Source organism: Drosophila busckii, chromosome 3R (genome assembly GCF_011750605.1).
Source record: "Drosophila busckii strain San Diego stock center, stock number 13000-0081.31 chromosome 3R, ASM1175060v1, whole genome shotgun sequence".
In the NCBI taxonomy this organism is placed as follows: Eukaryota; Metazoa; Arthropoda; class Insecta; order Diptera; family Drosophilidae; genus Drosophila; species Drosophila busckii.
In genome coordinates this window covers 1-72,089 of record NC_046607.1, presented here as the reverse complement: position 1 = coordinate 72,089, position 72,089 = coordinate 1, and the positions used below count along the sequence as shown (strand labels likewise).

The following is a 72,089-nucleotide window of genomic DNA, read 5'->3' as shown; positions in this document are numbered from 1 at the left end:
GAACCGGCGCAATATCTAAGTACCCAACCTGGTATGCCATCTGGTCCTGGAGTAAAGACAGGTTTCAGTAAATTTAGTTCACGCAATATCGATTCTTCGAAAATCACAGGCTCTGGAATAAAATTAGATTTTTGTACGTTATAAGGATAGGGTGTAATTGATGAGTCGCTATTAACAGAATAAGTTGTTTGAAAAAAGTCTGCAAATAGATCGGCTGATGTCTGATCATTATTTGACGTCGTATTTTACGTATTTCGTATGTAACTGAATTGGGTATTAAAGAAGATTTTCGTTTGGAATTTACAAAATTATAGAACTGTTTAGGATCATAAGCAAACTGAAGCCGACAACGACATAAGTAATCGTTGTAATAAAGTTGTAACTTTAATAAGTTAAAATTAGACTTGGCTGTAGAATAGCGTGAAAAATCAACACTGTTTCCTGTACGCTTATATTTTTTAAAGTATCGCGATTTTATATTTTTTAAACCAGCTAACTCACGGGTAAACCACAGAGGACCTACTAGGCTGCCTTCGCGGAACGCATTGATCAAAAAAGTTATTAAAGGCGTCATAAAAAATAAATTAAGAAATTTCTAAGTTATTACTGGCAAAAGAGTGAGACCAGTCCTGATTTATAATAAGGTTATTTAATTTATTAAAGTCGGCTTTTCTATAACAAAGGGGCTTAAATGCTACTGTACTGTGTACAGTTTGCTCTAGAGCCCGCAGTTCTATAAGTAGTTCCAAAGTTGAGTGATAGGCATCTTCGGGGAGCACAATCGGATCAATTCTGCTAACAGTGCTAGCTGAAGGATCTGATTCAAATATTAAATCAAGAAAACGGTTGTTACAATTACGAACGTTATTTATTTCATTAAGTGAAAGATCAAGTATGCTATTTACAAACTCATGAGAGCTAGTAGGAACAACTAAATTATCCACTGTGGACCAAGATACATCTGGTAAATTAAAGTCTCCCAGTACACATAAATAATCCCTATCAGAGAGCATAGAGGATATTAATTGTATATTGGATAAATGTTCATTATAAATGTTATATAGAAGGAAATTTGACAAACAGTCACTGCAATAAACTCAATATTAGATAAGCAACAAATTAATTCCGATAAAAGATCGGCTTCAACGGCAATTAATACGCCACCACCACGTGACAGACGGTCACATCTATAAGTGGTATATTTATTTGTGAAAATTGATGAACTAGAAATTTCAGGCTTTAACCAGGTTTCAGTGAAGGCAAGAACATTATAATCAAAAGAAATACTATCTATATATAGGTTAGCTAATTTAGACTTAACACCTCTAACATTTTGATATGCTAAAACAAACGAAGTAATTAGTTTTTTGCATCATTAGTAGGTTTAGTAGGTTTAACTGTAGGAAAATTTAATTTTGGCAGCGATACACTTGGTCTGCTTTTATTTTTTAACGTAAACTCTTTAATCAGCAAGTCTGGTGGCCAGAAAGAAGTACAACAAATAGAGTCGAATAATTCTGGTGGCACGTTTAATTTAAATGAAGATATTTGTCTAGAATATTTAAATTTAAATTTTTCTACAGTTATTAAGGGAGCTAGGAATTCTTTGCTTGAAGTAAAGCATGTTACATCTTCAAACCAAAGTATCCGGTGAAGCCTAAGAAATGAAAAACTGTTTCCTTATAGGAAGACACTAAAAGTTTAGGAGATGGTCCGGGAGTATGGAAATACAGTGGGCGCGACCTAAACATCTTTCTAACAATTTTAGATGACGGACCAGCCCCGTCATCATTTATAACTATGCTAAAGTAAGCTGGAGTAACAGGTGTTACTGGACAGCTTACCAATGTTAGATCATTATTTTTTTTAGCCGTCACCGTCACCAACTGAGAGTCGTCTAAAGCTTTAAGAGCTTTAAACTGCGTCTCCATGCATATAAACTCATCATTATTAAAGCTCTTTCGCAGAGCATAGAAATTAAGTTTATACAAAGAGAATCGAGAACTGCGTTTGAGGAATTAATGTTAAGGATAAAAACTGCTGGTAGCAGTTTTGCAAGCAACTCACAATGAGTGAAAGTGGTTTCATATGATAATTATTATAGCAATTTACTTCGCACTAATTCTCTGAGACAATAACCAATCGTTTTTGCGAACTTTGAGCAACTTGTCAGTTTGCAGAATAATTTTGTTTGTTTCTTAAAATTAATTTTTTACATCGTAAACTAATATATTTTCAACATCCCAGAACTTTATCACACAGTACTAAGTAAAAAAAAATAATTTAATAATTTTTATGCACTTTAGTATTAATATTATAACTGTTAAATGTTACGGTTTTTTTTTTTTTTAAATAATCGTAATCTCCTGACGAAATATTTCATTTATAAATGTTTATTATAACAATAATCGATCATTTTTCTCAAATACCCAAAAATATTTTAATAATAATTTTAATAATTTAAATAAAAAAAATATTATTCCATTATTATATCCATTGTTTTTAATAAACTGGAATATTGTCAAATAAATTGACCAATCCCGAAAATAATTAAAGTGCAGCTTTTAAAACAAATATAATCTGATTAGTAAGGGCTAAAAATATTATTTATTATTCTAAGTTCTTTGCATTTACTATGACTCCCATTTGACGTACCAAGTTTGGAGTCTCTAAATCTTATAGTTGAGATCTAGGTGATTATGGGGTCTGCCTCGCCTCCTTCCCCCTGTTACGCACAAATCTAATTTGACTACCTCTGTACATTTTTATGTAGCAGGACTAAAATGGTGTTTGAATTAATATGTGAACGGGGTTATAAAGGAGTCATTTGAAAATAACGGGAAGGATATATATTTCGAAGCCTTTCAGAAGTCGTTTAACATCGACAATAATTACATTGTAAACATATTAAAGTAAGAACATTATATAGCATACATTTGTTACTTGATCTTTAAGTCACACACGTTCCTTAAAGTTACAACAAAGTGCTTTCACTTATGAGCCAATTTTTCTAACTCGTTAAATCTGATCAAATTTAAGGCCATTGACCGAGCAATTCGTCATAAAAGGAGACGTAGCTTAACAACTTTGAAACTGGCCTACGGCAGCTGCCGAACGACTTGCCAGCACACACACAGACACACACACACACACACACACAGCAAACCCATCAAATATGTACGTCGAGGATTAAGACGCGTGGAGCATTTGCCGCCGGCATTGCCACAGCGGCAGCTTAATGACCGTAATGACCAACGAGAGCAAGGACAACAATGAGGATGAGAATGAGGATAGAACGCACATGATAATGCTCATGATACGAGACAGCACATGATGCTGCTGAAAAATTGTACAAATTACTTGAGACCGGACTGAGTCCGCCATGGACAAATATATGCCAACAAAAATGAAATCATTTCGGACACAAGTCTTGTTTGTTTGCTTTTATTGCATTGTGGTGGGGGTGGTTCAGTCGAGCAATCCTCTCTCCAGTTGGCAGCTTTTATTAATGATTCACAATTTTATGTAGCGCGTATTTATCACACACGCACACACACTCACACAAACACACACTTGACGGCGACAGGTATTTTGTAAGTTGAAAACTTGACAGACTTGTTTGTGATCCTTTTTTATGTAGCTACTGTTGTTGCGGTTGTTGTTGCTGTAAAGGGTTTGTTATGACAAACGTGCTGCAAGGATAGGCACACTACATCTAGAGCAGAGGCAAGAGACCCAGAAGGGAGGCGCATGTCGCTGTTTTGGGCGACATGTTTTGCAGTTTTCCGGTTGACCGCAACAAAAGACATGATGTCACGCTGCCTCTGGCTGTGTGCGTGCCTTGTAACAGCAACAACAATGGCAGCGCGACAGGACAGCTATTGTCAACACAAACACACACATGTATAGTTCGTGTCAATTGTAACGTAGTCAAAAGGTCGGGCTTAAGTGACTTTATTAAGCGGTTTAAAAAGGGAGCAGGCTACACAAACACAAGCACACACACACACACACACACACACACACACACACACTCGGTTGCAGGTAAGTGGTTTGCGGCAATCCTGACAGCTAAACGGCTTTCTTTTGCCAGGATGAAAATAACTTCTGGCTTTGCTGAATGAAGAGAAACTCAAATGCAACTTTAACTAAAGCAAAGTGAAATGTTCTGTTAAATAAACAAAGCACTTTCTGCAAAAAGGAAATATACATATTCGTGATTCCTACATGATGAAAATCAAAATTTAAAATGCTAGTAGAAAATCCCAGACGTTTATTTATTACAGTTTTTTAATTAATTTTATGTTCTGGAAGAACATAATGGGGAACTCATCATATGAACTGTGAGCTGAAATGAATAGTATCTTTAATTGACATCTTGAAATTCATAAAATATTTAGCGTACTCTTTATTGGTAAGCTCCTCTCTTTTTGTACTTATTACCAAGGTAAGCGCCTTTATTTCAGCTTACACGGATTTCACCCATTCATTAAAATTAAGACAAAAATGAAAAGCATGTGCCATAATCTCAACCCCATCACCATTTTCTTTTGCTTTTCATTTACATTCACATTAATGTGAGTTTGTGTGTGTGTGTGTGTGCTGGTTTTTCTACAATTTATGTGCCACATGTTACCTTGCAAAAGTTAACACTGATATGGGCTAGGAGAGAGAGAGAGAAAAAACTTGGTTTGAAATTAAAATAATGCAAAATGGTGTCCAACATACAAAAATTCCTTAGCTACATATTTCGGTAAAAGAATTTCACGCTGATTTATGAGTATGTAATGCCATTGTAGGTAACTCAAATTCCAGCAAAGTGCTGGCGAATGTTGTCTTAAAGCGACTTCCCAAGGCAATGACCTAGCAGAAATGCAGGCGCTTTACACCCATCTCATCAAAATCGATGATTCACCCGCAGTCTAAAAGCACTTGATAAATGAATTAACGCGATTCATTCGGTTCAATATCGAGGAGTTCAGAGTCGCAAACAATACAATGCTCTTCCTTTGAGAGTCGAAAGTGTCAAGCCAAAGTCGAAATAACAGTGGCCAGAACACAGACAGGCTGACAAATCGGCTAACAAACAAACAGAGAACCCACACGCACACATGTAAGCAATCCAGTCAAAGTCACACAAACAATCAAGCGCTTCCTGTTGAAACATTGCAAACTTCCGACTGCCTAAGGAACTGAATGAAACATATGCCCGCAGTATGGGTAGCTCCAACTCCAACTTCGACTTTGCCACCCTCGCTCCAATGCTCATATTCAGCTTCAAGCAGCGAGTGTAGTTGAAATATTTTTGGTGATTTATTTGCAGCGCGTAGTTTGTGGCATGTTTGCCGACAACAGCAACGACAACAACAACAACAAGCAGAAGACAGGCAACGCCAATAAACAAATTGCCGACGCATTTTGTCAGAATTTGCGGGCCAGGATTATGTTAAACAGCTTAGGCTACTTGCCGGCTTCAAGTCGAATTTCAGCGTCTGGTTGTCGTGTTGTCTGGCCCTGAGCCCTGACACTGGTACTCCTTGGGTTCAAATTCATATGGTACCACTGGCATAGCTTTTTTTTGTCGTTTCAACAAAGACGACAACATTTTTGAAAGAGATTTAAACGTGCTTTATAGCGCCACTTAATAAGTCATTGAATATCAGTTTCAGGGCTACAATCGTCTCAAACTTATTTTCGATGAGTTCAAACTCGTGCTTAGGATAAGCATTATCATTCGCAAACCCTTAAATTTATAAATTTATTATTATTATTTATGGAAAGTTATCTAATATTTATACACAATATTTTGAAATACACGAATACTATAACTGACCTTGTCAACACTTAATGTAATGAGTACATTAAATGGAAGAACGGGAATTTAAGCTATAAGCCCTCGGATGAGCGTAACTCCCCACAATGGATTACACATCAGCAGATTCACATTTGCTTAGTACAAAATATATATTGGTTAATATTGAATAGACAAGTTAAAAATAAATGAATTTAAAAATTTTTTTTTGCAATTTGTACGATTAAGAGTTGAGAAGTTACCGCTAATCCGGAGTAGATAATATTTTTTTCCACTTTCACTTTACTCTTTCCTGACTTTTGACAATTTTTCGTAAACCATATCTTTTCCTCTTTATGATGTTTTTCTAACCGAATTGACCGTTAAATGAGAGAATTGTTAACCATGGATTTGGCCAAGACGTACATAAGTCCGAGCAGCACAGAAGATGAGGAAGAGCGGAACAGTAGCGCTCTTGCAGTTAAATAAATCACAGAAAAATGTCTTTAATCTAGGCGCCTGTCACACCTAGTCGTGGACCATTGGCTTTAAGTCCCCATCCAAGTTGCAACCCAGCAGAGGTTAATAGCTAAAGTGTTCGCGGGTGCTTTGGAAGCATCTTGTCCATGTGCCCAAATGCAAGACATGCATCAAGCCTCGGGGACACGCCCATTGTAAAACGTTTGTCGCCTTAATTACTAGTCAGCGTCTATTTGTACAGCAGGGCAAGTGTGCAACCTGCCGCATGGATTGATGAATGAAATGCACCACAATGTTGCGCCTCCTGACGGTCGTCTTCGAGCTTGGGCACTGCTGATGCTGATGGTGATGGCTATATACGAAACGCATTTGTCAAAACGCGCATAGAGGAATGTGTTAACGCCTGCGGACCAAGCGGAAGCTGCAAATGAGCTACAAACACAATTCACAATTGCCATTAACATGACATTTGAATACACTCGCTTCACTCCCACTGTAAGCAGCAACAACTTTCACATGCAGCCTGTGTACCTTGACTTGATAAACCACTAAAAATAATTTACGGCTTTCTTTGGAATTTAAATTTCAGCGCCAGCTCACAGGCCCCCTCCTAACTTACCTTGTGCTGTTCGCTTGCTAAAATTTATGCGCTCGATGTGTGTGCCTGCATGTAAAAGACGCGCATAAGTCGTATTACTATTGTTGTTGTTGTTCTTGCTACAACAACCTGTTTGTATACACACACACACACACACACACACACACACACACACACACACACACACCACACACACACACACACACACACACACACTACACCAACACACACACACACACTCACACACACACACACACACACACACACACACACACACAACACACACACACACACACACACACCACACACACACACCACACACACACACACACAGCACACACACAACACACACACACACACACGAACACACACACACACACACACACACACACACAGATACAGAAAGCCACCCCTTCGCACATGCGGGGGCTTTTTATTTCCGCTTAGATAAGTTTATTTCATAAGCGACACTAAATTATATGCCAAGAATGTGGCTGGTCGCTGTTCCCGGTAGACATCTTGCTTATTGTTCCTACTACACCGCTTACTGTTATTGTAATTTATGCAAAAATTTTACGTTCGAAAAATACGTTTAGCAAGAAACTAAAAGAGCTGGAGCAATGGCAGCTTGCAATGTACACACCAAGATGCGACAGTCCTGACCTTTCCATTTCACTGTCTCGTTCTCTCTTTCCGTCGACTGTGTAATTTGCTCGGCCCAGCACGTACGAATAGTTTTGATAAATAGGAATAAATAGCTCATGTTGGATATCAGGGTGATATTAAAGTAGGCTTCGAGTATTTATGTTATGTATTCTTGGCTTATTATGCTTCAAAGCCGTGCAGCAAGTATGGAATGAATTTGGGTTAAAACATTAATTTAGTCTAAAATTGTTAAAAGTCTTTTACACATATAAGGATTTCCCTCTTCGGTTCTTCATTTCATCAGTCTTATTATTTATTCAATTTAATTATTTAATATACTTTTCCCTTTTAGGTTCTTCATTTCAACGTTCGACAGTCTTATTATTTATTTAATTTGACTAGTTAATATACTTATTAAGTGTCTGGGTCATTCAGGGGATTCTTGACTTTGTCCCTCAAAATGGACTTAACACTTTAATTCACTGGAGTAACTTTTAAATTTAATTTACGCCAAATCAAATGGAATAAGCAAATGCGATAAAAACCAAAACCATAGCCACATAGACAAAAGCAACATTTGCGAGACTTCCAGCAACAGAGAAAAAGCGACCAAGTTGGCTTGCAATGTCAAAAGTGCCATTTTCTAAGTCCCCATCCTAAAATAGTGCAACAAACTAACAGAAAACAATTGCAGCTGAGAAAAAGTTGTTGTGGGCGTTGCCCAAAGCGCCGAGCGCGGCGTTGTCCTTGCAGCGTCTGCAAATCTGCATAGACGCCTACTTTTCCTGGAGGAGAACTTTCGAGTGCGCACAAAGTACTGCGCCAAAGCAAAGTATGGCCACGCCTTTCAAATGCAACACGCAAATACAAAATTTCGGGGTGGATTTAAATAAAATGCATTTGGATATGTGGCAATTAATTTAAAATTGTACTGGTCCCATAAATATGCAAAGCGACAAGCAACAAAGTTTACATAAATACATACATATATAATTGAGGAAAGTTTGACTTTTACCTATGATTTACATATGTTAAGATCCATTTGATTAGTATATTTTTCACATTTGACATGAAAATAAACAAATGTCAGCACTTAGCTGAGGCTTGACGAAATCCATTGCAAATCAGTTCATTCCACCTCGATTATTCAGATTACTGTTACTGCACCAAAGATTTCTTCTTTAATATTTTACTCATAAACCGCCAAGCGAGTCACAAGCATCTTTGGCAAGCAACATTTAGCGGCTGCATTTGCAGCTATTAAGCCATAAGGCAATGTAAGTATGCAGACTTTGAGCCAGACTCAGACTCAGCATTCGACTTAGGCGAAGACTGTGATTGGGGCTGGGTCCCGGGACTGCGCGAAATACGTAGTGCATGCTTTTAATTATTGTTTACATTAAATGGTCATGAGTCTGCGAGCGAGGTGAGCGCATGGGGCGTAATTCGCATTAAAGCCACAGCCAAGCGAGTACTTAAAGAGCGATTAAGACTCAGTCTCGGTCCCAGGTAGTTGCCTCTTGTAATTAGCTGGAGCTGCTGTTGGGTGTACGGTATTGGGTCCACGCTAGAGTCCACTGTGAACATTTGCCACGATTTGTGGGGCAACAGGTCAAAAGTGATTGCATTGAAGACAAAATTTGTGAAGGGACTTGAATTATTAGCACTTCCTGGGCTGTGCTTTAATTCACTTTTAAATGTTGTGGCTCATTTCGAAAGTTTTTAATTAAACAATTTACTGTAATTTTTGTTTGTTTTTTGCGCCTCATCATTGCTGCCTGTGAAATTCTGCACACGTCATTTCCCATTGGCATGAATTTGCATTTTCTGTTCGCATTTTCAACTCATTTCAATATCCTTTCGCTTGCTTTCATTGAGTAAACGTAATGGGAGCTGCAGACCTAGACCTAGACGACGACGACAACGAGAACGAGAACGACAGCAACGACGACAGTCACCACAAAACGGAAGTCATTTATTTAATATGCGCCAACATTATCCTTTATTACGGCGTTTTTGCATTGCTGTGGCTTATGAGCTGGCATGCCATCCATCCATTCCGTGGAAATCGGAGTCTCCACTTCAGGCCTGATTGGATATGCCCAAGCTGTCTCCCCAACGCCAAACTCAAAATGTACTCCAATGCCAATTCAATCAATTAAGTACTTCAAGATATTCTTACCCATTTTAAACCTCTCAACTCTTTAAGTCTTTTCACTTTTCTCTTTTTAGCAACTATAAATCAGTTATTAGAATGTAACACAATTTAAAGGCACTTCTGATAAAGAATAAAATATGGGAGTACGATGGTTAAATAAAAAAAGATGCCAGGCTAAGCAAATTTATGTCCCTTACTTTAAGGGTATGATAATAAACACTCAATTTAGCTGTATCACTTTTCACTTTTGGTATCACTCAATAAATACCGAATTGTTAGGGTCAATATCTAAATCGTTTTATGACCAAAATCATTGACAATTTTTCGCCCCGAGGGTGTAAAACTTTTATTGTCTGCTAGAAAAATTTTTTTTTTGTCCATGGGTTCTATTCACATACGTACATATGTATACATATGTTCGTGTAGATGGAGTATACAAATATATTTCACTGTGACTATGAAACTTTAATTTCTTCCAGAACTCAAATTGGCAATTTATTGAAATTATCATTGAACTAATCACCTACAATCTTTCTATATCCTTAAAAAGATTTATGACCCAATTTAATAAATGTAAGCATATTTCGCTCTTGCTGCATCGACTAGAAATGCGCTTGCTTGTATAAATATATTCCATACACAGATTTGTCGCGCTCTTCCCTATCCACGAGTAAGTACACACAAATATGTATCTGTTGTGGGTGTGCTCAAACAATCCCTTAAAATCTATCTAGGAAAGCCTTCCTTTTTGGGAATATTTCTTTTTTGTCTATAGCACAAGCATAAATCATTTTTGTCGCTCCGCTTATTCTTACTTTGACAGCACCAACCACTTAGGTAGTCTACTAAAGGTCGCTGTATGTTTGTATACGCTGTCTGCTTAACAGATTAATCGTAACATCTCAATTTGGTAAAGTCGTCAAAAGCAAATTATAAACAAGTTTGCATTTAAGTCGGGAGCAGTTATCTTTTGATACACTTTAACTAGGGGAACTCACGCATCGCACGCACTAATTTGTGTCCGCTCTGTTATATACATTTTTACAGCTTTATGATCCCCCTAAATCTATCTAAATAATTGTATAAAAAATTTGATTGTACATTTAATGATTAATAATAATAAAATAGTCAATTTCTTTTTTTTATCAGTTATACTTATTTGCAATTTGCTCAGAGGTGGGGGAGGGTATGGGAGGCTCAGCGAGTGGAGTCTTGTAAGACAGCCAGTAGGCTGATGGCCGAGGGGCTGACGGCGCCTGTCAAGGCATTCCGTGTGGTCGCTGCTTAGCCTAGAAATCTTCTTCATTTGTGTGGAGTAAGTGCGCATTGGATATTATCTTAAGCGATTTATTCAGAAGCTTCTGGATGGGGGAGCACTGACAATACCCCATATTGGAATCCCATAGGTTCATATGAGCCAGTTCAATCAGGAGGCAGTGATGGTCAATCAAGTTCCATTTCTTTGCGTTTGGAGGGCGTCTGAGGCGGTCTCTGACGTTGCATTAGCTGCTAGGGAGGACGTGTCGTCGGCGTAGGGTCAGTCAGCAGTCTGGCATCCGAGATTATTGGTATATCAGCGGTGTAGGGTGTGTATAGAGAAAGACTGCCGAGTCGTATTCCTTCTCTACTGATGAATAATATGCCAGTTAGCTTATTTACACTTATATCCAAAGTGATTAATAAGTAGCTAATCTAGATCAACTAGTACTGTAATTTTTATGGGCGGTTCTTGTACGCTTAGAATACTGTTATAATTTGAATAAATCAAGTTGAATAATTGATTTAAAGGTTAACGATATAATTTTCAATTTTTGCCTAGTTTCTAAGCACACGATTCTCTAATTTAAATGTTATCGCAACCTTTAGCTACATTTAATTAAATTGATTTTATAAATCATAAGTATTCCTTACACAGCTCATCCCCTGATAAAGGCCTCGGCTACTACTTAGTGCTTCCATTTGTTGCCTTGTGCACTGGACATGGTTGGACATTTGCTAAATGACCACAACACTTAGCCAAGATTTATGTGCAGACTGGGGGCCTGCACAGATTTTGTAATAGCAGAGTTGCTGTTTACTTTTGACTGCACACACACACACACACACACTTCTACTTACTTTTTAACTGGGCGATAAAATGTTTAGAGGCTTGGGTAGCCGGGCCTCTCTGCACACTTCATTTAGTCGCATGGCGTTTGGTCAACCCTTCAGCTTATTGCCCCCACTGCCTGTCAAAGTTGCGGGCGTTGATTAGTTTGCTTAGCTGAAACAAAATAATAATATTAAAACACGGACTGTTGCATGAGATTTCAACTTTGTGTGCGCAAAAAACGGAGCAAGAGTTATTTGTAATAAATTAAAGTGTGTGTACGAGCGCTCCAAGCAAAAAGGTAACACCCCAAGTTACAGTTTCTAATTTATGACAAATGCGCATGTTCGTCTTGAGGCTTAGCCGGACCTCAAACTGCACTCGTTCTCCACATGAAAATTTATTTGTCGATGGCTTTTGTGGCATTGCAAATGCTGATTTTCAATTTGCGAAATTTGCATGCCAAAGTGTTGCGTATTCAAAAATGAGCGAAGTTTTGTTGTTCCCAAAGTTACGAAAGTTGTGCACTTGTAAAGATGATAAATCCTACACAGCAGTCGCTAATAACAGAGGTCTGCCTTTAATGCCGTTTTAACAAATATATACATATGTATATGTTCAAATATGGCTAATGGGAAATCTTTGTACATATATGTATATAAATGCTCGGTGAAACATTTTGATATCTGGGGACATCCAAAATTAAAGAAAAGTTTGTATTTTATTTAAAGATTTTCATTAGTCTATCTGAATGTTCATACACTACTGTATTGTATATAAAGACACCTTTATTTATATTCTGCATAGACGCGAGACAAAGCAAAACTAATCGGTCGTTGGAATCTGGAACACGCCCCTGATTACGGACATTTGTTTTTGTTGTAGTGTTATGGGTGCCAAAACTATTTTCAATTACAATATTTAGCATTGCATGCAGGACGATCACACACATACACTACACACCTCTCAGTTGTCAGGGATTTATCTGCAGCACAATGCCGAAAAAAGGTTGGCATAACAATCTAATCACAGCATGTGGTCGGAATATCAAATATTCGTATCGAAAACGTATAACTCAGAGATGAAATGGCTAAAGTCAGCAATTACTTAAAACGGCGTATGTCCTGCCCCGGCCCGGCTCAGCTCATTCTGCGAAAAGGATAATAGTGCTGAGGCCAACAATTTGGAATGTGACCCAACTGGGCATTCTCGTATTTATTTATAACTGGCGTAGCATTTGGCGTAACAGAAGACGCCCATAAATCACTTGGCACAGGCCAGGAACGGATGTGAATTATACACAAATAATTTGACGTGCTGTGCAGCTCGGGGCACCCGACTAAGACTAGGAGGGGTGACATTGCCTTAAGCGTGTGGTTTACTTGTATCATTCTGCCGCGAGAGCGTCGCCAATGCAATAGATAAGCGAAAATTGTGAGTTTTTAAAGTGTTTATCTTATGTCAAGTCTGGCAAACATAAATAAACTGAGTCTTCAAAATTTAAGTTGAAGTGTTGAAATAAATTTAAGTTTATATATTTGCTATACTTTTTAGAATTTAGGCATCGGCAGGACATTGGCGAATGAATATTGAATAGCCGATAGCCCTGAACTTATATGATCTTTGTAAAGTATTGGTATTGAAGTGAATTTAAATTAGCACAAGCAAAAATAATAAAAGACTATCTTTTTGAACATACAATTTTGTATTTGAGTTTACTTCCATTCGAATACATGAGTGCATATTTTGTATTGTCCACCACATAAGGCAAACTTTAAAATACACTACAACTATACTTAATATTCAAGTCTTGATATATACATACATACAAACTAATATAATTATGTATTTATTAACCAACAGAAACCCAATTTATAATTCAACTAGCTTTATGACATTCTCATATATAAGCTTTTAAAACAAGTGGACGCATTAAAATTGGGCGCAGCCAACTTTTACATACTAGATCATCGCAGCAAACACACGCATGCACTCACAGACACATACACACAAAACAGTGGGCGCATTAGCAAGCGCTCCCGCTCTCTATATTGAAAATTGAACTGTAAATAATTCCTAAGTTATTTACCTGATCGTTCTGAATCAGTCGAAAACATGATAAAGCGTATTTGTGATTTATTTCAGATTTTTATACACTTTGACATTTTTGTAAAAAAATGGAAAAAGGGTATTATGAAGTTGTCCAAATGTATGTAACAGGGGAAGGAGGCGTGGCAGACCCTATAAAGTATATATATTCTTGATCAGCTCGACGAACTCCTGAGTCGATATAGCCATGTCCGTCTGTCGGTCTGTCCGTCTGTCTCGTCCGTCCTCCGATCGTGTATGAGTGCGTGTTCCTCAGCACCTATTAGGCTAGAGCAAACCAAATTTGGTATGTAGGTGCTCCTAATCAGGGCACTACGCTTTTATTTATTTTTTTTTATTTCCTCCCCCCTCCCCCCTGAAATAAATCACAAAATTGCCTAGTCATGTTTTTGACCGATTGTAAAAATTTCAGAACGATCGGATAAATAACTTAGGAATTATTTATTTTCAATTTTCAATATAGACGCGCGGCTGCACGTGCTGACGCGCCATACAAACGTCGCTGCCGACGCACGGCGCCGTCGCTGCTGACGCTACAGCGAAAACGAGCTGCGACGCGTCTACAGCTGTTTTGTGTATGTGTTTGTGAGTGCTTTGTGTGTTTGCTGCGATGCCCTAGTCAAAGTGTATTTTAAAGTTGGTGGCGCCCAACTTTAACCTGTCCACTTGTTTAATATATTTTAATTGCTTCATATTGTGGGTGTACTAAAGAAAATAAAATAAAAGCGTTTGAGTTTGGGTATAGGAGCACATACAAAATTTGGTTGCTATACGAGTAGCTCATATACTTGCTGAGAAACAGTCGCTCATACATACAGACGGACGGACGGATTGACGGACATGGCTATATCGACTCAGTTTGTCTTGCTGATCAAGAGTATATGTACTTTATGAGGTCTGCCACACCTCCTTTTCCCAGTTACATACATTTGCACAACTTCATAATACCCTCTTCCATTTTTTACAAAAATGTCGCAAAAGTAACTGCTGACGCTACAGAGAAAACGAGCTGTGTGTTATGTGTGCATGTGTTTATAAGTGTATATAAAAGTTGTTTGCGCCCAACTTTAATTTGTCAACTTGTTTTATTTTATTTTTTATGTTAATCTTAAGCTTAATTGCGATTTTCGTAAAATGTGATCTATTTTAAATATAATAAAAATTAATTAAAATGACATTGCTTTCTTTATATAATGCTTTTAATGGCTGGCACCTAATTTTAGAGGTCGTACTGTAAATTGTTTCTGCCAATGTGTATTCAGCTCAAGAGAGATAAAAATGGTTTGGTCCCCCTAGAGGCAGGCCTGGCTATGCCTATGCCCATGCTCGCTGTAGTGGGCATACACTTTCCTTCTGCCTCCGCTGCAATGTCTATTCATATAATGCTCTTTTAAATTATGTCATTAACATTGCGACTTGTGCTGGAACTGGTTTGGACTTGGACTTGGACGACGACACTAGCTGAAGTTCTTCTCGATCTGGCTATGACTTACGTTGTTCTAAAGTCCAGCAAGCTGCTTTCTGGCGCATTCATATATACACTTAATTATGGCATATTATTAGAGCCGGCATTGAGAAATTACCATTGGCATAGTATTGGCATTAAATGCTTGTAAATAGCGCAGTACAATTATTTCATTAGATGCGCTTCTCGTAATCCATTTATATTGGATGGAGCATCTATTGGAAAGCAAAATGCGAAGGCAAAATACTCTTATTTTACACTGTGTTTTATATCACCTGTCATAACATTGAAAACTACAGCCATTATTAACATTTGCAGTCTTTTGGCAGCGTCATATCAAAGTGAAAATCTATATGGCAACAAGCATAACAATTTAACGCAAGGCATAACCAATTGTAATATTTCGCGTCTAGCTGAATATTAAAAAGTTTACTCAAAGTTAGTAGCTAAAAATGTTTTTCCCAGCAAAAGTGTCCCAAAGAGTGTTCTGTTGCTTAACATTGTTTGTGGCATTGTGGCTGGAGTTGGAGCACACGGCGGCCCAGTCGTTGCAAGTGAACGAGCAAAATATCGATGATATATTAAAGGGTAATGACTTGGTTCTGCTGCTTTTCTTTTCGGATCATTGCCCGTTTAGTCGGATGTTTGCGCCCATATTCGATGAGGCTGCGCAGAAGTTGAAGGCCATGTATCCGGAGCCTGGTAGGCTGATTTTGGGAAGTGTGAACTGCAGCGGGGAAAATGAGTTGGAGAACCAATTCGACATTGGGAAATATCCTACGGTTAAAATAGTGAGGCATGGAATTGTCGCAAGAACAGAGTACCGTGGGCAGCGATCCGTGGATGGGCTAATATTACTTGTCTATAAGGAACTGCAAGATTCTGTTCAAGAGGTTCAGTCAATGGACGAACTGAATTTCATAAATGATCATAAGTACTTGATTGTTGGTTACTTTGAGCATAAGGATCTGGCCGATTATGCAGTTTATCGCAGAGCAGCTAAGCAAGTTCCAGATACATGCCGGCCATATGGAATTTTTGGCCAAGCATCCATGCACCTGCGCAAAACCGGCAGAAGTAAAATCATTATTCAACGAAAAAATGTTGAAGATCGCGAAGATTACTACAGCGAGTATAATGGTAGAATAACCAACTTTACGGAGCTTCTAGAGTGGATTAATGAGGAGTGCGAGGTGCTGGTGAGAGAGCTAACATTCGAGAATGCCGAGGAGATTACGGAAGAGGGACTGCCATTGGTTATACTTTTTCACGACGTAAGCGATAAGAAGTCAGTCCTTGATTTCGAGAAAGTTATCGCAACGGAACTGGATGATGAGCTGGATAAGGTAATCTTCCTAACCGCAGATGCTGACGAATTTAGGCATCCACTCTTGCACATGGGTGTGGAACGGAGGTCAGGGCCCATTATTGCTGCAGATTCATTTGTGCATATGTTTCTGTTTTCTAATTATGAGCACCTTCATGTTAAAGGCAAACTTAAGACATTTGTCAATGATTTGATCTCGGGTGAGCTGCACAGAGCGTATCATTTGGTTGAAATATCAGCCTACGAAACGGAAACAGAAGAATCAAATGAAGCAACTGAAATAAGTTTCCATCAAGAAGCGTTACCAGAATCGGCATCAACATTAACACCAATGTCGATAACCAAATCGCCACAAAAACTGCCACCAGAATCCAAGTTTAAGGCACTCCTACCATCGAAGCATCGCTATACTGCAAGAGATGAATTGTAAAGAAAAAAGTATTTACGCCTTACTGTATTGCACTTCTTAATTCAATTTTGTTCACTCATAACTATTTGATAAAATTTCTTTTAAATATATTTGCTGCCTTCTAAACGAATTTAAAAATTATCAATGATCTTTTCTGGAAACCGGATTCTTATTGGAATTGAATCATACATATTTCAGGCCTGTATGTGTGTATTTTTCTTTTCCAGCTACCGGTGTACTTATATATTGTTGTGATCATTTTATTCTTAGCGATGGCCAATTGTGACGTCACGCTGCGAGGAGGACCAGAACAATTGTAAGATCGAATATACATACAATACATATATAAGGAATAGTTGGTTGTGTCTGTAGGAAAATTTTTCTCTTGTAACTATTTGATTGTACATTTTTAAAGGCTCTTCATGAAAAAATTTTTTTTTAGAAATGCAGGATGAGTTGTCCTAATAACAGTAGGATGTGGGTTACACTGCAGTGTGCACTGTGGGGGATTCAGTATTTCTAGCAGAATAAAATTAATAACTTACAACAATTTTTTGAATCAAAATATTTATATCAGAATTTTCTGAGTTTGCGTCGTAATAAATTGCTTTGTTAATTTAATAGCAACTTCTTAATATAATAAAAAAATTATTTTTTTTAGAAAGGATAAATGACCAACACTTTATTTATCTTCCAAATTGTACTTGTAATTATTTCAAAAGGTATCAAATGTATATCCATGACAATTAAGTTCTTTCTTTTCTTCTACTAAAAGTTCCATAATTTGAAGCCTACCAGATATTAAAATATAATTTAACTTTTGCATGGGGGTATATGGAAAATTGTTTGCAAAATTTGAATTGTCTCACAAAAAGGGGGTGAACAAAATAGAGAGTTGCAAATCTTATGTTATGGACCACTTCGTACGTAGTATATTCTTTATTCATTTTCTTCTTCCGTTGTTTTTCATTGTTTTTTACGGTTTTTTTTTTTTATAAATATGTTTTTATTTGCTTGTATCCTCTGACTCTTTGATCGGAAGATGTTTAAATTTATTGCTGCAAAATATTAACTAAATAATTTACAAAATAAATAAAAATAATAAGAGGATTCTACCTTTTCCCTATTATAAAAATTTCAACAACATCAAGATATCCTTGCTTACTACTTTTCAAAAAATATATCTAGGTGTTGCAAGCTTAACCAAAAGGTTCTTGCACGAGCCGAACGTTTCGAATTGGATTCAATTGAAGATCTTAAAATAAGAGATTAAAATTAAAATAAACAAAATGATTTTTTATCAGAATGCCAAGATAAGCTGTTGTTTTCATATGTAACTTACACTAACGTGTGTGAGTGCTTGAGTGAACAGAAAATACTTGTTTATGGGATATTGCGACAAATCGAACATGAGCCTATATGGGCAGAGCTTGCCATGGAGAACCAACTAAGGGGAGGCACGTGTCTTCATGCCACTGATACCTAATGTTTCCAAGAATGAGAGCCACTGCACGCATTTGAATATGCAGGTAGAGGCACGTTGCACAAATGCTAATACACTCATTAGTCAATCGGATGAGAGTGATGTGAGTCGCTCAGAAGACAGCAGAAGCCTCGTGGGGCTCGCTCAATAAGGTAGCGCGATAGACTGGAACACTTTCAGGCATAAGTTGTCATATTTAATAATAATAATAAATATTGTTATGGACATGTATGAACAATGTAGACTACAAAGGCCATAAGCAGGCAGCACTGTTGCTCTTGTCCAAGTTGCTGGTACTTCTAATGAGCGTCAAGAGCGCGTGCCACGCGCATGTGCCAACTGTGGCACCTATATAGTTATGGTTATGGCAAAGGCATCATTGGCCTTAGCCCGTTCACAATGGCCGGCTGATTCTATCACCTTTTTAAGGGGTGTGCTTGCCGCGAAAATGGTGCTAACTTGCCCACCATAAATAACTGCCAATAAATGTCACCGTGTTTGGGCGCATTAACATAGTAGAAGCTAAGCCAATGCCGTTGACAGCTGACTGATGCTCGTGTTGGCTGAAGCAGCTGAACAGCTGAACAGCAGCAGCTGCTGAGCTGTACATGACTTTAACTAGATATGGTACATAGATGGCCAATTGCCGCTCAATGTTTACGTGAGCTCCATCATTGTCACCGGCCATCTGACGCAATTGATTTAATCGCTTTTTAATCGCCTACGCCCTGGCTGCATTGCTTCGATGCCCAATTACCTGTCCACTAAGCCCCATTGGTGTGAGCCTCAGCTCTTCTTCTTCAATTGCGACCCTCATCAGCTCTCTTGCCGCGGAAGTCACGTGCGGAAGTTTTATTCTATTTTCCAAGCCAACTAACTGCACAAGCACTGATGAATGTTCGTTTGAGCTGTTCACATCTCTAGTACTGGCCCAACACACTTTCTAAGCTTTTTTCATATTTTTATGATCACAAGTACACGCAAGCTCTAAATTAAAGTTCATTTGGTTTCCGCTTAACATTTATACACTTTGACTTTTCCGCTAGATTAACCCAGTTCACGTTTATTAGATCTGTACGCGATCTGCCAAATATAACTGAAAAAGTTAATCAAATTGAATTAGAGATGGATACGAAGTCTCCATTTGCGACATCACAGCTTCCAACAAATATTATCTCCAAGTATTATTTGAGGGCCTAAAATAAAACCTATTAATTTATCGACCTATTTAAAGGCTCTGTATATTTCCTAATTGACTTCTTAGTGATCTGCTGCAAAAATATCATTTGTCCATCATTATTACTGTTTATATTGGTGTACAGAAGAGGGAGATTTAGTAATTAGTCAACGCTTCTGCGACGAAGAAAATAAAAAAAGCTTAACACTTATAAAATAAAATAATAATAATAAAATTCAGTGCAACGCATTTTTATAACGTCAATTTAGCATATTTTCTTAAAATATAATTACATATAAACAAATAAAACTCGTTGTGGGCAAATCTGGTTCGGTTATCTATTTTTTCTACAAATTATGATTTTTATGAATTTATTTACTTTGAGCTCTTAAATATTTAATCCGAAAAATTATTGGTTTCCAAGAAGAAAAGCATGAACAATTTCGTATTCTTTTATTAGTTTACCAATCAGGACTTTAGGTAAATACCTCTTAAAGGGTGCTGACAACCGAACCAAATATTTTATTCACAAATAATCGACTCTTAATTTGTCAATAATATGTTCTTCCATATACTTTCTAGGTCACAATCAGGAAGTAAAAATTATCTAACTCTAAATTATAGTAATAGTTTTCTCTTTACTTATTGTTTGATACTTATAGAGTTTCAAATTTATATTGAGGAGCTTGTAGAATTATATCAGACGTAAAGCCTTGATTAGCTCATGCTGCAGCATAGGAACGAATGGAAACAGAAAGTTCAGGCATACAAAAAGATTTCCCTGAGTTATATATGTATTTCAATTAAGTTCTAACAGGCATTAAGCCTTAAACTAACTTTTATGTACTATCAGCAACTTGCAACTGAGTGAGCTTTGGTCTGGCGTTCAACGTATTCAAAGCTGCACACGAGATACGTGCTGCATTGACAATCACAATCGCTGATTGTAATTTTGTGTTAAGCCCGAGAGTTTGGAGTTAAGGATGGTATAGAAGAAAAACTATGAAATAAAAAACACAAACAAAACGTTTTTGTTCAATTAAATTAACAATATAGGCGACCGACAACCAAAAAAAACTCAAATATTTTGCACGTCGGCAGCACACACACATATGTAAGTAGACGTTTCAGCTGAGCGGGAGAGCGTCCAGAGAGCCGTTTGTTGCTCTTAAACATAAAGCTCGCTCACTCTCACTCGCACAGCTTGTTTGCTAGCGGGCAAGCTCTCTCACTTGCACAACCCTCACGCCGACGCGTTTCAATTCCATTTTGTTACCTCGCTGCTCTCACGTATTTTGCGGTTAGCACAAGCTGTTGCTCTCTCGCTCGCTGACTGGCTTTAACCCGTTTCCACCAATCGGCAAAAAGCGGCTCAAGAACTTGTCTGTCTACCATATGCGCATAAAAAAGGCGGAGCACGCCAAGCCCCCCCTCTCTCACTCTCTTCAGTGGCCTCTCAGCATTCTTTATTTATTCAGGCCCTATAGCAGCGCAGCCCCCTACGCCATTACCAGCACTGCCAGTATGTCTGTCAACCAATTTGACGTCCATGACCAACCATGTCGGCTGGCTTCGACTCGATTCTCGAAGCTCTGGCTATAACTCTGACTCTGACTCCGACTGCTGCTCCAGCGACGAGCTGAGGCATTGTGGCTTTGCATTTTGACAATTCGCTTGAACTGTCGTCATCGCCAATGGCGCCGCACAAATGCTCCAGCTCCAATTTCTCCTCAACGTTTTGCTTGATCTTTAAAGATCCTGTTGCGGTTTAGCCTGCAATTTGGCAAAATGCTTTAAAATGCATTTTGAAGGCCCTCCGTTGTGGTTTCTACTGGTTAACGTTCAATTTAATGCCAAATTTTAAAAAAAATAGTCTCAGTGCATGTGTTCTAAATTGTGAAGCTTGAAGTTTGAAGCTACTCAAAAAAAAAAAAAAAACAACTTGATTTAAATGACTATAACCCATATATTTAATATATATATATTATGTGTATATAGCATATATATGATTAATATGTTGCTGTGAAATAAAAGGAATTTCCGTATAATGCTAAGCTTTCGGATTTTAATGTTTATATAATCACTATAACTATGCTGTTCAATGGAGACTTCGAACCTTCAAAGGAGAGTTTCCCGACCTTAAAATATTTGCTTCAGTAGTTTATGTAGTGTAGCTTAAAATACACCGAGCATTTCCAATCAGATAACTAGATGGGGAAATTAAAAATTATATTCACTTTCTGATTATCGCAAGTCGTTTTTGTTTATGTTGATTATAATAAAATTATTATGCCGTTATGAAATTATAGTTTTTTAATGACAACATCACATGAAAATGCATTATGAAGCAACGCTTGTAATCTCCCTGCTAAATCTAAAATAAATAGCTTACATGCTGAAATGGTAAAATTTTCATTGATGACAGTGCAAACAGGTGAAATGAGCGAATTGAGCGATAACGCAAATGCTTATTGCACTTAAACAAATGGAAATCGGCACGAAACGTACAAAATGAGCGAAGTGCAAATGTTGACCAACACCCAGGGTCATGACTGTGCATAATTATAACTTTAGAGGACTTTGATGTCTTTTGGACCACAAAGGATTCCGGAGAGTCTGAGCAGGGCCCATAATTTGAATGACTGATTAAACCAACGATATTTAGCTCTTTCGTTTAAGCCGTCGGCACTTTAACTAATCGAGCTACTAAATAAAGTAATTTCCTTGTAATGCTAAAATGGCTAACATTGCAGCATTGTAAGCAGACAGCATTCCATGTTAACGTCTTGTGCTCCGTAATGGTGCCACCGACGACTGCTATAAAGCATAATCCCCCAGGTGGCTGAGTTGCAGTTGCAGTTGCATTGATTAACTAACCTGGCTATTGCATAATGCCATGCCTATGCCGTCAGCCTTCTTTTAATTTTATGCAGGCACTTTTCCCCTATGGAATTGCAGTCGCTGTTGTCAGTGGAGCCAAAAATCTGAAGCCGCTTTGCCCACGCCCCCACGCCACCCTTGCTAAAATAAAAAGACACTCCATAGCGACAAGAAGGACGTAAGCTACAACAATAAAAATAAAAATAAAAAAAACACGACCAAAGAAATGCCGTCGTTCAGTGACTACAAAAAATGCCAATCGAAGGGCGAGCAGCACAAAAGAGAAAGAAGAAGAGCAAAAAGCGCAACGCCAAGTGCTCCAATAAAAATTCCGCCGCCTTTGTACGCTGCTCGCACCTACAGGCCTTGGCATCCGCTATCTCTCTCTCTCTCTCTCTCTCTCTCGAACTTGCTCTCTCACTCGCGCAATGGTGTTTGGTTTTTTTAAGAGCGCGTTTTAGTTTTTGTTATGCTCGACTGTTGCTCTTGAGCTTCGTTTGCACACGTATGAGTGTTTTTATTTTCACTTGAAATGAATATGTGCGATTATTGTCCGTGTCTGCAGAAAAAAAAAAGTTATTTGTACATCTGTAAACATTGAGTTTTTGTTGCACTTGCTTTTAATTTGAATATTACATGTATTAAAAACTCATTATTGCTCGTTTCACAAAAGTTGGTCAGTGGGGTAATGTTGAACATTTCTGTTACGTAGCCCAATATTATATATAATATATATTATATATATTATATATATATAAATTTATATATATATATATATTATATATATATATTATATGTATATATCTATTAATTATATATTAATGAAGCTAAATTTAAGATTTTACGACATTACCCCACTGACCAACTTTTGTGAAACGAGCAATAATGAGTTAATCAAAAAAGCCAAAACAAACTGACAACAAAAAAAACACACACAAGTATATTATATATATATATATATATATATACTTATATGTATGTATATATCATTATGATATGACAAGCACTAATATTTAATATTTTTTAATTATACATTAATTTGAAATAATATCACTTAGTTTAAGTTTCTCACATCAAGACTTATATTATTTGAATATGTATGTATATGCCTCATTTAACACACATACATGCAAATATGCACATGTATGTATGCATGTCCATACTAAGCGTACATACCCATTTAACATTGTTAGGCGTTCTATGCTTGAAACCTACATACATAGGCTAATTTTTCTTCTTCAATTTTTAGTTTGCCTAAATCTGTACTAAATCATTGGTGACAAAGCAGCCAATACAAAAAAATCCAACTGCAATTAAAGTTGGACAGCTGTCTGGCCATTCTCTACTTGAACTTGCATTCTTATTGTTATCGTCAGCTTTAGATATTCTCTTGGGGTCGGCTTTGGTAGAGGTTCTACTCTTATTCAAATCGTGATCGGCTCGATTGCTTTTACCGTCAGGGATAGAGTCGAATAAGCGTCTGGTATTCGAGGAATTTCTATCACTATTATCTGGATAGCTTTTGTTAGTGCCCAATTCGTTGTTAGAAGCAGCGTTAGATGCTCGTTTGGACACAGAATTCTTTTTACTGTCAGAATTGGATAAGCGCCTGGTTTTCGAGGATTCCCTTTCTTTACCATCTGGCGAGCTTCCTCTGCTGCCCACATCGTTGTTAGAAACAGCGTTAGGTGTTCGGTTTGGCAATGCATTTTTTTTACTGTCAGAAACTGAATCGGATGACTTTAATTCTCTTTCAGGCTGTTTTTTCCCTCCATCTGAATACGGCGACAAAAACAAAAGAGGATCTGCCATTTAAAACCTTATAAATATACCAACAAATTTAGTAGTTTGAAATATCTGCTATTTTGATGTGTCAATGAAAAAATTGTCATTTGAGTATATTCTCTCAGCTAAATAGATTCAGCAAAGCTGAAATTTGCAAACATGCCAAGACAAGCTCATTCATGTTTGGAAACCAACAGCAGCTGCAAGAGTTACTCAAACAAGAAGAATCGAAAATCAAATCAAAGCTGCTCAAGAGTTGCGATTGCCACAGGAAAAAAGTATAAACAATTTTTTTAGGCACAACCGAACATAGTCCAAGAGAAAGAGAGAGAGAGAGAGATAGGGAGAACAAATAATCTTTGTTATTTTATTGCTTAGCTTAGGAGCAAGAAAGCTGCGCGCATGCGTTTTCGTTGCTCCCCGCTTTCTATCAAGCGAAGTAGTCAATGGTCTGTCAGAGTGAGAGCGTGGCAGCCGACGCTGAGAGCCAAAACGTGTTGCTCTTCTGTTCGTGTGTATGTGCTCGTGTGTGTGTGAGCACTCGTGGGGCTGTCGTCGTTGTGGCTGCGATTTGGCGACTTGGCTTGGGCTTGGGCATTTGAATGTTTTTTTCGTGGCTGCAGTCAACATTCGAGTTCGGAATTCTTGCGAGCTGGCAGCAACTTTTTGTGCTTGCGCCACAGACAGAGCAAGCCCTAAATTGAGCAGTACCACTGCCACAGGCTTACAATCAAGTCCAGCAAAGAAAGCACTAGAGTATTTCGAGTTGCAGTGCTTTGTTTTCTCAATTTGAATATTATCCCGCGAGTGTCTTTGGCTTGAGTAGCCTCAACTGCATTCGATGGACTGAAGTTTCGCAGTTTTTGTGCGTCACGCGAACAATTCTTTTGCACTCTCGTCAAGTGCAGCGCACTATCGTAATTCCGCAAGTGCAGCTGTGTCTCTCCCAACACAATTAACCATCGACTCAAGTGCAACCATTCAACAACTACAATAATAGCAGTAAAGCAAGTGCGGCAAATAGCGAAACCCACTACAAATTGTAAGCTGTATACAAGCAAATGTTTCCAAAAAGTGCTACAAAAAAAGTTCAAATCAAAGTGAATTAAAAGTGTTGCCGTGAATTCTAAGTGTAACACATTATGCTGATATCCTGAGCCTGAGCTTGCGGTAATCCAAGAATATTAAAAAGTGAAAGTCATCTCAAAAAGAAAGTATAATTAGAAGATAAGCAAAGCAAAACAAGAAGAAATTAAATAAAATACTAAAATAATTTACCTTTTTAAATCATAGTAATAAACAGTCAACACAAGAGCTTGATTCAAATACCGAAAAGAGTTAAAATCGCCGCTTTAATTCCAACCATTGATTTCGAAAAAGATCGTCAGTGAAATTTTGAGTCCGCTTAGACCATTTCACTAGGCTACATCATCCGATAATATAATATATTATTATAATATAATCTTGGGAATTGAAAAGATCTTTTTGCCCCGTTTTTAAGCATTCCATTGCTAATGAGAAAGGCCTATAATTTAATTTTCTTTTTTAACATAACTATCCAGTTTTTTAAACTTTTAGTTTGAATGTATATCGGTCCTTTTCTTTTTGGCATATGACTTATATGATATATATGTACATACGATCAAGCAGCATTTTAGAATAATGTAATTAGTGTTATGGTATTATAAAAAACAAATATGACTATTTTTAGTTTATTATAAAAAAAATTATTATATACATATATTTTCGGGCTTGTTATTATTTGTTTTATTTTTCTAAATATCACAATAAAATTTGTAGAGCTTTCGAGGTGCCTCAGAATTCAAATAAATTTACTCAAGAAACCGCATTAAGCTTTTTTTGTGTAAAAGTCTAACCTTTAATTCTTAGCGATGGCAACTCCTTTAATTAAACATCTATAACTGGTGCGTTTACTTCGGTGTATTTTCAGAGATTTCAGACTAAAATTTCCATAGATTTCTGTAGCATCCTGATTGGTTACCTCTTCTTTTTCTCGTAACTTAAATGTGAAAACATTTTGAAACAAATAATAATAAACGGCAACACGATATGGGAAAAACACTTATTGTAAAATATTTAACAGCAAATTAACATCCATTTAGTTAATAATACTTATAGCTTTAAAGCCCACTTGATTTTCAGTTAAAATATTCTTTCAAGCAAGTAAAACAACAGTTAGTATATTGGTTTCAGAATATATAAGAATAGATTTATTCTGATAATCCTTGTTAGCCCGGGCTTACTTAAAAAAGACTGCAGAATACGTTGGATATAAGCAAAACTGTATAATTTAAAATATTCATATATGTGTAGATATCTGAATCAAATAAGAACTGCTTATTACATCATGAAAATCTCCTTAAGAAGTGCTTTGGAAGTTAATTAACAATTTGAACCTCGATTCAACAATACTACAAAGTGCGAACTAGTGCGAGTGTGTAGATTCAATGATTATGCATGGTACTTGGTACAAAGGACCACAGCTGACGCATCATCCTCACACCGACTACCATCAGTTTCGATCATATCCCTCGTTTGTTGTGACACCCTACCACGACGGTCATGCGACAATCCCCTGCCCACCGCCCACATCCTGCAGCAGCAATAGCCATGCAATCGGTCCTGGGCAGACCCACGAATCTGCTGCAATAATAGTCGAGGGATCGCTTGCTGCTGCTGCCACTGCCGTCGGCTCTGAAACAGGCAGCTCCGTACTAAATTCACCGATTAAGATCGAGCAAGTTTTTGGAGAACCAGCAACTGGAATTTCCACAGCTGGAACAATTGTCGACGACTATGCTTTGAGCCTGGACTGTTCGGTGGAGCATCACTTTCGGGTGAGTTTATTGTATTTACATGTAATTGAAAATTGAATGCAAAAGTTATGGCTGACATGCATTACGGCACGCCAGTGGGCAGCTGCACTTGCCACCTCAAAGGGGCGTGCTCCAAATCAATTTTCATAAAATCATCCAATAATACTTAAGCCTTACACATGTGCAAAAAAGCGAACGTTGCTGCAAGGGAGAGACAAAAAAGCGAACGCTCGAAAGTTGAAAGCGAGTAAAAAACATGATACCAAACACGCCCCCAAATTCACACACAAACACACCCTCGCAAAGGCAGCAAAAAACGCAGAGAGGCAAAGAGAAACCTAGAGAGAGAGAGTGAGACAGTCTGGCTGCGCTCTCTTCGGTTTTGCTAAGAGCGTCTCTATGCCGACTTTACTCTTGAGTGGAGTGCGTTGAAGCTTGCATTGGGATTATTTGCAGGATATTTTTTTGGGTTTGTGGACTGGATAACGCCAAGCGAAACGTCCAATTCGAAAGCTTGGAAAAAAAGCTGCCAGGAACCAAAGTGTTTAGGCTAAGTGAAAATCCGAAACGCAAAACACGTGCGCAACAGGTGTTCATAGTCCTGTCAAAAAGGCACAAGGTAAACACTTGTGGATTCTTGAGGCAGGTCGAGGAATATCTTGCAGTTCTCAATGGAGTGAAAATTTGACGTTTGAAAGGGTTTGAGAAAAAGCTATTGGAAATTTGGATTTGTCATGATAATGTCAACGCAGGCTAATGACCTAGAATGCTTGATTTTATCAGATAGAGCAAGCAACATGTAAGATCGTGGCCTAACATAAAAGCATATGCCTAAGGTACTGCTAAATATTTATTGTTTCTTGTGTGTGAAGAGTTCCCCAATGGAAGATTGCGACTTTTAAAGGCACAGGATCATATGGTAGACACAATAGCATTTCCAAGATAATTGGACCGCTTTTGTAGATTAAATGCAAAGGCGTAGAACTCAGACTTTTGTGATCAGTGGATACGGAGAAATAATAAATTACAAGTGGAAATCACAGCTTAAGGAAATCCAAAATAAAACAGAGCAAATATTTTATAGTAAACAAAATGAAGGAAAAGAAATTGGCGGTCGTGAAAAGTTAACGGGGTAAGCGCTGCTGCTGCGATGCGGCTGCAGCTATTGCCAGCGCTGGCAGCGCAGTTGGCTTGCCGAGTTGAATGTTTTTATCCTTTCTTCAATATGTTGTCGCGACTGTTACTGCTAGTTGTGTAGCGATGTGTGTGGGCTTGTGTATGTGTGTGTGTCAGGACATCACACGGTTTCGCTTTTCTTTTACAACTTTTTGTTATTATTTCGTTTTCTGCTCGTCGTTGCCGCCTTTTGCAATGTATTTCTTTCAGTCGCTGCTATTTTTTGCGCCATGTGAAGGCGAAATATATGTAAAAAAAAAGAAAGAAATGGAAAAAGAAAACAATTTCACTTGGATTTTTTTATGACCCTGCAGTTGAGCGTATATCTGTGTATATTTCTGTGTGTGTGTGTGCTTGTGCGTGTGTGTGTTTGTAAGCTCCTGGCGATTGCCCGTTCTCTGGCAACTGATTCTACTTCTTGAGTTTTCTCTGCTCGCCCGCGCCATTTTGTTGTTGCTACTTACAACAAACATTACGCTGTTTTCCGCTGCCATAAGTCGCTGCTTTAACGCTGCTTCCGGCTCAGTCAACGCAAGCAGCGCAGTCAGCGCCGCTGTCGATTGTTGCATGTGTTATCCGTGCTGCTGCTGGAGCAGCTTTGGCGGGCTGCAACCATCGTTGTCTTCAGTTCGTTTGGGCTTGGCCAAATCTATTGGTCGTCGCGCGACGTTCCGCGTCCGCGTTGCGGGAATTAAACAAATAGACGCTAGGTGGCGCCATGTGACATACACACAATTAGATTGACACTTAACGAATGCAATTAGAGAAGAGTCCGCCCCCAAAACAAAATTAACTCGTACCCATTTTGACAGATACACTAACACAAGTCACACAGATTTCATCAGAGATGATTTGGAAGCATTTAGATTATACTAGAAAACTAGAGAGGTTTTAGAAAAACACATGCGAGTAGATAGCAAACAGATATTAAAGATATTTGCAATCTAAATAAACACAAACAATGAAAGAAAATCAATAGTTGTTAAAATATAGTGGGCACATATTTGTCTGTAAGCTAAGAGCCTATCCTCTTTAATTATTATTTTATTAGAATTATGGGAACACAGTTAGATGAACTCTACATCTACAGCAACTCATCTTCAATAGTAAAAGCAATAAAAACTCACTTACCCATGCATGTACCAGCAGCAAGGAAAATAATAAGAAAAAGCTCAAACATCCGTATAAAAGAAAATCAATCTGCCACACTGAATCCTAGGCGACCTCCTCCTTGTTCCTTGCCTGTTCAGTTACCTACCAACGTCCCATATACTTGCCGGCAGGACATCGCGCAAATTCAGCAATATTTTTTTATATTCTTTTTCTTGTTTTGTTTTTCTTTTTTTTACGTTTTCTTATAAGAAAATGCTGCAGTGCGCTGCAAATGTATGTCTTTATAACGGGTACTGTGCATAAAAAAGAAGCAAGCAGCTAAAATTATAAAATAAAAATACATATAACAAAAAAAAAAAACAACACACACAACCACAACAAGGAACTGCGGGCGGCAGTGGCAGCAGCAGCAGCTCTGAGATTGCCCTGACATTACAAGGATGCAGAGGAAAAATAGAATGAAAAAAGAAGCATTCACAACATACAAAACAGTTGCACACACACACACACAATGTGTATGCTTTGAATGCCTGTATATATATGTGTGTGTGTGTGTGTTTGTATACATATTTGACTGCTTCGCGCGGGCTCGCTATTTCTTCTGCGGCAGCTTCAACTTTAGCCTTCATCTGCTGCACTTTGAGTTTCTGTTATTCAGTTGTTGCAAGCTATCCCACGCTAGCTGGCTGCCACGACAAGGACGGACGGGACCGAGACAAGGACGTAACAGGCACAAACATACACACACGCACATAAGCATACACACACATAGACATCCGACAGACAAATACCTCAAGAGTAAAGCCACTACGCGCCTTTTAATCGCGACGTATGCGTGATGTTTATTCATTAAAGTTTACAGATAGCAAAGCTAGTTAGCAGTACCTCAAAATTGACTGGATCCGTTGCATATACGTGATGCAGCTCCAGTACAACTAAGTGATATTTATAAAAGTTTGCAATGCTGTAACGAAAGTTCCTAAAGAAAGTGCAATAAGAAGAACGAAAACATGAAAAATAAAATAATAAGTTCCTAAAACAAGCAACAAATTAATATTAGAAATAATCTATAATGAAGTAAGCTATGCAGTATAATAAGACCAAAGCAAAAACTAAGAAAATCAATGTACTAAAAATCGTAAACTACAAACAATGTAACGCTATTCAAATAGTCAAAAGTGTAAAATCACGTTCCAGACTCAAAATATAACCCCGAATTGCCGGCTAACCAATAAAGAGAATAGAATCGCAACATGGCAATGCCATATAAATCAAATAACACCCCATTCAACAAACTCTTTGCTAAACAGCAAGAGCAACAAGCGTCAACTCTAAAAACAAACATAACATACATAGTATAAAAGAAATACCAACACGAGCTCGCACACACTCTCACTGTTTGAAAAGTTTTCAAGGTCATTGGTTGTGAGCAGTGCGGCGTAAATGATTTGTATTTGTTTCAAAAAACTGCATCTAAAAAGCTAAATGAAAAATAAAAATAATGGAAAAAATAAAACAAAACAAATTCTAAAGCTGAGCAAGTTTTTATGCTCGTCTCGCAAATAAAATAAAAGTTAAATAAAAGTTAAACATTTTGTATTCGTGTGTGTGTGTGTGTGTGTTTGTGTGTGTGTGTGTGTGTGCATTTGCATTTATTGTTGTTTTTGGGGACGCCTGTGGGCCGCATGCTGCAAATTGAACAAACAGAGCACAGACTGTTAGGCAAACTGTTTTGTCTAGATTTATCACAAAAAGTCATCGAGAGTGAAATTGTTTTGGTGACTGTGAAAAACGGAAAACTGTTGCCTACATTTGAGCCTCGCGCTAAATTTGAGCAACATGCTCAAGGATCAAATCAAACATCGTCGGGTGCTGGAGTTTGACTCTCATTTAAGCACCACGCCCATGACAACCCCCACCGAAACGCGCACCCCCTTCTTAATGCCAGCTGAGTTCTACAAAAGTCTTTTCGCCAGCGCCGTCCTCCAACATCAGCATCAGCATCAACGGGAATGCGATAACCTACGATGTTATCCTCAAACACCCTCCCCAACTCCACATGCCATCGCTATTGTGACTGCTGTCGGATCGTCCCCAACACTGATGCATCCACGTTCGCACTTGTCCAGCGATTTGCTTTTCTCTGCTGTCTGCGTTGCGGCCGCCGAGTCAGCCAAGCGCCGCAAAATAAAGACAAGGCAGGAGTCGCAGGAGGCTGTAAAGCACAATCAAGTAATTAGACCTTAGCTGCCCTTACAATGCACTATGGGAAATCTGACCAATTTGTGAGGCTAAAATTAATAACACAAAAACGGATATATTTCAACAGAAAATATTTCAGTTCCGTTTTTTGCATGGGGCTTATGACCGTAAGGTATTAGATTTGAAATAACTGTGGGCGTGGCACCATCCCTTGAGGTAAAAAGCAACAATTTATTTTTAATTTTAAAAACAATATGTCAAAATGAGATAACACATGCTTAAATAATTTTTTAGGATATTTTTTTGACAAAGGCTGGGCGTGGCACGCCTTAAAATTGGATTTACAATGCTTTCACAGTGTGCGCAAGCGCTACCAACATTTTTTGATTTCATCCATTAAAGCCTTTCTTTGAATTTCTTATTGTGTCTCAGGTATGGTACTGTGAAAAAAATAAAAATAAAAAAACACTTCCTTGTGTTTTTCTGAACCTCTTCATTCCATTTTCCACACAAATTTTCATTGTCAAAATTCAGGGTATGTCCTAAAAACTTAAATATCTAGCAGTGGTTAAAAGTGGCATTTCTAACTATATCCGTTTAAAAGAGAATTAAATAATATGCAAGACAGAATATATTTCATTAATGGACTCCTCTGGACTCATTTTGAATCTCTATTGAAAAGTGAAACATTATGAAATTTTTATATTTGTAAGACTGCCTACACATTTCTCATTATTCTGGGAACACCAAGAGTGATTTTAACATTTGAAATTCACAAACATATAATAAAACCCCCACTTCTTCGAATGCATTTCAAAAATTTCACATTTATTGCGTATTTGTTAATTTTTGATGACCTTATAAATTGCACATAAAACTTCGCAAGTTCAAACTCACGTGCTTTGCTATTGCAACAGCTGTGTTTGACAGATGATATCTTTGTAGTGGCGCCATCTATTGATATTTATGGTAAGCAACATTAACAATTAATCTTTCGTGAATGAGTTTCAATTAAAAAATTTTTAGTTTCCGACTTTTGAAACTGATCAAATTTCCCATGGTGCGATGCCGACTTTGTTATGGTTAACCACGAGTCCAGTACACACTACTGTATGTAGAATTATTATTAGTAGTCCTTTAATCGTTTTATTTAAACTGACAAAAGAGGAGTTGAATTGGATTTATTAAACAAAATATACATTATTGTGTATCCTGTTTGAGGATATAGGATACAAAATTATGTTACTTGCGATTACTAATATAATTTACTGACCAAAAATAATAGCTTATATACTAAATGTCTTCAAAAATTATTAAAAAATTAATTAACATAAAAATAGAACACGTATTTTAAATTAATTTTAATACACTTTGACATTTTTGTAAAAAATGGATCAGATCTGGGTTAGTTTTTATTAATAATAGTTAAATAAGTTCAAATGGTTAATAATAAAATCTAAGGGTTCTATGTTGATGACAGAATAAAGTTTGTTGTAATCAACACAGAGAACTCGGAGGAGCTGATGGAGTAAAAGAGATAAAGGAATAAACTTTCGAATATACCTAGCAGGAACTTTTTTTTTTATTTTTTATTTTTATTTCTTTGGTAAGTGTATAATCCGTACTACAAATGTACCTTAACAACACATGTCAGATAGTTAATTTAAAGCCCAACCCCATATAGCTCTATTGGGGAGGAATATGGGGAGGAAATATTGGGAAGTCTTTCGTCCCAAGGTCTTGGCCAGACCTTGCCGTTTGAGCCGTCTAAGTGGACGGGCAGGAAGTAGGCGTCTAGCGAGACGGCTCTTGTGTCGCTGCAATTTGTCTCTGTACCGGCTGGTGTGGCGGCCGATTTGCTCTTCAATTGTGTGTATGTTCAAGTCCCTGTGTAGGGTAGAGCCTCGCACATACCAGGGGCAGTCTGTTATCTGTCTCAGCACTCGGTTCTGTAATACCTGGACTCGCTTATAATTTGTCTTAGCGGCGATTCCCCAAATCTGAATTCTATAGAGCCACATTGGCAAGATACAATGTGCATATACCGCCCTTTTGCACCTGAGCGGTAAAGTGCTCTTTCGATTAATCAGCCAGCGAAGTTGTTGGATCCTGTGCTTGCATCTTTTTACCGTAGCCAGATGTGGACCAAAGGTGAGGCGCTTGTCTAAAGTAATTCCAAGGTATTTCGCTTGCGACGGCTGGTCTAGAGTGACTCCTTCTAATTGTATTTCAGGGGTAGTCATGATTAGTCTTTTTAGTTCCTAGCAGGAACTGACAAACTAAGTTGACTCAACAAATATGAGGAGTTAATTTCCCCCTTTACTGATTTAATCATAAACATGACACAAAACATAATCCGACGGTTAGCTCGCGATGGGAGGTTCATTAAAAGTTGTCTTTTAGTGTAAGGTGGTAGAATAATACCATAAACCCAGCTAAAGCCTCGGAAAGGATATATTAAACATTTTATTTGAACAGATTCAATAATAATCTGATGGCTCGCGTTTTGTTGAGACCAAACACATGAGCCATATTCCAGAATCGGTTGAGAGAATTAGGTAATTTGGTTCATCAGATTTTTATGCTCATCGTTAGATGAGTTCGAGAACTAGAATTGCCTTACTGACTAGAGAAATGTTGCGTAAACCATGACAAAGCATTTTTGTGATTCTCTTCTAATTTTCGCGTAAGTATTTTTGGTGTTTTTTGCGATTTGATGAAGAGGGGGAGAAAATAAAAATAAAACACAATCGATTTAACACGAGTATTGGAGTACCTAAGAATATATTTACTCTATGCCACAACTCCTTCTCCCTGTTTCATACATTTTCATAACTTCATAATACTCTTAAAAAAATGTCAAAGTGTATAAAAACTAATTAAACCTATTTAGTATTAATATAATATAACAATTTATAAATATAACTTTTACTTATTCAAAACAAAAAAAAGTAAAGTCTAAAATAATAAATCGGACAGTTGAATTAAAAGGTCAAAAACATTATCTATAAATGTATTAAGTGCACTGAACTAAGCTTTCAAAGACTAGAAGCTAGAAACGTAAATTTTTATATAGAGTTACTCGTAAGCCCGAAGTCGATGTCTATTTATGAAATCTTGTGTGTTGCAGCGATCTATTCAGGATCAGTCAGTGTGTATAAAAGAATTGGGCAACTGGCCATAACACCAGCGCAATTTTTGTTGTATCCGACAAGTCTATTAATTTCCATTTAAGGAAGTTTTTTAGTCTGTATCTTAGATGGCGCGCTTTAATTTTCTAGAATTACCTTTCAAACGCAATTAGGCTGTTTGTTTAGTAGTCACTTCACTCAAGTTCCTCTAATGTTACCCTTTGGGGGAAATGATTTATAAAAAACCCGTTTAATTGTTCATATGCTAACCAAACATTTCTTTAAAATAATAAGCATTTCCAGTCTTGTACTTTATGCATAGACCAGCCCCAAAATGAAAATGGCTGTTAACCCTTTTACTAATGCACAAATGAACATTTTATTTTGCAGAAACCCCATAGCAACACCAACAACAACAACAGCAGCAGTAGTAACGGCTGCTGTTGGTCAGCCAACGACGTCGTCAACAGTAATAGCAATAGCAACAACATCAGTAGCAATCAACAGCATTTACATCCTGGACCGGGACCCGGCTCCGGGTCAGGACTATTGGCAGAGTCAGCGGCAACAACGTCACCAACGCCGTCAGTGGACGGCAACGCCAACTCCAACGCTAGTCAAGTAGCATCCGCGTCCTCAATTAATTTCAATCCTACCCAAGCCCAACCCGCATCACAGACACAATCAAGTTACAGCTCCAACTCCATAAAGTCACCACCGGAAACAACAGCGCAACAGCAACAGCAGCAGCAGCAGCAGCAACAATCAACGGGTAAAAGTCACGACAGCAGCAGCAGCACAACCGCCGCTGCTGTGGCCGCTGCCGCCGCTGCTGCTGCCGCGGTCAACATGCCGATCGGCAGCGTACAGGGACAGAATCCCACACAAGGTCTGGTCCATTGGATGAGCGCAGTTATGGCCGAGCATATGACCGGACAGACGCATCACGATCCCAGCACCGCCGTTGGCATGCACTACATGTGGAACGGCAATGTCGATGTAAGTAAATAGAAAATTATGGTAGCTTATCTTGTGGGTCGAACTTTGTTTTTAAGCTTCGGCGCTACATTTGGCAGCTGTTTGAAGTATAATAGATGCGTTGAAAGGAAAGAAACCCAATTAGTCATTAATATGCAAAGGACATTGCCGACTTAAGTAAATTTATTGAGCTAAGCTATGAGACAAACATTTTGATATTTACCTCTCTGTCTTACTTGTAAATCTGATGATGAAATATAAGTATAAATATAAAAATTCTTTCTCTACATCGACCTTAACCCGCAACCCGAACACACAACGAAACGCTTCAGGTCAACTTAACTTATCGGCGAGTTGGCCGTTCCTTTCTTCTCGTACCAAGCAGCAGAAGCGCGTCAACCCTTTGCTTTGCACAAGTTACGCGAACCACTCCCACCCACCCACTGCACTTTCACTCAATGAAGAAGGCTGACCAACTCGAACTCCAACTGTCGTTGTCTGTGCGCCAGGCCATCGCTACACGAACAGAAAGAAGTGGGATGCGTCTCCACTCTAAGTCTGCCCTAACCAAAAAGCGTTAACCCTCGCTTCTGCCTTTCCAGTTAACATTGGTCGGGGCAGCAGTCGCGACAGCTATTCACAAAAAAAAAAAAATTACGAAAAAAAAGACATTGCACGTTCTTTTTCCCACCTTGTTTCCCCACACTCAGACTTTATATATATATATCCTTGTAAGCCCCGCGGCAAAGCAAAAATTTAGCTCTCTGCTCGCGTGCCGTGCATCAAAACAAAGAGTGGCCGAAAGAGAAACAACAAAACCCTTATGTTTTTTTTTCATTTTTATTTTACTTTGCGTTCCATTTTTTTTCTACACCCAAGATGTAAACAAGATTTTCTTTTGCCGACTGGCTTGCTTTGCGTTTCTTTTTCGTTCTTTCATTTTTGCTTTATTTGCGTTAATTTTTTTTTTATTTTGCCTTTCAGTTCACTTTTCACTTTTTCGTGCGGCGAAATTATTGCTTTCAATGGAGATTGATTGTCTCCAAGGACGAGGGGCAATGCCTTGCCCAGCTGAAAAGTTTTCCTTGCCCTCGCCTTCTCTGCTGTCGGATTCAATTTACTTATTAGCAAACCTGGCAGCGCCCGCGTAACTTCTATTTTTTTTTTTTCCAAGGATTTTCGTAGTTAATTAATTTCAAAGTTCAACAATGAACCCGCAGTGTCGCTGAATCAACAATTGCTTGCATTAACGAAATTAGTTAGTAACTGCTGAGAGAAAAAGCAAGCAGAAAAGTCGACTAATTAAGTTTGAAAGTAATTGCACCTAATTTTCTTAACGGGAAAGCTTTACAAAGCTACCCATAATCGATTTTAAGTTTGTAAATATTATTATGAGAATCAACACATTTTGAACATTTTTATATAAACTTTTTTAAAAAGGTGACGACGGCTTACTTGAGATGCAACAATATTAGGGGTTGATGCAAGTACGATTCACAATATATGATTGGAATTCTCTTCTGTGTACTGGGAAGTTAGCCTAACCCTTTCACTTTGAATACTTACCGATCATCTTCAAAGATAGGATAAGTTCAGATAGGATTGGTGAAATTCACAGTAAGAAATAAAAGCCTTATGCAGCAATATAGCTGGGGAAAACGGTTTAAATAAGAAATGCCCTTAACCTCAAAGCGCCACACCACGAAACGCAGCAATTACAAGTAATACAATTAGAAAGAGTCAATGTGACGTTAAACTGAACAGCGCACAATAAACGGCAACAAAAATGATTGGAAAAAGTGAAAATGAAAAAGGCAAAGAAAAGTCCTAGCTCTGCATAGACAGGGGATGGGTGTGTCCACAACTCTTATCTGAGAAACTGACTAATGGGGCCAGTCACGGCACATGGACTTTGAGTTTTGGTTTGGGAGCTTACCAGCGAGCTCGGAGGGAGAAACAAGCCACGAAAAACCGCGAAAACCACTGCCAACTTCAATTTTTAAAGTAATTGCAGTAAAGTTGAGCAAATTTGTAACTTGGTATGGAGCAACAATAGCAACAGACACAGCTTGTGCCTGTAACAAATGCTAACCTCAGACCACAAAAGTTAGAGAGGGGAAGAGAGAAGGAGGCCGGGAAAAAAAGTGCGGATGGTCAAACATTTAAGCATTGATGGCAGAAAAAATGGTTCTATGCGAAAAAAATCAATAGCAGCAGACAGCGACAGGAAAAAGAATAATATGATGAAGGCGGTAGTATTTAAATAAAACCAAAATGCAAAAACATCAAAAAAGAAACAAAATGCAAAACTGGACGAACTGAAGTTGTAGTCAGTTCGAGTCTGGAATCACCAAAAGGTTGCTACATTGTGCCAACGCATTTCGGGTTTGGGGTCTACAAGCTGGACAGCAATTGCAGGACAAAATAAAAACATGAAAAAAAAAACGAAACAGAAAAAATTAACGTACACTGCCTAGCTTTTATATTTTTTATTGCTAGATGCTGCTGTTGGTCATAGAAACCACCACCCACACTAGTACAAAGCGTCAAAGCGACGGCGAAAGTGTGAGTTCTTCGGTCGACGTCGCGTCCCGTCTCGTCTCGTGACTGTTGCGAAGGGGTTAAAAATTTGTTTTGATTTTTTTCTTCCACTAGCATTTTCTTCGTTTTTTTTCTCGACGCCACCAAATGTTTTGAAGGTGGTCAGCTAGAGTGCGGGTGTGGGTGTGAAAGAGAGCGCTCAAAATAAGACTGTGACAGCAATAGAGAGCGCTGAAACTGCGCCGTACAAATTTTTTCCCTTTTTCGTATTTTTGCTTCTTTTGAAAATTTTTTTTTCGAAATTTCCTTTTTTTGTTTTATTTCATTATTTTGCGTGCTGCCGCTGTTGTTGCTGCTGCTGCTGCTGCAAACTGAGCTCACAGACTATGCGGAAATGTAGGTGTGGGTGCTGCGCCGCCTTTTTCTTCTTCTTCTTCTACTACTACTACTACTTGCTGTTGTTGTTTTGGTTTTTTGCTGCTCTTTGGCTAACTGGCTAGCTGTACTAGCGGGGCTAGTAGCTGCCTGGCATGTTGGTTAGAGAGAAGTTCTTGTTATGCTCGTTGCTCTGGCACTCTGGTCATCTTCATCAGCGCCGCCAACGCAACCAATACTCCAACCACATGTGCATATATGTGTCTGTATATATGTATGTTTTTTTTTTTCTTTGACCGTTTCCTCTATTTTTTCAGTTGTCCACATACTAACTAGTCCGTTGCACACGCATTTACACACTCTCATACATTGCACAGACAAGCCAACAAAAACTAAAGCATCGCACTCACACACACACACACACACACACACACACACACACACACACACACACACACACACACACACAGACGCACACACTGAACGTTGCTGCCTGTGCTACTTTTTCACACGTTACGGCAACTTCCCTTGCGATATGCAACACTTTTTATATACACATATACCATTTCATTGGGCCAGGGCACCAAAAGCCGTCGCACTTCTGCTGGTCGCGAATGCCGTCGCTTTGACACCTCGATAGTGTGTAACGCGGTTTTCTATTTCAATTGACACTTTTATATCTACATATATATTTTTCTATTTGTCACTGCACTCGCCGCAAATTTTTAGCTATGTGAAGGTCCCAAATTTTTACTTCGAGGTTAGGGAAGAGTTATTCGAACGTTAGAATGATTTTTTCTGCCTGACTGACTTTAACACTTTAACTGAATACTGCAAATATGTTATGAATGCACCCATTTGCTTAGATTTTAACCAAATATACAGATGTATCTGAAATGTAAGCATGATGACTTATGATTTAATATCTTTCACTAATTCTATGTTATCAACGTAATTATTGCCGCAATCCAAACAGCATGCCAAGGATATAAGCGATTACAATCTTTGGCCGCCAACACCGCGCAGTCATCAACACGCCAGTGAGCATCATCCGATGACCCTAAAACAGGAATATGAGGTAAGTGTTGTAAGCAAGTGCCGTTCAATATCGCACATGCATAAAAAAATATCAGTCCTTACATTAAAAACATTCAAATACAAATACAAAGCCAAATACAAATTCAAAGAAAAGCAAAAACAAAAAACAATGGGGGAAACACAAAAATTCTAAACTTGCGTTCTTGCTTTTTGCATTTGTATTTACTTTTATAGATGACGCTGTCTGGCATTTTAGACTATGCATGGTTGTTTTTTCATTGCTTTCTTGTTGTTTGTTGTATAGTATACAAATAACGGTTTTGTTATTCCTGTTACATTCTGTCGACACGTGTTCATTTGAGCTCTTGTTGTTGGTTTTTTTCTAAACATATTGAAGTGTTTAGAGATATCAGTCAAGTTTATATGGGGATTTTGTTTTATTCTATTTGAAAATTGCTGCCATGTGGCCTAGGTCATGTCTAGTTGCTGTGTAGTGCAAAAGGGAGAATAAAAGTGAAAGACCGCAACAGCGAGTATCAAGGCTTTTAGCCCACATTTAACATTTACATGCTGTCGGAATATGTTTTCATGTTTTTTGTTGTACCTAGTTTTTTTTCGATTAGTTCTTTTTAGCTTTGTTAACACTCTCACTTTGTATAACTCATGGTTGTTCGGCAACAGTTGGCGTGAACTTTGTCACTCAAACGTTTATTAGAGCAAATTGTTATTTTTTGAATTGCCAAATATGTACTCATAAATATATTGAGCGTGTGGGTGTTTAGATTCCATTTGAGTTGCTTCTAACGGCATTGAATAAATTTGCGTATGTCAAACTATAATTTTAGCTTCGATTTTATTCAGTAAGCATTTCAATGAGAAACGAAATGTTTCCAGTTTTAGTTAAATAGTGATATCGTTTTGGATTCATTGAATTGTTTTAACAGTTAATCTAATTCGCTTGGTATTTTATCGGACAGTCCATTGAATTGAATTTACAATTTGAATGATATTACGTAAATTGTTTCTTTTAATCAAATGTATAAGTATTTTTTTAAACACAACAACAATTTTCATAAGACAATGAATATCTTTGGTAACTTTGTAAAGCAATACTTATTATTACTTGCAAGCGCTTCTAAACAAAATCAGTAAATATATATATATATATATATGTATAAGGTTAAGGTGATATAATATTTCAAGAGCGGAGAAGGGAGGAGAAAGTAATCAAATTTAACAAATTCAAAATATTTACTTTACGCAGCATTAAATCTAAAATCGAGAAGACGATGCAGAACGATCGGATAAATAATAAAAAACAATGCGTCTAGTCTCTGATATAAGAAGAATTTGGTTTCTCTAGCTTTTAGTTGCTGAGATATTTTTGTTAATACATCCAGACAGGCTGACGAACTGATGGACATGACTACATATAAATTTTTCTTCTCGATCTTGCCTCCTTATCCCTGTTATATACATTTGCAAAACTTCATGATACCCTTTTCGATGTTTATAAAAATGTTTAAGTGTATACAACTTCGCGCTTTGGATGTTTTTTTTCTCAATAATTCATGGATATGTCAGACCAAGCTTTATAGAAAGTATATAATCTATGTGCTCGCATTCAAATAAATTAGGCTGGATAAATAAAGAACACCAATTCACACTGTTCGGATGTTAAGTTCCATTCCAAAAGCACCCCTAACATCCCAAAGTGAAAAACTTCAGTTTGATTTTGCGCAACATCAGATGCCGTTGATGGACGAGTGGAACATGGAAGTTTCTGAGGAATACGCTTAAGTATGGACGGGATTGATAAGCTTAAATTTTATTTCGATACCACTATATGGGCAAATACCAAAAGCAAGAAATAAGTAAAGTTGTGTATTTGATGTTTTGATATGTGATTTCAGAATATACGTAATTTGACAACCTGTTTTAAATATTTTAATAATAAGAGATAAATAGACAAGACATACAATTTCATGTCCGTTATTTGAACTTTAAATATCGTGTAGATGTTCAAGATTACTCTAGTATTACTACAACACCCACTACCACCACAAAATATTCAATGTACATTCTAGAAACTTTAATGATATAATTTAAAAACATGCTCAAAGACAAAACAGCTTTTAGTATTTGTCAAAGTAACAAATTAGTTAATAAGACATTTTTTTATTCCATTCTATTTCTTCCACTTTCTAAAGGGACTTTTATAACACAATTTTCGTTTGAAATGTAAACATCAAGAGAATCCAAATTTGTTGCTTGCTATACATTTTAATATATGAAATATGTTGCCAAGACAAAATACATAATTTTATTGAAATCGTAACACTTCCTGTTCTTGGAATTTTTTTTTGGAAGAATCCGAATTTGGTGGACCACTCTTACCGTGTCACTGTCTGCGCTGTAGCCCTTATGACTCAAGAAAGTCTGAACTGAACATATTCGCAATTACCGTCTTCTCCTTTTTGTTTTTTTCTATGTACATACATGAATTTATAGGATAGGATATGAAGGGTTCTAGTTATATGTTATATTACAGTTATATTATCTACTATAATGCTTGCTATATTAATATCATCGAAAATCAAGAATCAACTGCTCTAATCATAAGCTTGTATTTTATATTTTTTTTAGGCCAAAATGAATGATCACCATCACCATAATAATCTGCAGAAAGGTGAGTGCCTGGCTCAGACCGTTTTACAGCTTGATCCACAGCGGCAAGACTTTGGCAAGACTGGTTAAATTAATTGCTCAGATAATAACAAGTAGAGATAATCACGAATTTGCGCCCGGACGTATCTCGAGCAGAGATATAAATCGGACACTGGCGCGACTAGATTGAGCACGATAAAGAGGAATCTTTGGAGTAAAAGTTGCATATGTTGCATACAAGTTAAATTACAAAACGCGTGCGGCAAGAAGACAATGTGTCCCATGCAGTTACTCCCACGGATTCTTCCGCACCCGCTGCCGAAATATTGACCTTTGGCAGAAAGAGCAGTAGCAAAAATCGCAGGCAATAACAACAACATCACCGACAACAATAACAATTGACTACAAGCTGCTTACAACATGTTTACATAAATTCCTAAAATGCAAACAACATTTAAGAGTAGAGTCGCTAGCAGCAGTGGCAGCAGCGGCAGCAACATTGACAGCAACACGCTCCAAAAAGGGCTTGGAAACGGGTCCAGGGAGACCTCCGCAAAGCGGCGGCGTTGGCGGCAATGATCTCGCTCTGATAATGTCAACGCTAGGCAATTGGCCAATAACAATGTTGTTCTTGCTGTTGCTGTTGCTGTTACTGTTGCTATTGCTTGTGCTACTGCTGTAGCTGATGTTGCTGCGATAAGCATCAGCAACATTGTGAGCAACAATGTAGATGTAGATCTATCTAAGCGATGCTGTTGCTTTTACTTACACGGACACGGCAGCAGCATAGACCATGAGCTTTTACTTGTACAAATTAACAATAAGCCATGACTCAGACTCCTGCTCATATTGCTGCTCTTTGTGTCTTTGGCTGTGTCTACCATTTTGAAATGCCGCCAGCTGGACTGTGTATTTGCCTTGGGCAGCTATCCGCGTGGCGCCACTTGCCTCTAAGTAATTAACACTAAAAATGTTTGACGGCCAAGCTCCAACATAAACAACAAAAGCAACAACTATTGTAGTGCTAGTTAGCTTGACGGACTATTTGGTGCGCATAAGACATTTGCGCCAGCAACAATTGTCTGCCAATGTTTTATTAGAAAATGCTTTTGCGACAGGCCTGTGGGGCGCCCGCAGGGCAAACTATTTAACTGGCGTGCTCTTCACTGGCCACAGCCACAGGCTTAGGCTTAGCTCATCGGTAGACCTACACAATTCTTGCACGCAAATGCGCTTGGGCACTCAATTATGTGCAGAGGCCATAAAAAGTTATAAGCAAGCCGCGGCAAATGTGAAAACTATGTTCTCATAATCCACACCACCAAGTCTGTACTTTAGTCGGTCCGATTTACCAGCGGCAATCAGAGCAAGCGGCTTATGCTGCTACAGACTCAGGAACGAGTTGAAGCGGTGGCAATGCCTGAATGCAGGTGAATGTGGCAGTGTGACGTGACTGAACGTCGGCGACATCAACGAGCCGTTCTCGCGGCGTGACTTCTACCTGACTGACATGACGGACATGACGGCCGCGTGGCTGTAGCATTAGATGACCGCCATGGCGCCCGACAAAACTCAATTCAATTGAACGGCAACTAACATCTCAATTGCAGGCCACTTTCTGGATGACAATCGGCTGGACCATCATGCGACAATCGCCGCTCAAAGTAAGCCAAGTCGACAAGAATAATATAGTAATTTATACTTGGTTTAAGTTTCATTTTCTACAAATATTTATTATTATAAATCATATTAATGTCCACAAAAACTAAAGTTTTTCAAAACTCTGCTCCTTATTCAATATTATTACCTACTTCGTATTGAATGTGAATCTGCTTCCGTTAACATACGCCCAACCCACTTAACCCACTTTCATTCTCATTATACACAATTTTTATTTTATTTCTTTTTAAAAACAGACACATCTGAAAGTTAAATTTAGGCTTGCAAGATAATTGAAAATTATCATTAATTTAACAATCGCTTATGAACAGTTATGTAATGTGTGTGTTAATTAATTAATTAATTTAAATTCTTGATTAATGTGCCTAACAGGTAGCCTCGGTCTTGGAGGCGTCCCGAATGGTGCAGGCTCCGCTGCTGGCAGCAACTCTGCACTTGGCGGCAGCACTCATCACAGCAATCACGTGACAGCCGCCGCAGCAGCTGCTGCTGCCCATCATCATAACAACGCTGTGGCGGCGGCTTCGGCGGCAGCGCTGCTTGTAGTACCGCAGCCCATAAACGCCATCAAGATGAGCGGCAGCGGCAACGGCGTGGGAGCAGCCGCGGGACATGGACATGCTGCGGGTGGCGGCAGTGGACGCAAGTATCAATGCAAAATGTGCCCACAGGTGAGTCGCATGTCGATTAACAATCTGTTGCTGCTGTTTGCGTAACTTTTTAACTGTAAGTTGAGGGCTAAAGGCAAGAAGACTTAACAGTGAAATTTCTGGCCGACGGCCTTGCGACAAATTGTGTGCATTTTTGCCGGGTAACGTTGACAATGGACCGAGGCAACGACGTTTGTTTACAATTTTCCAGTTGATTTGCCATACACAAAGTTTCGAATTCCCTGCCAGGGCCAGACGAAGCCAGGCCAGGTCGAGCCGTTTCAAGTGCAGCACCATTATTTGCCGACATTTCATTTAATTTCTCGGTTTGGAGGCTCACGCACTTGGCATTGCCAACGTCAAAAGGTAACGCCAGAACCAGCGCCACGGACGGCGTTAATGACACTCGAGCTGAGCCTACAACAGATGCAGCAGCTGCTCATAAAATTTCAATTAATAGGCTCCACCTCAATCTGTGCTTGGCTGCGTGTACGTAAACGTGTGTGCGCTCGATAGTCTCTTAATTGTAGCTAATTGAGCGTATTGTTTTTTTATCGTCCTTTGTTTTATGCCCTTTTTATTTTACGGTGCGACAGGTGGCTGTCAAGATTTTGGTAGTGACCGATATGCGTGGGATACAATAAGCACGACCAGCTTATTAAAATTGCAAGAAAATTGTTATTGGCCTAATATTAAGATTTTTGTGTTGAACTGATATAAAGATTGAAGGTATGAAACACTTGAAAATTGTCTTTAATTGCAAAATTAAATATTTTGCGACTTTAGGTCAAGCTGGATTTGAAATTTAAGTTTTCTTCAATCAAGCTCGCAGATCGCGAGATCGGCCAAGCTGGTACCGTGTATTAATTCTCGTTTCATTTAATTTATATGTTTAAATACTTTGAATGCAAATTTGTTCTCAGCTAGACTATTTTATTTGAGATTGTATTTTTATATTTAACTTTCAAATTTTGTTAACCATTTAAAGGGGCTTTACTATTGTAAGATTCTGATTACTCGTACTTACTGGAATCAACTGGAATCGAGCTGATTATTAGTTTTGATATAAATAGGTTCAGATAGATATCTACCAAGTGGGTGGGAAACGTACATATATGTTAACAAAGATTGAGCAAATGAAAGTAAACTGAGCAACGCCCAGCTGGAAAAAGAAAATAGGAATAGTCGAAATATTGTTATACGTTTGTTGTTATTGTTTTTGGAGCTGCTGCATATTTTGAAACGAAAAATGTTGTCCAATGGACGAATGATATGTTGGCCCGAAATGCCACACCCACAACGCCCACAAATTGCGGTGCGGAGCTAACAGCTTTTGCAGCACTGATGAGCGCACGCTTGCACACGCACACGCACACGCACACGCACATGCATACGCACTGTGGAACGACTGATGATGTTCATGACGTTGCTGAAAAGCCACCAACAATACCAATAACAACACATACACATATCCCATATACCCACACCCATACCCATGCCCATGCTTACACCCATGCCCACTCCCCTACTCATTCCCTGTTGCCAAATGCAGGCGGAGGTGTTCATTTGTGCGAGGCAAAGTGAAATAGCAGCATGCCTAAAAGTACACTGCAGACGACTACTATTTGAAATTTTCTTTCTTTTTTAACATTTTTCATGTAATATTTTTGTTGTTGCTGCTGCTGCTGCTGCGTACAAGTGAATTCGCAGTTGTTGGGTGCCTATGTACTTGTATGAATGTGTCAGTGTCGTTGGCCACTTTTTCCGACTTTGACTCACACACACTCACACTCGCATATGTATGCATTTATGAGGTCGTATGTGTGTGCGTTTGCTTGCACTACTGAAAATTAGTGCGTTTCTACGTTCAAAAGCTTCCTGCTGGGCTACTGCTACGTTTTTAATTACCCACACTTGGATTTTTTAGCCTTACCCGCTGTTTTGTTACTGTTACTGTTACTGTGGCTGTTACTTTGTTGTTGCTGTTGCTTCTGCTACTGTTGCTACGGCTTCAATTGGAATTACTTCACTTGGCACTCTCATCTGCGCTGCAGACCCACAACAGCCTGCACTATGTTCTTTTTATGTCTTTGACTGGCCACAGCATGTCTCATCCATATAGCTGAGTATGTGTGTGTGTGTGTGTGCGAGTGAAAAAGTGTGGCACACAGCCCATCATATAAGTGTGCGATGTAGTTTGCTGCCGTTTTGAGTCACAAAAAAAAGGGGTAAACTATTATTTTTTACCCAACTTTTGTTGATCAAAAAAATTAGTATCGCCAAACTGGGCGTTGCAAGTTGTAACCAGTATCAACCAGAAAGCTACTTTCGTAATAAAACTGCATTATTTTCTCTTTGATTTGAATCAAATTATTTAGTAATTAGATTTTGTATGAACAATTTAAACACAGATGCAAAAACAAACACATGTTGAAATAAACAAATGAAAACTGTGGCACCTTTTTTAATGTATTTAGAGGGGTGCCACAGAAATCACTATCGCTTGAATTGATATTCACTTCAATTCCGCTGTTCCACAGTCAAATCCGCGGAATATTTTACGAGGAATAACTCTCAAATCGTCGATGCGTGCATTAAATTTCTCGGAGCTCTGTGGCATAGCGAGAATTCACGGGGCTTTTAGCGGAATTATATTCTTACTATACCCTGATATACATACATATGTACATATACCTTAACATCTTTTTAAGCAATTTATTTAATTATAACAAGAAATTATATAATTAAAAGATAAGAGCGCGTAAATAATTTTTTTTTTAGACTTTAGCTTGTTTTCTTCCAGACCAGTATTAGTTAAAAAAGACGAAATTTAAGGTTTACATATGTATGTAGAATTTATAGTCGTCAAGTTGAGAAGCATATCTGAATGGTTGCATTAAATAAAATGTTCGATATTCGTTGAGTCAGCTATTTTAACACAAATTAGGTGACATATTTACAGACAAGCAATAGTAACGAAAATGTCAGCTTATTTATCGGCAGTTAGAAGCCGTGCCCATCAATTTATTTCCCAGTAAGTCTATAGATCCGAGAGTCGCACAACAGCCAACCAACTTTTATAGTTAGCATAGGTTATTTGACATCAGTCTTGCCGCAGACTTACTAAAAGATGGGGAAAGAAAACGGGACATACACTATAAGTTAACAATATCATTACTTTTATCATGTTCTGAGAAGCTTTAATACTTACATATGGATAAGTTTTTAATTATAGCAGCATTCATTATCAGAGATGTGGGATTGCGGCGCCTGTAAACATAAATATCTTAACTTCAAAACATATATTGTGTAATTTTTTCTCTCTATAAATTGTTTCTTTTTAATTATAAATTAAACACTCTTTTTTTTGAATTCTAAAAGTTGGTAGTAATTATTAATTATCTGGCCAGAGATAATTAAGACTGATTCAGATTATAGAATATAATTTACAAAATAATAGTGTACGATTTGTTTGCTGTCGACATAAAATTCCAATTTTGTAGATTTTTTTTAGTTAAAAATTATAGACAGAAACGGCAACCCTTATCGAATCGTATGGAACTATGTCGTTCCTATTTATATAAATATAACCTTGATATTATTTGATAACAATAGTTAAGAGACTGATTCCCAACTGATTTCGGATTTAGTATCTAAAATTTAAATGCTATGAATATTATATTGTCCATTAAACGCTTTTAAAAATATCTGTTGATTATATACAATTTAATAAAATAAAGAAGAAATAAGAGTGTGCATTATATAATATAATTAAACGCGGGCGCACACACTCTACCCTGACCCATCCACTTGCTCTTAATGCCCCTTTATTATTTTTAACGGTAATTTTTTAGCTGCATTTTTTAAACACCCATTCTTACATGCTGGACATCAGCTCTATATGTGTGTAGCTAACACAATTGCACACGCGCAGAAAAAAATGGTCTGGTCAACGCTAAAACATGACTACTTTTCCCCTCGCCATCATTCCACCTTCCCCTGCACTATCAATTAGTAAAATTACATGTAGACAACGAGCGAAAAATGTTTTACCAGCCACCCAACACAAAAAGAAACTAGAAGAAGCGTTAGAGGAAAATAGAAAAATTACAAAAATTTGCATGCGAACCCTTTCGCACTCATATATGCATACAACCAAATACATACATATGTATGTAAGTGTGCACACACATACACACTAGCACCCACTTGTAAACAATTTCACGGCGTGTGCCATGTAATTCCCCTCATTTAATTAACAATAAAAATAGGCTACAAAGTCTAAAAAGTGCAAGCGATTATGCACACATGCCCTACACACACACACTCGCACGCACACTAAATAATACATATGCAGACCCATTGCGAATGCGCTATTTGTTAAACAATTTTTAACGCACGCCGCACAGTAGGCAATGATTTTTTGCGCTACTCGCACGCACGCACACACACACAAACCATTTGTGGGCTGGGCATTAAAATTTTATCGGACATAATGCATGAATTATGTAAACTATTTTTATTATTTTTATTTGTTGTTGTTGATTTTTTTATTTCTACTTTTTGAGCTTCTCTTTTTTGCATTTTTTGCAAATCAACTCTCATTGCCCCTGCAATATGCATGTGCATTTGCGTGCGTGTTTATGTGTGTGTGTGCATACATATGTATATGCGTGTGCCTGAGTAGGCATGTGAGTGCGTGAGTTGGTCAGCGGCCTTTGGCATTAGCATTAATGTTAACGCATCGTCAATCTGGCGGCCACCCAAAACGCCAGCATTTTTAGAGCGGTTAGCAACAGACGCACATTGCATTCACATTTGTCCATCTCGCTTGCACGCTAGTATCAGCTCAGTTTCGCATGCTTTTTTTAATTTTATTATATATATACATTGATTGCGAGCGTGCGTGTGTGCGTGTGTCTATTTATGCACTCGGTCGATGCATTCAAGTGTTTTGTTTTGTTTTGCTTGTACGAATATTTTACAATTTGCATTATGCATGAATTAACATTTTTTTTGCATTGTCTCTCTTACTCCAAATTCATTATTTTGTTTATGCTAGCAGAGCGCTTTAAACAACTTATTTATTTACACACAAATATTTTGCGCTTATGTTTTGCTTTCCGCTTAAAATAATATAAATAATAAACAATCACAAAATGTCCATTGGAAATATCAATTTTACAAACTTTTTTTTTGGCTTCTGTTTTTTGCCGACATTTAATAAATAAATTGAATTTTAAATATCATGCTTTATGTTCTTAAGTTACCGAACTCTGCCTGTTTATTCAATTGATATCTGGCTAAAAAAAAGGTGGAAAGGTGTGCAACAATATACAATTTCCATGTAAAACGTAAGCGATATTTATGGAATAAATAATAGCTTGTGGTCCTACTATTGTCAGCATAGTTGCATTCAAGCATTTAGCTTGAAGTAGCATCCCGAATATTTGCATTTACAAACTTTCAATAGGAGCCACCAACTGGTCAATAAACTTATAGAAAGCTTTTATGTTAACTATATATAAAATCACTTAAACAAGAAACTGAGGCTGGACATAAGACTCTCCCCAACAATCATTGAACAATTAGCATACACCAGCTAAACTCTATAGCAACTCTATAGGCCTCAGCATTTGTTAGGGGGATATTCATATATCACTTAGTTTCCTTTTTAGCTTTTCAACCTTTCAGCGCCAACTTATTCAGCCAGATTAACCTGCGGGTAGGAGCAGGATGCTTAGCCAAGTCATATGGTGTTTGAAATGTACTCACCATAGATCTAAAATAGGTTTTCACCGTTTGCCAGTGCAGTGTAGGGGAATGCTCGCGCTCACGCTTCCATTCCTCATCGTCCAGTTCACTGGACGCCTGCAGCGCCTCAACCTCAAGGAACTGTGCCCAAAAATCAGGCTGTTGGAGCAAGAGCAGCTTGACTACCTGCTGCCAGAGCACGATGTTGCTAAGATTCATGTCAATGTTGTCGAACAGTGTGGGCGCAAAGATGACAGCAAGATTATTGACAGACATCTTCACCTCTGGACATTGAGCGATGCGTTGCCAGTGCAGCATGAGAAACGCCAGAGTGTCGCGGTGTGACTGCTCCAGTTCCATCACTGCCATATACAGCTGCTCCTCGGCAGCCATGGGGTCGTCGAGCTCTGTGGCCAGCATGAAATCCGGACGATTGTAAACGGGAATCAGTGGACGGTGCAGCGTGCGCAGAAACTCCTTAATGCAGCAGCAGAGCGTATGCGTGTCCTTGTCCCCCAGATGCGGCACCGACTTGCCGCGCAATAGCTTGCGCCTCAGGCGCTTCACCTTGTCTTTAGTGGAAGAGACGCGATAGAGACCCTCCTGCTCCAGGCCGCGCATCTCGATCTCCGTGACACAGTGCACGATTAAGGCGGGCACCATAGGCGACACTCTGGGTGCAAGGTCACTCAGCAAATTCCGCTTGCCGCCCACCACCGGTTGTGGTATGCAATTCACAGTCAGCTCACCACAGCAGGCGGTGTGGCAGCGAAGCGGACAATCGCGACACCGGAGACTGCTAACGCCGAAGCGAATGCTGCAAGCAAAAGCGTAGGAAGCGCACTACAACGTTTCTACTCTGAGGGCAGCACTTACCGCTTCTTGCAGTGCACACAGTTGCCCACATTGGAGTAGTATGCCTTTTGCTTGAAGTTGTGCTGACGCAGCAGCAATGTTGACTGCGGGTAAGGCGAGCAGGGCGTGTAGCACTCGGTGCGGGCTAAGGATAGATCAGTGCTGCCATTTGGATTCATGTCGATGCGCCAGCGATCCTGCAGCGAGTCCATGGACTGGTCATCGTACATGCAAAATTGTCTGCTAAGGTCATTGTATGAATTATATTCACGTCGTGTTCTATCCTTGCTCATGCAGTCTGTTTCATTATTATTGTTGTTGGCTCCAAGTGGCGTGAAGTTGTTTTTTTTTTTTTGCTGTTTTCGCTTTATCGCTTCTGCATATAGCAACGCCTATTTACTTGTGCACAAATCAGCTGTCGCTGTAGCATTGAGTCAGCTGCATTCGTAAGTCACAATATGCGACAGCTTTACTTCGCATAAACTGTTTGCTTTTGAAGCTTGTCGCTTGTTGTTTGTCGCCTGTGGCTTCAGTTTGCCGTTGAGCACAAAATTGAAGTCGGGTGTCTCTGTGTTATAGCTTTGAATATAAGAGCGTTATATTTGTCAACGCCAAGTAGATTAGCACTTAAACATACAACGACATACATAGGTATTTAATTAATGCTTCAGTAAATTGCCCAAACTGTCAAGATGTTAGGCTGAAAGGCCGAGTCTCTGAAATAAATGATTTTTGCATCCGAGTTAGAACGTATATAGTAAATAAAATAATAAATAAATTATGTGTTATTGTATATCTGTATGTATTCTAATGACTATTATAGTTTGAATATATATTTTTGAAAGTCATATATATTCTATTTGAAATCTGAATAATTCCGAAGTTACTTATCCGATTGTCTTGGCTTGTGTTATTGATATTAATATATAGTTTGTTTTGCCTTCTTATGCAACATTAAAACAAATTTCCATAATAATTCAAAATTTCTGGTTACCAAGTAAAAAATATAATTAGCTTTCATAATTTAGATGCAGATTAAAACAGAAACTAAAAAAAAATGGAGAAAACCCCCAATTTATGTCAAAATCAGGCAGTACTTTTTCTTACGGGATTGCAGCTCTGTGACATTTGATAATATTTGTCTGTCCGTCCGTCTGGATGTTTTTACTAGTATAAGAGGTAGATCAACCAAATTTTCTATGTATGTGCTTCTATAGCCGAGCCATATAGCATTTAATTTAATTTATTTCCTCCTTCCTACCTCACACCTCCAATATTAAACGGGCAAATCTGAAAGAAATGACAAAAACGACTAGTCATGTTCTTGACGAATGCCTTTGCTAAAACGATCGGATAAATATTTTAGGAAATACTCACATTTCAAATATCAATATAGACAGCGGGGTGCGCTCGCTGACGCGTCATAAAAACGTCACTGCCGCAGTTGGCTGAGACGCGTTGGCTGTTTTGTGTGTGTGTGTGTATGTGCGCGGGTGTTTTTGCTGCCCTATTCAAAGTGTATATAAAATTTGATTGCGCCCAACTTCAATGCATTCACTGGTTCATATGTAGTTTTGCCAAAAGTACTTCAAAATTAATTTATTATCTACTTATCGGCGTAAAAACGAGCCTGAAGCCCAGAAGAGATTAATTCCATTAAATGGAGAACTATTGAAAATTTCAGCTTTACAGCTTTTACTGATTTTGATATAGAACGAATATATCAAAATTAGATAAATATGCTAAATTATTCCCAAAATTTTCAAAATTCAAGTTCATGAAAAGTAAACTTATACGTAATAATTTATTATTTATTCAATAATGTGAATACAAATTTCTACAGTATTAAAATCAAAGCAACTTGCTAAATCTTAACATCCATTGCTAATAATTTGATAAGGTTCATATAAATGATCAACACCCGCGGTGGCTGGTCTTGGGTGTTGTCTCAGCCTGTGCGAAATATTTGGAAAATTTCCACTCCATTTTCTCTTAATAGAAATTACTTTAATGAACGGCTATCGATAAGAAGCTGACACATCAGTCAATAAAATTAAATGTGATTAGTATGCTCAGTTTTGGAAAATGCAGCCAGAAACACTGTATCTTTCTCTTAATAAAAGGAAGAGATAAGAACTGACATATTCACTAAAAATTATCCATCAATTTAAAAGTTATCGCTTAATCCAAAGGTTATCGGAAATTTCAACATATACCGAAATTCTCAATTATGTTGAAAATTTAAAAGTAATGAACATATTCAAAATCGCCAAAGACTGCGACAGTTATATATAAATGTTATAATTATCAAAAAGTTATCACAAAATATAAAAGGTATCGATAATACTAAAAGTAAGCAAATAGGCCAAAATCTATGCTTAAAACTAATGGTAATCTAACCATTTATAAGATTGCAGTTCTTTTAAGTAAACGCTCTTTTGTATGATTAGTCTGTTAATTACTTTCAAACACTAACATGACCTTGTTGAATTTTTATTTCTGTATTCCTTTTGTAATCAATATTTACAACGTTCCAAATAGGTCTGTGGGTGTTTTAAGGTATTGCCTCTTATTCATACCATCATAATTTTAATAAATTATATTATAATATACTCGACAAGCAGGATAATAGTGATACTGATTGTTAGTAATATGTCCCTTTAAACACTGTAGCGTCATTTTTATATGAAAGAACATTAAACTTGTTTTTTTTCCTCCTAACCAATTGTAATACTTTTCGGCCCATTTCAATCTTAACTTTTTGCTAGTAGCAATATTTGCAATATTATTAACTATCAGCTATTTGTTATCAGTTAAAATCTACAATCGTTCTGTCGAAAAATCTTAAAGCTGCATTTAACAGAAAATCTTTGTTTTGTTCTTAGCCGTTTTCAATGTCAACACAATTTTAGTTGAAAAACAAAAGTGATGGTAAACGATTTATCAAAATATCAATGAATTCTAAAGGCGACGAAAATAGCTCAATGACCGCGCTAAATGGATAAAAAATTCATAGAAAAACGGCGGAAAAAAGATTTTAAAAAATGTGTAAAAGCAAAAAAGAAATAACCACGTCGAAAAGCGAAAATGTTAGATCTAAGCGAAACAAAAAGTAAAAAGAAATACCATAGGTAAAACTAAAAAATGTTTTTGACTTTTTGTAAATTTTTCGCGTCTGACAAATGTGTTGCGTAGTTGTCGGCGCAGAGTTTCATTATCAATTTTTAAAGCAGCTACAAAAACAACAATTTGTAGTTTTTTTTTTTTTTTTTTTTGTGTGTGTTTGGTGTTCATTTTTGCCACTGAATAGAGTGGTTTGGCTACGAATGAGAATCAGCAACGGGCGAAATTAACGAACGATGTGGTAAAAGGAAGGAGTTTGATTTTTATATTTTGTTGTCGTTTTTTAGGCGTCAACTACAGCAGCAGCAGAGAAAATAGCACACATACAAATGTGCGCTTGTGTGAGAGTGTGTGTGTGGCATAGGATGACGTTAAACGTGTGTGCGTGTGTGATGGGCGTCGCATTGAATTCGTAGTTATTAATGCGTATTGAAATGCACGTACGTATGTATGCATGTACTCTCTATATATGTATGTATATATACCATACATATATGTATGTGAAGTGGGGGAAAATAAGCCTATATTTGTGTGAGTGTGTGTGTGTGTGTGACTGTGTTTGCAGTATGCGTTTGTTTTCTTTGCATTCAAAGTCCACAAACGCCAGTCACGCATCAGAATAAAGCCATGCAGGGTGGGCTGATCCCAAAGCTCCCCAAACACAAAACACAAATAAAAATAAAAACAAAAAATCCTTCACACTACCCTTTTTGTATGTTGGTTTGCAACAACAACAAAAATTTATAAATACCAAAGTCGAGTACAAATAAAAACCACGTGAAAGCATGCAGTCAGTGCTGCCAGATGGTGTTAATTAATTAAATTACCACATTCCATATTGGATATAAAATATTAGAATTTAAAATTATATGTGGAGCTCACTACAAAAATCAGCCTAAAATCCAAAAATTCAAACAATTATAAATAAGCTTGCAAAAAATAGTTCTAATTCCTAGTATCTAATTCTAATTTATACTGAACACTTATGTTCAATACCTACATTAGTTGTATTACACAAACTAGAATGTTTTATTATGATTCTCTGTTTCAATTGCAACTCCAATATATATCATATATATCATATATATCATATATATTTATGTATATTCTATCGAATAAAATGAAAAACACTTTGCTTTTAGGAAAGTCTAAAAAGAATGTAAAATGCAAAAGCAAAAATAAACCCAAAAACAAATCGAAATACAAAGCTTTGAAAAGCAAAACTTTGTTATGCTTTTGAGCGGGTCATAAGTGTTGTGTGCGAAAGAGACGGCATGAGGCAATGGAAAAAATGGTGCGCTGTGACAAGGCAACAGCGAAAAAAAATGTTTTGCCTTTTTGAAGGGGCGGCTACATGGAAAAAATGCACAGCAATTGGAAATGGAAAAAAATGCAAAGCAACAGAAGCAAAAAAAAATCCTGAGCGGGGAAGTGGTAGTGTAGTGGAAGCTGTGGCAAGGTTGCAATATGGTAAAAAAAAGAAGATATTTAGAAAGAGCAGCAAAGAGTAGGTGAACGTGCAGCAGGAACAGCAGACAAACGATGGTTTCAGTGTAGCGGAAGGAGTGCGATTTGCGGCTGTCAGTATGAATATATACATGCATGTATATCTATGTATGTGTGGTGTGTGTGTGTGTATGTGAACAGGGCTAAGACGAAGGTTGACTGCCGTGGTGGCTTAGGTCAGGGCAGAGACTGTCAGAGGTGTGAGCGCTCGCAAAACATTTTTATTTTTCGCATTCTTACTGCGTTTTCAAGTTGTCTACTGCATTCGCTTTTGGTCTGTGATTTTGACCAGACTGATAAACTGCAGTTGTCACAAGTTGGAAAATGCGTTGTCAATTGCATACTTCTAGGCGGCGTCTAAAATCTAAACGATTTTGGGAAAAAGAAATGCAAATTTTAAAATTAATTTGCAAAGTCAATGGAAAGCTTTTGAAATTCAAATTAAAACAAGCAAAAATTATAAAAAAAACGAAGAGGAAAAAGAGGGAGGAAGCATCAAAGTCGAGCAAAACGAAACGCGGCAAAAAAATGGCCAGACCAATGGTTTGAGTTTGGAGCTTATCTTGGTTTGGTATGCATGGGAAGGTGGGCGCGGGTAGGAACTGAAGGCTGGCAGCAAATTTGGGGCGGCAAAGGCTAACACAACGAAAAAATTCTGTGCGTTTCCTCTATGTATGTGTGTATGGATAGCTGTAAATGTGTGTGTGCGTGGGCAAAAATTCCCCTTTCATTTTTTTACACACAGCATTTTTTGCGCGCTTTTTTTAGAGCCCATCGCTGGCTCCAAACTTGCCTCACTCCAAATTGAGTTTGGGTCAATGTTGACGGCCACCGTAGTACGTTATGTTGCTGTTGTTGTTGTTGTTTTGGCGCTGCTTTGGCAGGTGGCTGCGTTGCTGACTGCGCAGTAGCTAAAAGCAGCGCAGCATTTAAATAGCGCCAACAGCGACGCCGCCTATGCAACCAAAACTTTTTTTGCCATTCTTTTTTACACTTGCTTTCTCTCTTTTTCTCTTTCTCTCTCGCGCTCTCTCTGTCTCTCTCTCACTCTCTCTTTTTGTGTCTGTGTGTGTGTGCGTGGCATTTTTTGCTGCTCGTTTAGTTTGTTTTTGTTATTGCCGCTGCTTTTTTTTTCGAAGTCGCCGCTGTGCATCCCAACGCTTGCCCCTTTGCTGTGTGCGTTGATGATGATGATGTTGTTGTTGTTGTTGTTGCTTTTGTAGTCCAGCGGCGGCCTTTGGTAAGCCAGGCCGTCAACCACCCACACACCCAACGAACACACACAACTACAATTTGCTGCTGCTGCTGCGTTTTGAAGCGCCCGCAACGTCTGTGTTAGTGCGCGTTTTGTCTGTCTGTCTGCCTCCTCTTGCCTGTCGATGTCGTCTCTGCTATGTGCGTCGCTTTGCATCTCAGTGTTGTGTGTGTGTGTGTGAGCGGCGCGACCCCCCAAAAATATATTGTTTCAGATTTTTTCATCACCGCTTTAGTTGAGTTTTTACATTGGTGACGGATCGTGCTCTTGGCTCGGCGCGCGCTCCTGTTCTCCACGTAACGCGCGACGCGGCTCGTCGCTCAATGGTCGACATTCAAAGCGCGCGAGACTTTAGTTCAGCTGTGTGTTTTTCTCTGTGCGCAACATGTTTCTTGAGACGCCACCAATAACACCAACAATAAGCACTACATCAGCAACAGCAACAACAACAAAAACGACGACATTACTAACAAGCAGCGTCCAACGTCTTCGGCTGCTTGCCTCGTCCTTATCCTCGAAGTATTCGTAGTTGTCGATGCAGAAAATCTAAGAAAAAATACAAGTAACAACAGCAATAACAAAAAAATTTCAAAGAGAAGTCCAAAAGGAAAAAATTGCACTAACACTTGCCGCCGTTTCGGTGTTCCGTTTCCGGTTAACTGTGTGCGCGCTTTTAACCTTCTTCCGACTACTATTCTTTGACTCAAGTGCGCGTCGTGTTTATTTATTGTTGCACAAGCAAAGCTCGAATAAAAAACAGAAACAAAAAATAAAACAAAACCAAACAAAGGTCGCACGTGAGCGTCTGCGTATGTCTGTGTGTGTGTGTGTGTGTGTGTGTGTGTGTGAAGGGGGCTTGGCGTATCTTTAAGAAACGCGAGTCGCCATCTCGAGTGTATACATTAGAATAGAAAGCCAAGCAGCTGGTTTTGTTTTCCTTCTTGGCGCCTGTGTACGGCTCTATATGTGTGTGTGTGTGTGTGCATGTGTGTTTGTGGATTCACATATGCTTATAAATAATATATGTTCTTTAGAGTTTTGTTTGACGGCGTGTGCGCTCTTCTTCACATCAGCTGTTCCTTGTGCTTAACATCAAGGTCACAATAGCCCCACGTCAAAATCCGATTCGCCAATATCAAGATAGATTCATTAATTCCTTTTTGTAATTATTATTGATAGAAAAAGTTTACGCTTCATGGAAAATATACACTATCCCATTAATATTTAAATGGAACAATTCAAAGAGCCTACAAATTTGTAGGAAAAACAGTGTATAGATTCGTCGAAAATATGTTGTTATTTTGGGGCCCGAAATATAAAGAAAAAACAATATGAAATTTTGAAAACGACTAAAATAAAAAACATATATATCTTTCATAATTTGGAATTCATTAGATTAAAAAAAACTATTTTCTAATTCCTTTAGTCGCACAAAAATTGAAACGTAAGACTTGAAATAAAGGAATTAAAATCCAGCAAAATATTAGTTAAAAGTGATTATCATCTAATTTAAATAAGGACATTATGTTTTGTGTAATTTGAAAGTTTTGAGTTAAGAATAGCTAGAAAACCCACTCTCGGTTTAAAAAGCTTGTCTATAAAAATTTCAAATTGTAATAACATTACATTATGAATTGAATGAAACCCGTAATTTACTAGTTTCATTTTACATAAAGTAGTCTTTGCCAATTAGTAAAGCAAATAATAATTCAAAGTAAATTATTATTCAATAAAGTGTAAAGCTTAACCTAAACTAACTCCAATAACTTTCAATTCAGGCCGCAAGTTGACTTGCCACTATTTAGGCACCAGCAGTGTCTTTAGCTTAGTCCATGTGATATTATACTGCTTTTGTCTGCTTCAAATAAATCGCTCAGATAATATATAGAGGCTCAATTACGCAGCTGAGCACGTCCATTTAGTTGGGTATGCGTGTAAGATAACTCGAAAACTCAGTCATGCGAAAGGTAATTGTGCAGCACAAACACCTGAGTCCTGAACTTAGTATGATCCTGAGGATCCCGAGGAGTGATATACCCAGTAGAAACCTAATATGCTGAGAAGATGGGACAGCAGGCGCCACACAAGCACTTGCCCGTTAGTTCGTTAATAAGCGAGATTTCACACAAGAATCACACACACATACACACCCACGTACGCAGAAGTAGCGACTTTAAAGCATGCGATAAAAAGATTTAACTACGCATGCGAGCAGTTAATCAGCGTCACTTGCGGCGTGCAGATCGTTGAGCAAAGGAGTCGTTGGAAAAATGAATAAATATTGTTAATTATTAAAAGGCATAATTCGAAAATAAATTGCATAGTGGCAGCAACGTACAATTTATAAATGATTAGTGTAATGTACAATGTGAAATAAAATACGATTAAAATTCATAAGAAAAGAAAAAATAAATAAACAAAGGAAGAAAAAATATCAACTGTGGCGCTTGGCAATGCATTTTTCATCAACTGTTAATAAGTTTCATAAATATGGTTAAAACTAAAAACAATATTAAAAAACAATGTGTGTGTCTGTGCAATTAAAATAAAAAACCAAAGCGCAGTGTGAAAAATGCATTAATCAGCGAATAAAAGCAATAAACTAACAACAACAAAAGCATACATAATACATAATAATAAATGAATAATAAAGGAGTGTGTAATTTTTTGCAAATTTGTTACACATTTTTCAATTAATAACTACCAATGAGGGGTAGGAGCTCAAGCACAGACCGCTAACTGTTAATTAGTTAAAAGCCCTAACTACGCTCAAGCTAAAAACACCCAAGCACACATACACAATGCCCCTGCTTCAAATATTTTTAAAATTTTTTACTTTTATTTGTTTTGCATTTTATTCAATTCAAGGTTTGAGTTACATAATATATTAAACGCGGTTACATAAGCAAACATAGTACATATGTTTGTAGGTTTGAGCAGGTATATGGGTGTGTTTTTAAAGCTTTTTCCCAAATGCTCACTGCTTTCAAACTAAAAGAGGAAAATTTACTTTTTTATTATATTTTATCAATGCTGCGAGTAAAAGTAAATAAAATAACCAATAATAGGTTAGGTTAGGTTAGGCTGGTAGGTCACCTAAGGTAACCTCACATAGACCAACATTGGTCCTTAGTGTTGCCGGGATTTCTATTCTATGGAAAGGCCTTTAGATTACGTTAAGTTCTCGTAACATATTGCTGGTTTTGGTTTGGCGAATCTCAGCAACGATCCAGCATTTAGCCTTGCCGCTGCTTTTAGTGATGGTAGCTCGTACACATTGAGGTACTTTTTGCGCGTTCTTGCCAGCGCCGGGCACTGGCATAGTAGGTGTTCTAGAGTTTCTGTAACACTTCCTTCCTATGAAGTTGTATCAAGCATTTTAAGGCAATTAGTGCCTCCTCGCTGCTCTCTGTCCATCTGTCGCTCCCTGTTTTGAGTTGGCATTGAATTGCCGGTTGCTTAGATAGAAGTTTCCGAGACAGCAAGTCTCTGAGACCTTCTCTATATTCGCACAGAAGGTTCTCCAGCAGCTTCTTTTGCCTCTTCTGACATCAGTTTTAAACTGTCATATTCTTGTTTTATATTCATTCCATACGATCTCTTCGTCCGCTTATTTTGCTAGACTGAAGAGCTCGTAGACTTCTTTTCGTGAGTCTTTTAATGCCGGTGTCCACCATGCTGGTTTACCTTCTCGTCTTTGTGTTGATGGTTTGCATGTTGCCTTGTACGCCTTCAGAATGCTGTTCCCTAGATTCTCCACCAACTTCTCTAGGTCACTTACTGAGGCAATTTTGGGACATTTTGCTAAACTTAACTTAACTTTTTCTTTATATTTTACCCAGTCGGTATTCCTTGGGCTTCTGTATGCTGACTTTGGCTTGTAGCCGTTATATTGAGCGTTAAATTGTATATATTTATGGTCAGAAAAGGAGTGTCTTTGTAGGACTCTCCATTCTGTGACCTTAGAGTGTTTACCTGAACTAACCGTAATGTCTAGGACATTGGACGAGGTTGGGCCCACATACGTAGGTTCCTCTCCGATGTTTTCTATACCAACATTAGTCTCTAGTAAGAATTCTAAGAGTGACTCACCCCTTACATATGTATCTGTGCTGCCCCAGATGCCATAATGTGCATTTGCATCCATGTCAGCTATGAAAAGTCGTCTTTTAGTTTTTGCGTCAAGAATCAGTCGCCGAAGTTCGTCAGTCTGCGCTGGTCGGTCGTGCGCCAAGTAGCCAGAAGCAAGCAGCAGTGGGTCGTCTTTATCGCCCTCAAGCGCTACGATCGTTACATCGTCAGTACTGTAATTAGACATTAGATAGGCATAGATGCCTTTCCTTACCAGGATGGCAGCTCTAATTCTGTTTTCCGGTGTCGGGTAGTATATGTTGTAGTTACTAAAGTTTAGTCCAGAGACCTTGTTGCTCGACGCTAACCAAGCCTCCTGGACCAGAGCTACATCGGCGGGCCCTTCCTCTATGGTTAAAATTAGCTCCGCCGACGCCAGTTTACTTTTATGAAGGTTGAGCTGAATTACCTTCATTATCGGGTAAGTTCAGCTCCGATGCGACTTCTATGATAGTGCTGTCGGCATCACCTTCTTCTTCGTCGTCTGCGTCAAACTCGACAGAGGATGTCGTGTCCTGCATATCTAGGTTATCGATGGCCTCGATCGTCAAGCACGAGCGTATTCGTGTTTCCATCGTCCGGGTGGCGTTTCTTGAGGCGCAGGTATACGCTGCCTACGCCCCACGCCATCTTGCCGAACCTTTTGTAGAGCAGATCCTCGGCCACCTTTCCGATCTGAATGATCACGCATAGCCCCTCACTCGTTGGTTTGACGGCATGCAAGACTTTCCAGTCGTCGGTGGGCACGTCCGGATTCTGACATTTCAGGAGCTTCAAAGCCTGCTCCGTCGGCATGACCCTGGGGAAAAGTACCTTCGCTTTTGGTACAGACGGAATCTGCATTCTATCCACCACCCCCAGCTTAGCACCTTCCCATGGGGCCGGCATTTTTTTTAATGCTTCAGTGACCCATTTTAGGGTGTGGACATCTTTGCAGCTTAGGATTTTCACGCCATGGAACCACCCCGCCCCATCTAAAGATGTAGGCGCAGCACACGCTTGTTCCATCGTGGCCAGCAGAGCATCCCGAAGACTCGCCTCGGTCTTTTGCCACTGCTCTGCCGACATCTTCCCCTTCGGGTCGCTTCTGTCTATGAGTGCCACGACTAGGTGCCGTTTGGCTATCTCGCTGGCAGTCGGCTTCCTGAAGCGTTTTTTGTGTGCCGGGAGTGTTTGGCGTTTGCTTGACGGCGCACCCATCTTCTCGGACTCTGTTGAGCGCTGGCGTTTTATAGCCTGCTCGTCTTTGTTGTTGTTGGTCGTGACCTGTTGCCACGGCTTTTCTGTAAAGTAACTTCCGCTATCTTTGATTTGGGATTCAGCCCAGGCCAGATGGCTCCTCTCCTCAGGGGTGAAGTAGCCTCTATCCTTGAGCCGGTCCTTTACCTTGATAGCGGCTTTGTATTTAGACTTGGCCTTGTTGGCCTCTTTTCACCCCACAGGCCTGTCCTTCTTTGAGGTGCCAGTACTTGGTTGGTCTTTGCAGCCCACATCTGTATCGACGGCGGTACTGCGTTCTAGTTTCCTTTCCGGGAATCACCCATAGCGTTTTAGGCCTACCGCTAGGCACCCCCAACCATCGTCTAGTTGCAGCGCCTCCAATGTACCCGAAGGCCATCCAGGGTACGCTGCCGCTAAACCTTAGCTAGATGCCGCAGTGTCCGGGATGCCCTTTGCTCCAAGGCACTATGGTGCATATTGCCCAGCCGGCACCCTCGGAGTGGCTTCAGTTGGAGGGTTTTTATCAGCCATAATAATAATAATGCTATTATAAAATATGTAAGCTATTGATTATGTAATCAGCGATCTAAGTGCAACTAAACGTGTCCCTACCCTAGACTGGTGCTTTTAGCTCCTATTTTAATTAACTATACTTTGGATCCAAGTTCTGTTTGGCTACCTCAAGGATTCAATTGATTGCTCATCTTTCCCCTCTCTCGTTTTGTCACATTTTCAGCAGAAAGTTTGTTCAGTTTCTTTATTGATGGGCTCAATTATGTATTTCCCGCCAACTGTTGCTTCTTCTGTCCATTGTCCAGAAAATGGGTTTGCTTGGGGTTAATCCGTTTTCAAATAACAACTGGAAAATTCATTAACTTAGCTGAGACCACAGTCAAGTCGACAGTTCGACTTCTGAGCTTACACTCGCTATTAAAACTGTATGGTTGTCTATTTCCAAACTTAAAAAAATAAGCTCGTGATACTTGGTTAGCTAAAAAATAAGCTAGGTAGAAAGGTTTAAGTTCTACTTCGTCTATCGTATGTTAAGCTTGACATACGAATTTCTTCTTCATATGAATTTATTTGTCCTATCCTGTTTTTATAAACCTTTTCATTTCTTATTACAAATATGTTATGAATTTCTTCTTCATATGAATTTATTTGTTTGTTGTTTTTATAAACCTCTTCATTTCTTATAACAAATTGAAAAAGGGACTTATAATGTTCTGCATATATATGTGACCGAGACAAGGAAGTTTTTCATCAAAAGACAAACTAAGCCATGTCCGTTTGTATTGGCGTATATACGTTTAAAGCTAAAGCAGATCGACAAAAACAAAAACTGGCAATAGAACTTAAGTGTTTTTTCTTCAATTTGAGAGTTCGATTTGACTTTTTATACACTTTGACATTTTTGTAAAAAATGGAAAAAGGTATTATGAAGTTTTGCATGTATGTAACCGGGAGAAGGAGGCGTGGCAGACCCCATAAAGTATATATATTCTTGATTCAGCTCGTTGATCAGATGTCGATATAGCCATGTCCGTCCTGTCGTCTGAATGTCTGAATGTTCTCAGCAACTATAAGAGCTGAGCAACCAAATTTGGTATATGGGTGCTCCTATATCCCAAACCCGAACGCTTTTATTTATTTTTTTTTTATTTCCTCCCCCCTCCCCCGCAAATCGGAAAAAAACAATATATAAGGCAGTAGAAAAATCTAAAGAAATAAATCACAAAATTGCCTAGTCATGTTTTCGACCGATTGTGTGAAAGTTTCAAAACGATCGGATAAATAACCTAGGAATTATCCACATTTCAATTTTTAATATAGACAGCGGGGTTCACGTGCTGACGCGCCATACAAACGTCGCTGCCGACGCAGCGGCGCCGTCGCTGCTGACGCTACAGCGAAAACGAGCTGTGACGCGTTAGCTGTTTTGTGTGTATGTGTTTGTAGTGTATGCGTGTGTTTGCTGCGATACCCTGTCAAAGTGTATTTAAATGTTGGTGGCGCCCAACTTTAACCTGTCCACTTGTTTTCTTTTGTAAATGAAATAAAAAATTTTTTACTGCTCCCTCCACCGCAAATCGAAAAAATCGATTTAGGCCCACAAAAAAGTCCGTAAAAATCTAAAATAAATCACACAAGCTTTGTTTTTGACCGATACCAAAAATTTCAGAATTTTTTTGGGCCCAACTTTAATGCACTCATTCATTTCATTATAGTAACGGGTTTTTAATGCTCAAAGAAGTATACAATTAAGGATTACTGGACCTATGTTAATATACATAATATTTGATAAACATTTTATATATATTTCATAAGCTTGTCTGTGATATACCAATTTCTTATATTGAAATATATTCTACTCGTATATTCTACTTATAAATATACATACATACATAGTCAAGTACATAGTCAGTCAACTGACTTTTTAGTGAGCAAGCCTTTTAACAATAGAGTTTTGTTTTTCAATCGTTATAATTTTTGATGGTGTGATGAAATATTTTCTGCTTAAAATCAAAGACTGCTCTTCTCCAGTGTTGAAAGCTGTTCTAATGTGATGTGGATGTGAACAATACTAAAGCAAACTTATAGTGCGTATAATTTGATTTACAACAACAACCAAACTTTTCATGGCTCAACCATGTTTTGTTTTTCTATTCTTTAAGGTCGATCTAACCTTTTTTTGAGGCAAGTTAACAAAAAGCTTAAAAATATGTTTTGGTTCGGATCATTGCAACTCCCAATGGATATGGATGACATCAAGACCTTTTCCTATTTTTAAGTACTGTAACTCTGCTAGACACGTTACTTAAGCTTGCGGTGTTACCTGGCATAAGAGAACAAAGAATGTTGATTATCTAATATGTTGTTCTAGCTTAAGTATGCCTATGCTAGTCCCGAAACGAATATTTTTCAATTCTAGCCTCTTAACTCACGGATATCAAGTACGAAAGCTAATACTGGTTTGAAATCAGTAGTTATGCTCATACATTTTCAATTTGAATATTCAAAAATACATTCATGGTCAGTGCTTTCATCTAAGCGCTAAACAAACAAATACATTGCAATCAACACTGACATACATATTTATGTGTGCAACAAATGGATGAATGAATAATATGCGGTGCTTAGATATACATATATATAGCTAAAGCGTAAATAAATAATAAAAGTGAAAAATCTAAACTTTCACCTGTCAGAGCAAATATGCAAAATCGTCTGCTCCATGTCTGTGCTTTAGTGCCTTGCCCTTAAAAACAAAACAAATAAAAAACAGCGACCCAGACTGAAACTCGCAAACATTTACACACAAAACGCTTTTTTATGATGGGAAAAAATCTAATCGAAGGGCGCGAAAAGCAAAAACAAAACATCGCCCAATAGTCAATAGTCAAATTGAAAAGCTTGAAAAGACCGCAGAGACCGGAATAAAATCTGAAAAGATAAATGCGTGGTGAAAAAGTAATTCCGGAATACGAAAAAAAAAATGGACAGTATGACAAAGCAATTGGAAATGCAAAACAAACAAGTGGACAAATTAAAGTTGGGCGCCACCAACTTTTAGAATACACTTTGACTAGGGCATCACAGCAAACACACATACACACAAACAGCGGACGCGTCACAACTCCTTTTCCGCTGTAGCGTCAGCAGCGACGCTGACGCTGCGTCGCAGCGACGTTTGTATTGCGCATCAGCACGTGACCCCGCTGTTTATATTGAAATTTGAAATGTGATAACTCCTAAGTTATTAAACCGAACTTTCTAAAATTTTCGGTATCGGTCACAACCATAACAAGTCGTTTTTGTGAAATATTTTTTTTTAGATTTTAAATATTTTTTTATTGTTTAATATCGTGTTTTTTCGATTTGGGGGGAGGCGAGAGGAAATAAAAATAATAAATTAAAGCGTTGGGGTTGGATATAGGAGCACCTACAAAAAATATCTCAGCCTTATAGTTGCTGAGAAACAGGTGCTCAAACATTCAGACGGACAGACGGACATTATATCGACTCAGCTCGTCGAGCTGATCAAGAATATATATACCCCATAGGGGGGTCTGCCACGCCTCCTTCTCCCTGTTACTTACATTTGAGCAACTTTCATAATACCCTTTTTCCATTTTTTCACAAAAATGTCTAAGTGTATAATGACGTCAGATTTAGAATTAAACGCATGGTTTGAAATAAAAACAAACTATGTATATTTATATTTCTAGCAATTCGGTAGCTACCAATTTTTTTTTTATTTTAGTTTAATCTCTTGTTTAAAAGCTAGATATTAGACTCGAGTAGTCTTTGCTATGCGACGAACTTGTTACGAATATATTAAAATGCCATTAGCAACAGGCATTAAATCTAATTGATAGTGCGAAAATAATAAAACAGCTGTTCAGAAGGCAAGTGCTAGACAAAAGAAGTTAGTGAGCACGCACAAAGAGAGCGCGAGCTTTTATTAGTGCAGTGCCGAATGCACGCACAAAGAAGAGCTGGAATGGAATGGAAGAAGAATGGAAGCGCAAAGAACGGTTTTTTATCCAAATAGTCAACTTTTTGCTGCTCATATTACGGCACTAAATCAATTAAATCTTTACGAATAAGAATCCATTAAAGTTGGCGCAGCGAACTTTGGATACACTTTTTCTAGGGTATCACAGCAAGCAGTGTGAGTTTTCGCAGTAGCATAACATACTAAGTTTGTCTGTATGAAAAATTTTTATGTTGTTTATCGATATAGTAATTATAATTATATGCAATATTTCTTCACTTTAATCCGAAAGAGCTGGCACACACAGATATTTGTTTAAGTACTTAAGGAATTTGAAACCTGTGTAACAAAAATGCAATTAATTGCTGCTTATTCGCAATCAATTTATTATAAAAAGCTTTTAAGTTTATTTACTAAGGTTCCTTTCTTACGGATTTGTATGAAATACATCAGTAAAATAAAATTTCAATAAAGACAATTAAGACAATTTATCTAAAGTTGTAAAAAAAAAACCAAAAACTAAATGGAAGGTCGCTTGGTTGAATATCGTCCTTTGGGTGGTGGCCTCGACTATCATCACAGCTCGCCGCTTATCGGCGAGATTCCGCCCGCAGGCGGTGACTACAGCCATGCTGTGCATCGCTCCATTGACCATCTACGTAACAGTTTAAACGAGCGCGTGGCTCTTGGACCGCTCAGCGTGTTTTCCAATACTCCCGATCTGCGCAGCTCAGTATTGAGCTACAGCCAACAATCGCATCACCAACCAACAACACAACACCAGCAGCAACACCAACAACAGCAGCAGCAACAACAACAACTTCATCAGTATCATTTAAGCGGCGGCGGAGAGCCACTGCATCAGCCAAAGCCGAGCTTAGACAGCAGCACTGCCGTCCCTGTCGAGGTGGCAGTTGCTTCCACAGCCGCCGTCAGTAGTAACAATAGCAGCAACAACACAAAGCATGTGAACGATGCTGTTGTGAGCAGCAGCAGCAGCGTTAGCAGCACCGCGGGCGGAGTGTGCGGCTCTTCAGCCCCCAGTGGCTCGACACGTGGACGCAAATCACGCATCTATCCGAATCCCAACCAGCACATTGTGGTGACCAGCAATAGCGTAGACAATGGTGGCATACGGATGCAGAACGCGACGCAGAACGAGCGCAACACCCAGAATAATCCCAACTCCAACAGCAATTCGACCGCTGTTAGTGGCAGTCTGTCCAGTAGCAATGGCATCTCATCATCCACCAGCTCGCCGCATCATATGACTCATGATGTCAAAGACACTAAGGTGACAGTGGGTGGGCAACCAGGGGGTGGTCGGGTCGTTATATCTGCATTTTAGTGAATAGCAGCAAATTAGAAACCTATTTTTTAGCTGAAACTTTCTTTTACTTTTGGTAATCTATAGTTTCATATTCTTTTCCATTTGCCTATGTACTTTGCAGATTTTTAGCTCCAAGGCGGATCTGCAGCTGCACACACAGATTCATATGCGTGAAGCGAAGCCGTACAAGTGCACGCAGTGCTCGAAGGCTTTTGCCAACTCGTCCTATCTGTCGCAGCATACCCGCATCCATTTGGGCATCAAGCCGTACCGCTGCGAGATTTGCCAACGGAAATTTACGCAGTTGTCGCACCTGCAGCAGCACATACGCACCCATACGGGCGACAAGCCGTATAAGTGTCGGCATCCCGGATGCCAAAAGGCTTTCTCGCAGCTCTCCAATCTGCAGTCGCACTCCCGCTGTCATCAGACGGACAAGCCGTTCAAGTGCAACTCGTGCTACAAGTGCTTCTCTGACGAACCGTCTCTGCTGGAGCACATACCCAAGCACAAGGAGTCCAAGCACTTGAAGACGCATATCTGTCAATATTGCGGCAAGTCCTACACGCAGGAGACCTATCTGACTAAGCATATGCAGAAGCATGCCGAACGTACAGACAAGCGTCCTCCCATTGCGCCTGGCAGTGCGGCGGCGGTTGCAGCGGCTGCTGCTGCTGCTGCAGCGGCCACCAGCAATGTTTCAGCAACAACAGGCAGCAATTCGGTGCAACATCAGCGACAAAATTTGGCCTTGCCACCGGTTTCAATAGCGCCAAGCGACAATAGCTATTGGCCCAAGGTAAGTCCTGACTCGGCGGCCACCGCCAATGCCAATGCCAATGCCATGGAGGTCATGCATCAGCAGCAGCAGCAACAGCAGCAGCAACAGCAACAACAACAACAGCAGCAGCAGCATCATCATCACACCCAACACGGTGTGCCGCCTCAACAGCATGCACCGCCACAACAGCAGCAACAGCAACCGCAACATCATCACCCACAACAACAGCAACAACAGCCACCGCCGCAGCATAGCATGGAGGCGCACTATGCGCAACCAACGGTTCCCAACACGGGCCAAAGCAATGGTCATGCACCAGAGCAACTACAGTCGCATCATCGCATCATGCCCGATCCAGGGCGGGAGGATATTGGTAAGCGTACTCTCACTAAAGCTCGCAGTTTTAGGCCCAGTATCTCATCTGCTGCTGTTTATATTTGCAGTGTCTACACCCAGCACCGTCGGGCCATATGATGCCGCTTCTCTAACGAAAACCACCAGTAATTCTGCTTTTACACCAATCAACTCAATGCCTCCGCACTTAAACTCACTGAGCCACCATCCCATGGCTCAGCGGCCGTATCTCTATGATGCCATTAGCTTTCCGAATAAAAATGTCAATCAGAACAATGCCAACGCTTTCCCCAATCAGCTCATTTCGTTGCACCAGATACGCAACTATGCTCATCAGCCGGCTGGCCTAATGCCAGGTGAGCATCTGCTGGGTGTAAGCGTTGGCCCCGGCAAGGACAAGGGATAGCTAACGTCTTTCTTTTAAGTTGGCCTGGCCACCCACCACCCCTCTTATTCTAGTGTTATCAATCCTTGATACTGTGTTGACCGCCGAATTCGATGATGCAATCTCGAAGATGCTCGAAGCGTTTATTAGTTTTTACCAAGGAATATTTATGCGTGTTCATGCATATGTACATATGTGTGTGTGTGTGTAATCGCATAATTATGAATTTGCCCATACCCTGTACAGTATTAATTTGTAGTTAGTGATAACCTAAGTTGAATGGGCTCGTAGACTTTAGCGTTGTGTGCTATACTCTCAAAATACTTATTTTCACTAAGAATTTCGTTAATGGCCAACTCAAAGTATTCTAATTTAACCGTCCATCTCTGCTTTAAATAATATTTCAATCACCAAATTTCGGATTGATTTCATAAAAAATTTCAAATTCATACTTCGAAAGTTATGTAATTGTTTTTAATACAGTACATTTTCGATATAATAGTTCTAATATTGATTCAAATTTATGGTAAAATAAATGCTGAAATCAATCTATCATAATTTCATTCAATTCGTAAACTACGCAAGGAATTTTTAATAAACAACATTCCTAAAAATACATTTCTCAAAAATATTTCTAAAATCTTCTTTTTAAGTTGTTACACTTCAATATTGAGGCCTGTACCCACCTTCACACTCTCTATAATACCGCAGATATATAAATTAAGTGTTTTTGCAATGTGTATGAAATATTTTAGGACAGGTATGATAATTATTGCTAATGTAAATATTTTGCAGGCTTAAAATATAGATTTTATTTAAAGCGTAAACGGATCTCGCAGTTAAGACCTACAAAAGATAGCACCATCAAAGCATACTATTAACTACAAACTATGATATATGATATGTACATATGACACTATATATAATAATAAATGTATGTAATGTAATCAAATACATTTACAAATAGAGTTTTTAAAGTATACCAATATATATAAATATATATATTTATATATATATAAAAATATTTCTAAAAGAAATCAAATTTAAGCAATACAATTTAAAGATCTTTACATACTATGAAGTAAACTTATAAACTTTAAAGAAAGCCTAAAAATAAATGTATTGTAAAAAAAGGCATTTCATTGCGTTGAGAAAGATATTTTTGGTAAGACTGAAGAGATCAAAATTATACATCAAGAACGACATTTAAATAGAAATTAACGCAAACTATCAAACTAAGACAAACTGTAAACTGAATGAGTCCTAGCATTCAATATTAACTGGCGGTAATTGAAACATTATTAAATTTAGTTGTTTTGGTAACATTATTAATGAGACACTTTGTAATAGCTAGTACTTAATTCCAAGCAGTAAACTTTCAAGTTATGCTATCTAAAAAAAAAATGCTTACAAAAATTCACCAGAAATATAAGTTTAAAAAAAAATAAGCTAAAATTAAGCATAGCAAATGGAAAACATGTTTCAATTCAAACAACTTAACAAGAGTATATATAATATAAGTGAAGAAAACTACATACAAATCCAACTATACATACAAGTACTTACATATGTAATTGCCAATAGTAGTTGTGTGTGCGTGTTTTAGTTAATGTAAATCAACATTTATTTTTAGCTATTAAAATCAAATCATAATAAAGCTATTTAAAATGTTCACAAAATTACATAAAACACTCTTTGATTTTCTTTTTTTTTTTTTAATTTTTTTTTTTTTTGTTTTATTTTTTATTTTAATGAAGTTCTGCTGTGCCTATGAGAAACTCTTAGGCACAGCAGAACTTCAATTAAACAATTCAAAAATTACATTTTATTTTGTCTTTTGCAATAATAGACGTTTGTTATCATGTGAAAGGCTAGCCGCCATCTCCGTCTTCTATCTGATCAACCATAAACTCCTCGCCACTTCAATAGGACACCCTGTACGTATTCTGAATTGTATTGTAAAGTAACGGAATATTTTTTTTTTTTTTTTATTTTTTTAATTATTTATTTAATGTCAACTAAGAGCAGTCGACAAAAACAAGCAAAAGAAAAAATTACATTATAGTATTTATATAGAAAATATGTAATTGATAGAATAGAACTTGAATCGCC

The 72,089-nt window shown here is 38.3% G+C and overlaps 3 protein-coding genes across 4 annotated transcripts; 2 read left to right on the top strand and 1 right to left on the bottom strand.

Moving 5' to 3' along the window:
• Nucleotides 1-15,787: 15,787 nt before the first annotated feature.
• On the top strand, nucleotides 15,788-17,092 carry LOC108601241 (endoplasmic reticulum resident protein 44). The gene has a single exon (XM_017989140.1). The coding sequence runs from the start codon at nucleotides 15,788-15,790 to the stop codon at nucleotides 17,090-17,092; it is 1,305 nt and encodes a 434-aa protein (XP_017844629.1).
• Nucleotides 17,093-26,692: 9,600 nt separating this feature from the next.
• Nucleotides 26,693-70,360, top strand: LOC108604026 (zinc finger protein rotund). 2 transcript variants are annotated; one of them, XM_033293983.1, is made up of 8 exons: nucleotides 26,693-27,254; nucleotides 35,246-35,854; nucleotides 39,726-39,827; nucleotides 42,434-42,476; nucleotides 44,065-44,118; nucleotides 44,507-44,805; nucleotides 68,579-69,611; nucleotides 69,682-70,360. In XM_033293983.1, the coding sequence occupies exons 1-8, from the start codon at nucleotides 26,865-26,867 to the stop codon at nucleotides 69,996-69,998; spliced, it is 2,847 nt and encodes a 948-aa protein (XP_033149874.1). In that variant the 5' UTR covers nucleotides 26,693-26,864; the 3' UTR covers nucleotides 69,999-70,360. The 2 variants fall into 2 exon arrangements, with proteins under 2 accessions (XP_033149874.1, XP_017848765.1); XM_017993276.1 differs by lacking the exons at nucleotides 26,693-27,254; nucleotides 35,246-35,854; nucleotides 39,726-39,827; ... (1 more) ...; nucleotides 44,065-44,118; nucleotides 44,507-44,805 and adding an exon at nucleotides 67,651-68,421.
• Nucleotides 50,014-51,686, bottom strand: LOC108604027 (GTPase-activating protein RacGAP84C). The gene is made up of 3 exons (XM_017993278.2): nucleotides 51,415-51,686; nucleotides 50,560-51,355; nucleotides 50,014-50,503 (listed from the first exon to the last, which is right to left on the bottom strand). Exons 1-3 carry the CDS (start codon nucleotides 51,684-51,686, stop codon nucleotides 50,486-50,488), a joined length of 1,086 nt encoding a protein of 361 aa, XP_017848767.2. The 3' UTR covers nucleotides 50,014-50,485.
• Nucleotides 70,361-72,089: the final 1,729 nt, after the last annotated feature.

What these genes read in the sequence shown, in the direction of transcription:
- LOC108601241 (XM_017989140.1), top strand. Translation starts at nt 15,788, where the DNA reads ATGTTTTTCCCAGCAAAAGTGTCCCAAAGAGTGTTCTGTTGCTTAACA.
- LOC108604026 (XM_033293983.1), top strand. Translation starts at nt 26,865, where the DNA reads ATGATTATGCATGGTACTTGGTACAAAGGACCACAGCTGACGCATCAT. An exon ending in TGTGGAACGGCAATGTCGAT is followed by an intron (nt 35,855 to 39,725) that starts GTAAGTAAATAG and finishes CAATCCAAACAG; the next exon opens with CATGCCAAGGATATAAGCGA. An exon ending in CCATAATAATCTGCAGAAAG is followed by an intron (nt 42,477 to 44,064) that starts GTGAGTGCCTGG and finishes TCTCAATTGCAG; the next exon opens with GCCACTTTCTGGATGACAAT.
- LOC108604027 (XM_017993278.2), bottom strand. Translation starts at nt 51,686, where the DNA reads ATGAGCAAGGATAGAACACGACGTGAATATAATTCATACAATGACCTT. An exon ending in TGTGTGCACTGCAAGAAGCG is followed by an intron (nt 51,356 to 51,414) that starts GTAAGTGCTGCC and finishes TTTTGCTTGCAG; the next exon opens with CATTCGCTTCGGCGTTAGCA.